This window comes from Coregonus lavaretus (assembly GCF_964263955.1).
Source record: "Coregonus lavaretus genome assembly, chromosome: 15".
NCBI lineage: Eukaryota > Metazoa > Chordata > Actinopteri > Salmoniformes > Salmonidae > Coregonus > Coregonus lavaretus.
In genome coordinates, this window is record NC_140002.1 from 14,515,969 (window position 1) to 14,576,916 (window position 60,948).

The window sequence follows — 60,948 nt, forward strand, 5'->3', positions numbered from 1 at the left end:
CTGGACTAGACACCGGTGGAGCGGACTGCTCTGGCTCCGGAGTGGAGCCGCTGACCGGAGCTGGACTGGACACCGGTGGAGCGGACTGCTCTGGCTCCGGAGTGGAGCAGCTGACCGGAGCTGGATCAGACACCGGTGGAGCGGATTGCTCTGGCTCCGGAGTGGAGCCGCTGACCGGAGCTGGACTAGACCCCGGTGGAACGGACTGCTCTGGCTCCGGAGTAGAGCAGCTGATCGGAGCTGGATCAGGCACCGGTGGAGCGGATTACTCTGGCTCCGGAGTGGAGCCGCTGACCAGAGCTGGACTGGACCCCGGTGGAGCGGAATGCTCTGACTCCGGAATGGAGCCGCTGACCGGAGCTGGACTAGGCACCGGTGGAGCGGACTGCTCTGACTCCGGAGTGGAGCAGCTGACCGGAGCTGAACTGGACCCCGGTGGAGCGGTCTGCTCTGGCTCTGGAGTGGAGCAAACTTCCGGACCCGTATCCATCCCCATCTCTGGAGCAGGACTACTAAATTCAGGCTGTAACACAACAAAATGTGGAAAAAGTCAAGGAGTGTGAATACTTTCTGAAGGGACCGTATGTCTGTGTGATACTGATTTGGTAGTGGTGATACATTTACAGCACTGACTGACCCAGTTCACAGATTCACGTTACACTCTCAAAAAGGGTACGGTTAGGTTACAGTATTGTTCCCTGGGGTACAAAAAAAAATAAATACACAATGTACCTTCAGAGGTAGACATATGTTCTAACATGGTACTCTTCGGTACCTTTTAGGGTACATGTGCGGATAATCTAGTATAACAGTACATTTTTGTACCCAATATTTTGTAGGTACAATCATCACACACTCTCAAAAAAAGGGGTACAGTGAAGGTACATTTCTGTTTCCAAGGGGGAGGCATGGATTAGTGGGGACCTGGCTTTCAGTTTGTTATTTTTGGCCACCCGTGAGTGGAAGCGTTGTACCAGTTTAAGTGGTCTATGGTTATGTTCATTAAAGTTTGAGCATGTCTGCTGCCAGTTCTAAAGTCTTTATGAAGGCTTACATACAGTGAGGGAAAAAAGTATTTGATCCCCTGCTGATTTTGTACATTTGCCCACTGACAAAGAAATTATCAGTCTATAATTTTAATGGTAGGTTTATTTGAACAGTGAGAGACAGAATAACAACAAAAGATCCAGAAAAAGGCATGTCAAAAATGTTATAATTTTATTTGCATTTTAATGAGGGAAATAAGCATTTGACCCCTCTGCAAAACATGACTTAGTACTTGGTGGCAAAACCCTTGTTGGTAAGCCTTGCGGGCGCTGCAGGATTTCAGTCCTTCACGGCGTAGTGTGTTACCAATTGTTTTCTTGGTGACTATGGTCCCAGCTGCCCATTATTTTGCCTACCATGGCTAGAAGAAGAGATGTCAGTGACTTTGAAAGATGGGTCTCAAAGGAGCACATGGGGTTTAAACGGTGTGTTTGTGTGTTTGTCTCAGTCACCAGATCTCAACCCAATTGAACACTTATGGGAGATTCTGGAGCAGCACCTGACACAGCGTTTTCCACCATCATCATCAAAACACCAAATTATGACATTTTGCGTGGAATAATTGTGTTGCATCCCTCCAATAGAGTTCCAGACACTTGTAGAATCTATGCCAAGGTGCATTGAAGCTGTTCTGGCGGCTCGTGGTGGCCCAACGCACTATTAAGACACTATGTTGCTGTTTCCTTTATTTTGCAACTTACCTGTATGTCTAGTATGTACACTCTTAGAATAAAAGGTGCTATCTAGAACCTAAAAGGGTTCTTCGGCTGTCCTCATAGGATAACCCTTTGAAGAACCCTTTTTGGTTCCAGATATAACCTTTTTGGAATTCCATGTAGAACCCTTTACACAGAGGGTTCTAAATGGATACCCAAAAGAGTTCTACCTGGAACCAAAAAGAGTTCTACCTGGAACCAAAAAGGGTTCTCCTATGGGTACAGCCGAAAAACCCTTTTGGAACCCTTTTTTCTAAGAGTGTAATAAGACATTTGTAATTTGGCTCAATTCTAGTACTTCAACATTTTAACATCCTGCATTAACATTTCCACAGAGATACGTTTTAACTGGTTTCATAGTTACATACCTAGTTATATAGGTCAACATAGGTACATTTCAACACAGTAATAACTACCTGGTTCCAAATGGTACATAGCCACACTTGTTTCAATGAATCTCACTCGCACAGAGACCAATATGTATTTTTCATGTAATAACAGTAACATGCTATTACCATTTTACCTTTTAATAGTGTAGGATAAAGTTTAACTGGAATTAAATTGTTGTTAAAGGGACATTACACAACCCCCCCCCAAAGTAGACTCCAAAGTAGTCTAATGTCAATACAAGTCCACATTTTTATATTATCGGTTGTGTAGATACAGATACATGCCTCAACCCCAAATGAATGGAAAAGATAAGCTCCGCAAACATGGAAATTACATGGTGCTTATTTTTTCCATTCATTTTAGATGAATTTGTGTAGTTGTGATTATGTCGTACTTTCTTGTATGTTGTTTTTATGTATTTGCACTCCTACCTACATAATTGCCCCTTGTTGGATAAATAAAGTATTTTGAATTGAAAATTAAAATATAAAATATTGCCAAATCACCTTTAAAGACATGCTCCAGAACTTTGGTGACTACGAAGTGTTTTAACCCTCCCACTTTGAGCTGGATGTGTCAATGTGTAGTCTGTACATGCATAATCTATGAGCAGAATTAGCCACGAAATCCTTAGTTTGAAAGCAACTGTTTTTCTGGAATATATGCTGAGCCATTTTTCTTACATTTTCTACCACATGGGCCAGTCCCCTAGCAATTTAAGTTCAACCAATGAGCTTCAGCCCCTCGCCATATGAGTGACAGCTAGCAAGAGGCACATCATGCACACACAGCAGAGCGAGAGAGCAATGCATGGTGCACATATCTAACATTAAGTTGTGAAGTACTGAACTTCCCTTTAAGTCAGACATTTGCATCCCTATTATCATCCCTTTTTTAATGGAAAGTTTCAAAACTGAAAAGGTTCACATATTTCTGGACAGTCATTATGTGTGGAAAAAATGAATAAGGAAAACAACCTAACCGGGAGATTGTTTAACAAATCCTAGGTTAGGCCTAACTTTGAACCAAAGGTCCAGGATCCAATTCATTTTCAAGTGGTAATTATTACCTCTGTCTCAACAGATGCAATGTGTTGGCCAGAAATTACTCTTCAAAAATAAGTTTTTCAGTGAAGTCACAAGTGTAACATTATGGAAGTTGCTTTGGATAAAGCGTCTGTAAAATACCTGTAACCATACATGACTGTGTGTCTACCAATCCTATTCTTAATAATCTCGAACATCTACATGCACATATCCCTCACTTATATCAAAATTGTAACAGTTTTATGATAGTAGGCCTAATGATAGTAGGTCTAATTGTAACAGTGCTATGATAGTCTGTCTGTGTGGCCCGGGGCCAGAGGTAGATTAGTTTACACTCTGATCTGGTCCCCTGTAGCTCAGTTGGTAGAGCATGGCGCTTGCAACGCCAGGGTTGTGGGTTCGTTTCCCACGGGGGGCCAGTATGAAAATGTATGCACTCACTAACTGTAAGTCGCTCTGGATAAGAGCATCTGCTAAATGACTAAAATGTAAAATGTAATGTAAAAATGACTCATCTGGTTCTTACAGGTTCCATGGACAGCCCTCGCTTTACTTATTAAAGGGATGGATCACTTTCCTTTCTTTCGTTTAACGGCAAACAGGGTGACTGTCTAACTGCCATGATTTGTGGGTAACTCGAACTAGCATTACCATTACGGCATAATGGATCGTTTGCTTTATTGCAAGTAGCTACATTTTGCCATCACATTTGTGGTTTTGCTGTGGCAAATGTTCAAGGGCATTGAAATAATTAAGTGTGTTCCGTGAAAAGACCAAAAGGGATATTTCTAAGCCGTCCTTGTGAGGATTAATGCTGTCTACAGGCCTCTGAGTGCTCACAGAACCCAGGCAGACTTTGGCATGCTAACCCTCCTGAAACACGGTCACTTTAGGAACAAAAACACAGTGAAAGACTTGAAACTGGGTTGTCTTTGAGCCAGAACAGAGCCACTGTAGAGAGTCCAGTGTTTTGTGTTTGAGCCAGAATGGAGCCTGCATGCTCTCATTGACAGAATCAATGCAAATGGAGTATACAGCCACCTGCACCATGATGGTTACAGTTCACTTGAGTGAAGGTTTGTGGTCTTCTTTACTCCTGTTAAATGCTATAAAATGGCAACACAGGCATTTTATTAAAGGAATAGTTCAGAGAAATTACATTTATTACAAGGAACAGTTCAGATAAATGGCATATTTAGACATTTATTTCCTTACCTTGAAAGAGCTTTATGTACAAGAAGTGACTGCAATCCACACTTTGGTATTTTTAAACTAGCCATTGCCAACATAAGCATTGGTAATATAAACATTTTTTGACCAAATATCAATGTAGCATGTTTAGGTTAATACTGTACTGTTTTATATACTGTATATTGTTTTATTATGAAATGAAACAACAAAAACATTTTGATAGGAACTTTTTTTCTCTATATAATTTTAAAAACCATTCTTGGTCCATTTGAGTGTATTCTCTTGTATTATTCCTTCAGCAGCGGGGTCCATTTACATAGAAAGACCTCACTTTGCTTACAGTGGGGGAAAAAAGTATTTAGTCAGCCACCAATTGTGCAAGTTCTCCCACTTAAAAAGATGAGAGAGGCCTGTAATTTTCATCATATGTACACGTCAACTATGACAGACAAAATGAGGAAAAAAAATCCAGAAAATCACATTGTAGGATTTTTAATGAATTTATTGGCATATGATGGTGGAAAATAAGTATTTGGCCAATAACAAAAGTTTCTCAATACTTTGTTATATACCCTTTGTTGGCAATGACACAGGTCAAACGTTTTCTGTAAGTCTTCACAAGGTTTTCACACACTGTTGCTGGTATTTTGGCCCATTCCTCCATGCAGATCTCCTCTAGAGCAGTGATGTTTTGGGGCTGTCGCTGGGCAACACAGACTTTCAACTCCCTCCAAAGATTTTCTATGGGGTTGAGATCTGGAGACTGGCTAGGCCACTCCAGGACCTTGAAATGCTTCTTATGAAGCCACTCCTTCGTTGCCCGGGCGGTGTGTTTGGGATCATTGTCATGCTGAAAGACCCAGCCACGTTTCATCTTCAATGCCCTTGCTGATGGAAGGAGGGTTTCACTCAAAATCTCACGATACATGGCCCCATTCATTCTTTCCTTTACACGGATCAGTCGTCCTGGTCCCTTTGCAGAAAAACAGCCCCAAAGCATGATGTTTCCAACCCCATGCTTCACAGTAGGTATGGTGTTCTTTGGATGCAACTCAGCATTCTTTGTCCTCCAAACATGACGAGTTGAGTTTTTACCAAAAAGTTATATTTTGGTTTCATCTGACCATATGACATTCTCCCAATCCTCTTCTGGATCATCCAAATGCACTTCAGACGGGCCTGGACATGTACTGGCTTAAGCAGGGGGACACGTCTTGCACTGCAGGATTTGAGTCCCTGGCGGCGTAGTGTGTTACTGATGGTTGGCTTTGTTACTTTGGTCCCAGCTCTCTGCAGGTCATTCACTAGGTCCCCCCGTGTGGTTCTGGGATTTTTGCTCACCGTTCTTGTGATCATTTTGACCCCACGGGGTGAGATCTTGCGTGGAGCCCCAGATCGAGGGAGATTATCAGTGGTCTTGTATGTCTTCCATTTCCTAATAATTGCTCCCACAGTTGATTTCTTCAAACCAAGCTGCTTACCTATTGCAGATTCAGTCTTCCCAGCCTGGTGCAGGTCTACAATTTTGTTTTTGGTGTCCTTTGACAGCTCTTTGGTCTTGGCCATTGTGAAGTTTGGAGTGTGACTGTTTGAGGTTGTGGACAGGTGTCTTTTATACTGATAACAAGTTCAAACAGGTGCCATTAATACAGGTAACGAGTGGAGGACAGAGGAGCCTCTTAAAGAAGAAGTTACAGGTCTGTGAGAGCCAGAAATCTTGCTTGTTTGTAGGTGACCAAATACTTATTTTCCACCATAATTTGCAAATAAATAAATTAAAAATCCTACAATGGGATTTTCTGGAATTTTTTTTCTCAATTTGTCTGTCATAGTTGACGTGTACCTATGATGAAAATTACAGGCCTCTCTCATCTTTTTAAGTGGGAGAACCTGCACAATTGGTGGCTGACTAAATACTTTTTTCCCCCACTGTAAGTGTAAAACACTCAACTCTGTGTCTCTGTCTCTTCCTCTCTCACTTTCTCTCTCTTTCACTCTCTCCCTCACCTGAACCTAGAGAGACAGTATCCCTTACCTTACCTGACGCTTCCCCTCCGTCACCATGTGGGGAGAGAAAATATGAAACGGTAAAAGGTGCTAACTCCCATTTTGCTGACGCTGCTATCTGTGTAAATTAATCCCAGGCAATCACTTATCGGTGTCGCTGACAGACAGCGGACGTGTCGCTGGGGTTAACGGGAGAAAAGCTGTCACACAGCTCAGTGTCCTGTACAGGAACAGAACAGGCGATGGAGGAGACGGTTTACGGTACTGACACCTCGGAGAGGAGAGGGGAAACGGGCTTACTTGGAAGGCACGTGGAATGCTTAAATCTCATTATTCATCATTGTTAGAGAGTTAAATCATTTCAAAGATTAAATTATTTAAGTCCATTATCATTTTAGTCATTTAGCAGACACTCTTATCCAGAGCGACTTACAGTTAGTGAGTGCATACATTTTCATACTGGCCCCCTGTGGGAATCGAACCCACAACCCTGGCGTTGCAAACGTCATGCTCTACCAACTGAGCTACAGAGGGCAATATTAATTTCTACATACTTTCTGGTTTTAGTCAACAAGCACACAAAAACACTGTGACAAATGCAAGAACTGGCCAGCAGGTATGGAGTGATTTCATTGCAAATAGAAATTGTATTTGAATTTTATAATGTTTAATTTGTATTAGGATACTGAATTCGAATGTAATATTTGTTTATGTTTAATGCACAAATTGAATCATTGAATTAATACATTGAACTTCTATTTCATAATTTGAAACTGAATTGAATTAATATTGCATTCCGTTTAGACATTTTATTTTAATTAAATGTTCTATTCAAATTCAATATTTACAGTGGGGAAAAAAAGTATTCAGTCAGCCACCAATTGTGCAAGTTCTCCCACTTAAAAAGATGAGAGAGGCCTGTAATTTTCATCATAGGTACACGTCAACTATGACAGACAAAATGAGGGAAAAAAATCCAGAAAATCACATTGTAGGATTTTTAATGAATTTATTTGCAAATTATGGTGGAAAATAAGTATTTGGTCAATAACAAAAGTTTCTCAATACTTTGTTATATACCCTTTGTTGGCAATGACACAGGTCAAACGTTTTCTGTAAGTCTTCACAAGGTTTTCACACATTGTTGCTGGTATTTTGGCCCATTCCTCCATGCAGATCTCCTCTAGAGCAGTGATGTTTTGGGGCTGTCTCTGGGCAACACGGACTTTCAACTCCCTCCAAAGATTTTCTATGGGGTTGAGATCTGGAGACTGGCTAGGCCACTCCAGGACCTTGAAATGCTTCTTACGAAGCCACTCCTTCGTTGCCCGGGCGGTGTGTTTGGGATCATTGTCATGCTGAAAGACCCAGCCACGTTTCATCATCAATGCCCTTGCTGATGGAAGGAGGTTTTCACTCAAAATCTCACGATACATGGCCCCATTCATTCTTTCCTTTACACGGATCAGTCGTCCTGGTCCCTTTGCAGAAAAACAGCCCCAAAGCATGATGTTTCCACCCCCATGCTTCACAGTAGGTATGGTGTTCTTTGGATGCAACTCAGCATTCTTTGTCCTCCAAACACGACGAGTTGAGTTTTTACCAAAAAGTTATATTTTGGTTTCATCTGACCATATGACATTCTCCCAATCCTCTTCTGGATCATCCAAATGCACTCTAGCAAACTTCAGACGGGCCTGGACATGTACTGGCTTAAGCAGGGGGACACGTCTGGCACTGCAGGATTTGAGTCCCTGGCGGCGTAGTGTGTTACTGATGGTAGGCTTTGTTACTTTGGTCCCAGCTCTCTGCAGGTCATTCACTAGGTACCCCTGTGTGGTTCTGGGATTTTTGCTCACCGTTCTTGTGATCATTTTGACCCCACAGGGTGAGATCTTGCGTGGAGCCCCAGAATGAGGGAGATTATCAGTGGTCTTGTATGTCTTCCATTTCCTAATAATTGCTCCCACAGTTGATTTCTTCAAACCAAGCTGCTTACCTATTGCAGATTCAGTCTTCCCAGCCTGGTGCAGGTCTACAATTTTGTTTCTGGTGTCCTTTGACAGCTCTTTGGTCTTGGCCATAGTGGAGTTTGGAGTGTGACTGTTTGAGGTTGTGGACAGGTGTCTTTTATACTGATAACAAGTTCAAACAGGTGCCATTAATACAGGTAACGAGTGGAGGACAGAGGAGCCTCTTAAAGAAGAAGTTACAGGTCTGTGAGAGCCAGAAATCTTGCTTGTTTGTAGGTGACCAAATACTTATTTTCCACCATAATTTGCAAATAAATTCATTAAAAATCCTACAATGTGATTTTCTGGATTTTGTTTTCTCAATTTGTCTGTCATAGTTGACGTGTACCTATGATGAAAATTACAGGCCTCTCTCATCTTTTTAAGTGGGAGAACTTGCACAATTGGTGGCTGACTAAATACTTTTTTCCCCCACTGTATATATTCAGTTTCAATATTGTAGATATTGCATTCATTGTCTGTGTATCAAGTTTATAAACCATCATTTCAAGTTAATCAAAGTTTCATATATTCAACTTATCAGATGCATTCAGATTCAGTTTTCAAATTCAGTTCTAAATTCAGATGGAAAACCACAGGCAACATCCTGGTACTTTGACAGTCAGGAAAGGTAGAGGACAAAAATTGGAATCAAACGCTCAAGTTCAATTTATGAATTCAATGATTCAATTTGTGCATTACAAATGCAATAATATTAAATTAAAATACAATATCCTAATACAAATTCAAAATTATGGAATTCAAATACAATTTCTGTTAGCACTGAAATCACTCCATAAGTGGGCTGCATTTGGCCACATAAGACTACTAAAACACAGTCAGGGTCTCACAGATCTAAACAAGGAGGCGCAAACAGCTAAGCAGCAGCAGCCACAATCCCAACAGTTTGCCCCCTGCAGATCGGAGACCACATCTGCTGAGCAGAGAGACTGAAACACAACGGAAGTCATCAGCCCATAAAAGCTCACACCCATTGTGATCTTAAAACACACTCTAGCCAGGGAACTACAGTGCATTCGGAAAGTATTCAGACTCCTTGACGTTTTCCACATTTTGTTTCAATACAGCCTTATTCTACAATGGATTAAATTGTTTTTTCCCCCTCATCAATCTACACACAATATCCCATAATGACAAAGCAAAAACGGGTTTTTAGGATTTTTAGCAAATTTATACAAAATAAAAACTGATCTCACATTTACGTAAGTATTTAGACCCTTTACTCAGTACTTTGTTGAAGCATCTTTGGCAGCGATTACGGCCTCGAGTCATCTTGGGTATGACGCTACAAGCTTGGCACACCTGTATTTGGAGACAGGTTAAAGAAGGATTTTTAAGCCTTGAGACATGGATTGTGTATGTGTGCCATTCAGAGGGTGAATGGGCAAGACAAAATATTTAAGTGCCTTTGAACAGGGTATGGTAGTAGGTGCCAGGCACACCGGTTTGTGTCAAGAACTGCAACACTGCTGGGTTTTTCACGCTCAACAGTTTCCCTTGTGTATCAAGAATGGTCCACCAACCAAAGGACATCCAGCCAACTTGACACAACTGTGGGAAACATTGGAATCAACATGGACCAGCATCCCTGTGGAACGCTTTCGACACCTTGTAGAGTCCATGCCCCGACGAATTTAGGCTGTCCTGAGGGCAAAAGGGGGGGGCGGGGGTGCAACTCAATATTAGGACGGTGTTCCAAATGTTTGGTGTACTCAGTGTATATTGCTTATATCTATTCAATCCTCTCAGATCTACATGAAGTGTATAGGTTTACGGGCGAGGGGTTGTTTCTGGACCGGGCCTCAGAGTTTGAGTTCACAGGCAGCTAGCTGTCTGTCGATGAGGTTTGTTTTCTGGTAGGGTGTCATAGCGGTGTCCTCTATTTGTGTGTATGGTGTCCATATTAGGACAGCCGAAGAGTCACAAGGAGTATTAAACTCCTTGTGTGTTTATGTATTTTGTGAGTCTGTTGATTAGTATTACTACAACATCTCTCTTTGCTGTGCTCTGTCACCTGTGCAGTATTCCTGTCCAGGTGTGAACAGTCGGTGGGATATTTTTGGTTCGGGCCCCTTGACCCCACAAACACACAAGCTCATTCTCTACACATTCTTTAAAGTCCATAGATGACCCATCCACATTTTCTTCACACATACATGCATATATGATCCATATTACATGCATGCATGCACAACCTCGCATGCACTGACTTACACAAACATACACTCAAGCATGCATGCACATTTTGAATACAGTTAGTGTGTAGAAAGAGGAGGAAGGGAAGCGCTACTAAGGTACACAATAGTAAATGTTGGTAGACAGAAGGTGCTCTTTGGTCAAAGGGGTGAATTGGTCATCAAAAAGAAAGGAGGACCAAGGCACTCTTCATATAATTAATTAAAATGCCTTTATTACTATGGCATGTTCAATAGAAACAAGATTTTTTTTAAATCTGATGCGTTTCGGCTGTATGGCCTTCGTCAGGGAGTACAAAGAAATAATACAATGTCCTCTTTTGAACAGCTTTTCCAATTAGAATCTTTTTTGAAGAGGGAGTGGTTACAAAGTTGATTGGACACACCTAGTAAGCAATACTATACACATTAAAAAGTGAAATACTGTAACTATGTCATCATACAAATACAACTCCAAGTTAGAAGTATCAGAACACTTAGAAAGGTAGTTCTAACCTTAAATATGACTGGGAAAAGTGTAAAAAATAAGAAAGCAATATATTCCATAGTACACTAGAAACCAGCAAAACATGAACAACAACAGTCTAAACATAGCTGAGGGCAATTGAGCACTATGTCCACTAGATGACAGCAAATGGACCTATCACAACCCTACAGGAAGGGTGAGAAATCCATATCTTCATTTAAACCAGGGTATTTAGTGGCCTGTAGTTTGTAAATCCAAAAACGTTCCCTTTGGTTTAACTGTTTCAGACGGTCCCCTTTTCTAATAGAGGCCGGAATATGATCAGTACCCATAGCTTGTAGGGAGGCAGGGTTACCATGGTGTAAGGACTTGTAGTGCCTTGCCATGGGGTAGTCTTCATTGCCTACCCGTATGGCGTACTTGTGTTCCGCTAAGCGGTCTTGAAGGCGTCTCTTTGTCCGTCCAATGTAGAACACCTTGCACTGAGGACATTCCAATCTATAGATGACATGAGTGGTTTTGCAGTTAATGAAATGCTTGACGTCATACTCCATTTTGGAATCTGTGTCAACAAAATACTTTTTCTGTGCAATATTTCTGCAATGGTTGCACTGGTTACATTTAAAAGAGCCCTTGGGTTTGTGGTCAAGCCAAGTTTTCTTTTTCAAGCATGCATGCACATTTTGAATACAGTAAGTGTGTGTGCGTACTGACACACCAATTTAGGTGTCTTGAGTTGCAACCCACCATAAGGGTCGAGTGGTGAAAAAACATACCCAGACCAGACAATAAGTAAAAAGTAATTATACAATCATCCTCTTTAAAATATTTAACTGTATGTAGATTTGACTATGCGCTCTTGTGACCAATTTTAATGAATTGACTTGTAACAGTGCACAAAAAAAAGTCATCCTGCGACTCATCTGTACCCCTGCCGCAACCCACAAGTGGTTCCTGACCCACAGTGTGGGGACCACTGCCTAGGTGACATACATGGGTATTAAAGTTCTTACTTATTAACAGTTAAAATTAGCATTAGCCTAAAGCATAGGTCTTGTTTGTTCTAGCCCTGAAAATGTACCCCGTATTTAGTAGTGTAGATAAATATACATGTATTTGTAGCTAGTTACAGAAAAGTATAATCAAGAACCATTAAGAAGTCTGCCTCCATTTTGTTTTTCAAAGTGATTGTGGCAGCATGCTTGACCTGCCAATAGCCAGATTCTTTCCATTGTAAGGACCCATTTTTCATAATGCATGTTTATTGGGGACCAGTCACAGCCAGGCTTGGGCCTGGCATAACTAATTGAACAAGTAATGACCTTAAGTTCTCAATGAATAACACATGGTGCCACACACACCACCCTAGGGTTAATTGTGCAGAGGTAGGTGGGGGGGTTGGTGACAGGTGACCCTATAGGTGGCCTCACACTGTGACATAGACCCCCATGGCCAGTGGGCAGCTCCACTCTGGGGTAAGGATGGGTTGAAGTCAGATTAGTTTAGTGTTACCCCACCTCCATCTGACCTCCACCTTCAAAAGGTACTCTGGCAAGACTTTACATTAAGATACTGTTTGAGGGGGGTGGTAAAGGGTTTTCCCTTTTAAAATAAGTTTAGATATTTAGTTATTAGTTCATGATTTATAAACATATTAAAGCTATAATTAACAGTCTATAACCTAGATGTAAAACCTTCCTTTAAATGGTACGTAAATGAAGTGTTACCACTGCACCACCTTTAGCACTATACAGGCCTCATATCTTTCTGTGTTTGAATGTTCTTTCATGTTTTAGTTTATGTCATTGTTACTGTTTGCGTCCTGCAGTGGTATTATATCAGTGTCTTTATACCTTCTCTCTCAGTTTGTGTTTGTTTGTGCCCCTACTCTCTCTCCCCCTCCTCACTCTCTCTCCCCCTCTCTCTTGTTTATGTCTCCTCTCCTCTCTATTAGATCGCTGCTGACTGATAACACTCTGCATTTGTCTAGACTGGCATTTGATACAGCCAGAGTGAGGTAACATGCATATTCACTGACACACTCATTAGTCCTTGTTCTTTTCATTTTGACGTCTATATTTCCTTACCTTGAGAGTGGTCTGTGGGCCAGAAGAGACTGCAATCCACGCTTTGGGTTTTGTTTACTAAGCTCCAGTGCCCAACCACTAGCATTGGCATTGATGACTGTAAAACAATGGTACATTTCTGGAGAACTCGGGTTTGAAGTTACTGTAAGGTAATGTTGGACAATGTAGAGCATGCTAATTCGGGTCCCTTTACTTCCATTGTGTATTAGTCCTAGCTGCTAATATTAACCGTTGGTGACTGTAGCTAAGTAAACAAATATGAAACAAACTACTTGTTTAAACTTTATTTGTAGATTTTCAAGTTGAACATAGAGACATCGACAACAGTACAACATCCCCAGTCCTTAATCCCCCCCACCCACCCCACCAAGGCATCATACAAAAAATAGCACAAGAAACAGAAACAGTTCAAAAAAAACAAAAAATTGCAATAAATATTATACTAATAGTAATACAATTGTAATTACAGCAGCATTGCTGACATTCAGAATGTTAAAATAAACGACTTTAAAGAAGGTTGGTCAGGAAACATTATTTTTTTTGGGGGGGGTGAACTATCCCTTTAATTAATCTCAAAAGTACCGCTATGGCATTCATGTATGTGGAGAGTGGCACAGTTGAATGTATTGTAGACCTTATTAACATACCCTATTGAACATTTTAGAGAGCCACATCCTCAACCCCTTTTGTTCTTTTGGACTCTCTCGCTCTCTCTTTCTCTTTCTTTCTCTCTCTCTCTCTCGCTCTCTTTCTCTCTCAATGTTCTCTCAGGAGAGTGTTTCTACCCAGCTGTTCCTCCGGTGACCACAGGCACCACCTAACTCAGGGATAGCATGGGAGCCCACCCTGTGTATCCCCCACTCCCATCCTTCCTCCTCCTCCTCTCCATCCTCCTCCTCCTGCCCCACCCGGCCACCTCTTCCTCCCACTCCAAGCCTCAGGTGGTGGAGCGGGCATCTGTATCAGGCACCCCATCTCCCCCCTCTGGTAACAGCACAGGGGGCAAGCGGGCGTGCACGGACAAGGTGATGTGTAGACCTGGCATCGTGCTACCTGTGTGGCTGCCACTCAGCCCTCCACTGGCGGAGCAGACGGGGAGGGCGATAGTCTACTTCGCCTGCCTCATGTACATGTTCCTGGGCGTGTCCATCATCGCCGATCGCTTCATGGCCTCCATCGAGGTCATCACCTCCCAGGTGACCAGTGACCACTTCTCTCTTTGTTTTGTCCTTCTTCAGTCATTCCCATCCTGTGGTGATTCTGAAAACTTTCCCCAAAGTTCCCAGGTTTTTCAGAAGTTTTTCAGAAATGGTTCTGGGAATTCTCCGACCGGGATTTCTGAAAAACCTGGGAACTTTGGTGAAGTATATGGAACTTTTGGAATACTGTCCTTTAGCATCAGAGCATAGGCAATATCACTGAATTGCTGGTAAAACACTAGCTACATGTTTCCCTAACTTTGATGTGTGTCTTTCAATCGTTGTCTTTGTAGGAGAAAGAGGTGACTATCACCAAACCCAACGGGGAGACGTCAGTGACCACTGTGCGGATCTGGAACGAGACTGTGTCCAACCTCACGCTCATGGCCTTGGGCTCCTCTGCACCAGAGATCCTTCTCTCTGTCATCGAGGTACGCCGGTGACCCCACAAACCCTTCATCACTACACACCATCCCAGAGTTTCCCCACTCCCCACAAACCCTATATACAACACACTACCCCAGTGTCCCCACTCCCCACAAACCCTATACATTATACATCGGGTTAGGGCCAGGTAGGGCCTGTTTTTCATCAATAACTAGGGTACGGGCAGGGCTCAGGTATCACAAAATTGATCACTAACATTTTGAAGCTTAGCCATTTGTGCGTGCTCTGCTGCTCAGTACAGTCATATCTGACTATGATCATAACATGGTGTAGGAAGTGCTTCAACCTCTTCAAATATAAGACAGGAGAGATTATTTCACAGAAAATATTAATGTTCCTTGAGTTTTGTTGGAGTTTAGAATGACGCAAAGTAGCTAACAGCTAACTGTTCTCTCATGTCTTTTATTGAGCAGAGCAGCCCAAGAGGAGCCGTTGCTATGGATACTCACAGACTCAGAGCACCATGAGCAGAGCGCAGAGCGAGCTGCACGCAGGAAGCGAGTGACAGACAGAGAGGAGCAGCTAATGCATTTACTAATAGAGGAAGTTATTTCAGATTTTGGGTTTCGGGCAGGGCAAGGCCTTCAATTTGGCAGAAGCAATCGGCCTGGTAGGGGCTGAATGGCATGGGTAGGGCTCAGGCTTAAAATTAATGCCAGTGCAGGGCTCTACACACTACCCCTGAGTGTCCCCACAAAACCTTTGTACTACATGCTACACCTGAGGGACCTTTGATTTGCTTAAATTCGACTGGGTTCCCCATTGACAGATACCGTAATGGAAGTAGCATAACCCGAGCTTATTTTGTTATTCAACTTGATTTATTTTCTGTCTTGTTGACGGCAGGTGTGTGGGCACAACTTTGACGCAGGGGAGCTTGGACCAGGCACCATCATGGGTAGCGCTGCCTTCAACATGTTTGTGATCATCGGAGTGTGTGTGTGGGTCATCCCCGACGGGGAGTCGCGAAAGATCAAACATCTGCGAGTGTTCTTCATCACAGCCTTCTGGAGCATCTTCGCCTACATCTGGCTCTACCTTATCCTAGCCGTTATCTCCCCTGGAGTAGTGGAGGTCTGTGTGTGTTTGTGTGCATTGTTTGTTTGTGTGGGAGGGGGGGTGAGTTGTGGGTGTTTGTATTATTTGCATGTGTGTGTATTTGTGTGTCAGCGGGGGTTTCTAGACAGATTTTGTATGCATTTGTGTGTGTTGTTTTTAATACAAATGTTGTGTGTTGATTCTGCAGGTATGGGAGGCTCTGGTCACTCTGCTTTATTTCCCTGTGTGTGTCATCTTGGCTTGGATCGCCGACCGCCGCCTGCTCTTCTACAAGTACATGCACAAGCGTTACCGTGCCGACAAGCAGCATGGCATCGTTGTGGAAACGGAAGGTGACCTGGCGCCCAAGGGGATCGATGTAATCATGGACGCTAAGTTCTCGGATGGCAATTCCACAACTGGAAACTCCTCCAGTGTCTGCACAGTCTCTGTTCAGACTGGTAAGGAGCTGGACCAGAACAGAGATGAGGTAGGCTGAACCAGGGGATCAGGGAGAGAGAATGGTCAGGACGAGTCAGAAGAGTTTAGCAATATGGGAGAGTGGAGTGGGCAGGGAGATGATTGTGGTCCTTTACGTGTCTTTGCCCTGGTGCTGTTCCTTTCCGTGTCTTTAAAAAATATATATTCCTGTCTGTGTTTCAACCATTGTGTTAACGTTGTATTTCAAACATTGTGTTAACATTGTGTTTACATTGCGGTATCATTTTGCTAGCCTTGTATAAGCCTGGTATGAACATTTAGTTAATATTGTGTTAACGTTGTGACCTAACCTAGGTGGTACGCATCCTGAAGGACCTGAAACAGAAGCACCCGGACAAAGACCTGGAGCAGCTGATCGAGATGGCCAACTACTCAGCCCTGGTGCAGCAGAGGAAGAGCCGCGCCTTCTACCGCATCCAAGCCACACGCATGATGATCGGTGCCGGCAACGTGCTCAAGAAGCATGCCGCCGAGCACACGCGACGCAAAGCCGCCGCTACGGAGGGCGGAGCCCCGGAGAAAGACGACAGGGCCACGTGCGCCCACCTGTCCTTTGAGCGTGCCCAGTACCAGTGCACGGAGAACTGTGGCACCCTGAGCCTAGCGGTGATCTGTGAGGGTGGCATGGGGCAGCACACCTTCTATGTGGACTACCACACAGAGAATGGCTCGGCAAACGCCGGGGCGGACTATGAGTTTAGCGAGGGGATGCTGGTGTTCAAACCAGGGGAGAGTCGGAAGGAGATTAAGGTTAGATGGCGAGGAGAGAGAAGGAAGGAGAGGGGAAAAGAGAGAGGGAAACGATGAGAGGAGGAGGGAGATGCATAGGAGCTGTTTACTGTAGTTTTGAGTAATACTTCAGTCAACCAAATAATCAATCAATTAACTAATTGACTTGTATTTGTTTACAGTACTGTAATGACCTGACTAGATCATAAAAGAACAACTGTCCAGACAGAGGATTGAGTTTACGAATGGACGGTTTATTAAACCAACTTTACACAGGCTACTGTTTGGCCGTAGCCCACGCCAAATAAATGAAAGATAACCCACAAGCCAATCGTGACCTTCTCTTGTGAAGCCCAGACGTAAAAAAAGAGAGAACAAAGGCTAAACCTGGTCTTAACTTCCAATGCTCCATCCCCCTGCCCAACCCCCCTCCACGCCACTCCGCCAACCGCCAGGATGCCCAGCATCAGAACATTCCAGGCATTCCCGTGATTGGCAGATAGCAGGTTGATTGACATGTCGGACCCCGCGAACACTGGGTACTGGTAGGTACAACACAACCATCTACTAGCCTAACACATAACACACAGCTGTCTGTGCGGGTCGCTACACAGCCCCCCCACCACAAAGTCCCTCGTCCCCGAGGGAACAAACAAAGTCTCTGAAGCGACCCGGAGGTCTCCTTTGCCTGCGTGGCTGTGATGGCCGCAGAGTGCCCCTCTGGGAACCAGGGGATGAAGGCAAGGACATGGGGGACAAGGAAGCGGGAACGGGTAATACAGTCCGTGGCTCTGGGGAACCACGCGGTGACACAGGGGGAGTGGGCTGTCTGGAGCCTTGTCTGCGGCACCTGGGGGTGGGTGCCTGGAGAATGTCATTGCCAGAGAGGGGAATTGTGGGGGTTCCTGGGGTTTGGGGAGAAGAGGCCCCTCTATATGGGGATAACCTGTCCCGGTGCAGTGTCACCTTTCTCCCCCTGGGAGGAAGCTGCACCCGGTAAACAACCTCCCCTACCCTCTCCAGGACACTGCAGGGTCCCACCCAGTGACTGTCCAACTTGGGGCATCTGCCTTTTTTCCTTAGCGGGCTGTAGACCCAGACCAGCTCCCCAGCCACAAAGTGCCTTCCCCGGGTGTGCACGTCATAGTTCCTCTTCTGCCTCACACCTGCATTCAGCAGCTGCTCTCTGGCGAAGGTGTGGGCTGTCTCCAGGCGGTCCTGGAGTCTCCGGGCATACTCCGGCCCCGGGGAAACATGAGGGCTATCCAGGGGCCGACCAAACGCCATCTCCGCAGGGGTACGGATCTCTCTCCCCAGCATGAGGAGGGCAGGCGTGCAGGAGGTGGAGTCTTGGACAGCGGAGCGGCATGCCATGAGGACCATAGGCAGGTGCTTGCCCCAGTCACGCTGGTGTTTGGAAGAGACGATGGCCAGCTGCTGTCCAAGCGTTTTGTTGAAGCGCTCCACAAGGCCATCACTTTGAGGATGGAGAGGAGTAGTGCGGGTCTTGTGCATACCCAGCCTCTCACACATGGTGGCGAACACACGGGACTCAAAGTTTCTGCCTTGGTCGCTGTGGATGGACTCTGCAGCTCCAAACCTGCTGAACATCCCCGCTGTCAGGGCGTCGACGATGGTCTCTGCCTCCTGGTCAGGCAGAGCATAGGCCTCGGGCCACTTTGTGAAATAGTCCATGGCCGTGAGCACCCAGCGGTTTCCACTGTCTGTGGTGGGGAACGGCCCAACTACATCCACTCCCACCCTCTCCATGGGAGCCCCCACTGGGAACTGTTGGAGCTGAGCATGAGAGTGGCCTGGGGGGCCCTTTCTCGCTGTGCAGTGTTTTTGTGACCCCAAAGTGTCCAGTCCCCACCCCCCCATGAGTACTCTGGAGCACAGCCTCCCGCAATGCTTTTGGGACCACCACCTGCCACCTCTCCTCCCCCGTAGCTGACTCCTTCCATGCCCGCTGTAACACGCCATCAGCCAGCCGCAGTCGCTCAAACTTTGACCACAACCCTTTGGTCGCGAGTGAGAGCGCTGTCACCTCTTCCCATGGTGGCCTCACCTGCGCCTCTACCCACTGTAGCACTGGCTGTAGGTCTGTGTCCCGTCCCTGCTGCTGCCCCCATTCAGCCACGTCGACAGTCTGCAGCTCACAGCAGACAGGCCCGCTCGCCCGACACACTGTGGCACAGACCCCCTCCTCTGCACACAGCTCTCTCTCCCGTCCCTCTCTCTGTTCACAGTGGCGGCAGCCGTCTGCAGTACAGGGCCGACGGGACATGGCGTCGGCGTTGGAGTGGCGTGCCCCTGCCCTGTGCACCACCGTGAAGTCATACGGCTGAAGCTCCTCCAACCAGCGTGCCACCTGTCCCTCTGGCTCTCTGAAAGACATGAGCCACTGGAGAGCAGAGTGGTCAGTCCTTACAGTAAAGGGCAGACCACCCAGGTAGTACTTGAAGTGTTTGACGGAAGCCACAACAGCCAAGAGCTCCCGCCGGGTGACACAGTAGCGGCGCTCATGTTTGTCAAATGTTTTGCTGAAGTACGCCACCGCTCTCTCCCCCTCTGGCCCCACCTGGGCCAGCACCCCACCCATGCCCACATTGCTCGTGTCTGTGTCCAGGATAAAGGGCAATGTGAGGTCAGGGGGGGCGAGCACGGGGGCCTCGATCAGTGCACGTTTGAGGGTGTTGAACGCCTCCTCACACTCCACTGTCCAAGTGAAAGCCTTGTCCTTCGGCAGCAGGCGGTTCAGTGGAGCAGCAACGCTTGAGAAGCCCCGTACAAACCTCATGTAGTACGAGGCCAGGCCCAGGAAGCTCTTCAGCTGACGCTGGTCGGTGGGGGTGGGCCAGTCTCTGACAGCCGCTACCTTGTCCTCCATGGTGCTGATCCCCTCCTTCCCCACTCGATGGCCCAAGAAGGACACCTCTCTCCTCATGAAGTGGCACTTCTCCGGGTGGAGCTTCAGACCTGCGGCAGCCACCCTCTCCAGCACACACCGTAGCGCCCCCAGGGCTGACTGGAAGGAGCTGCCATGGGCCAGGATGTCATCGAGGTATACCAGACACTGCTGTCGGGGGATGCCATCCAGCACCCTGTCCATCAAACGCTCAAAAGTAGCTGGAGCGTTGCACAGGCCAAAGCACAGGACCTTGAACTGCCAGTGTCCTCTGTTAGTGGAGAACGCAGTTTTGGCTCTGGCCTCTGGGGAGAGGGGCACCTGCCAGTAGCCACTGCGGAGGTCTAGTGAGGAGAACCAGGAGGACCCCCTAACCAGGTCCAGCGACTCATCGATACGTGGTATGGGGTATGAGTCCTTCCTGGTTACCTCATTCAGCCGCCTGTAGTCCGCACAGAACCTCAGCTTGCCCCCCTTCTTCGGAACCATGACGACTGGCGCCGCCCAGGGGCTGTCTGAGGGCTCAATGAAGTCTGCCCGCTGCATCTCCAACACAGCCTTGTCTGCCGCCTCCTGGCGTGCCAGCGGGATACGGCGGGGACGCATCTTGATAGGTCGAGCATCACCTGTGTCGATCTCATGCTGCACCAGATGAGTCTGACCCACCTCTTCCTCACTCAGCGCAAAGCTGTCTCTGAATTCAAACAGCAACTGCCTCAACCGTTCCTGCTGCTCGGGGTCAAGACCAACACAGTTCCTCCCCCATATCTCCCTCACTGCAGACAGTGTCCTCTCCCCTCCCATCTGGGGTAGCTGGGCTGGGGGGGCGCGGCCCGGGCTCACAGAGGACTGTGTCGTGGAGGTAGCTGGGGGAATGTAACGCAACGCCGTAGGTGACAGGGGGGCTGGGGAAAAGTCACACCCATATGTGGGGGAGGGGGGGCAGCCATGAGTCTCTGCTGCTTTAACTGTTGGAGTAAAGGGTTTGTTGGGTTGAGTGAATGTGACATTAGGGGCCATGGTGACCTCCGGCCCTCCCTGGAAGCTCAGTGTGCCCCTATTTAGGTCTAACTGGCAGCCTGTGCTCCTAAGAAAGTCCAACCCCAGGATACAAGGGTCCTGCACAGCCGCCACCCACACAGGATGACGCACAGTCCTGCCCCCTACTGTCAGAGTCATTATTCCCTTCCCTTTCATGGGTGCCAGCTCACCTGTGATTGTGCGGAGCTGCACAGTTGTAGGCTCACACTGAGTCCAACCTGGCACAATATCTGGCCTCACCAGGGTTACTGTGGACCCAGTGTCCACCAGGGCGGAGCAGGGCACCCCCTCCACAGTGACAGGGACATGACAAAAGTCCCCAACACAGGTCCGGCCCACCACAACAACATGCTCCATCCGCTTGCCCTCGTCTGCTTCTGGGGGAAGTGGAGCCTTGCTTCCCCGTCTGTGCCGGTGGGCTCCTCCTGAAGAAGATGGTGGTTGGGATAGAAAGCCAGGGGTCCGCACTACCCGGTCTATGCGGACCCCGAGCCGTTTCCCTGAGCTCTGGGGGACATGGGGCAATCTCGGCGCAGATGGCCTGGCTGGCCACAACCCCAGCAGACCCTGGGACCAGGGCGTGTGTTTCGTGCACAGCACGAATGAGTTCTGTCATTTCAGCCACCCATGCAGGCTTTTCCGGCTCCGGGCTGCTCTGCCCCCCAGCTCGCACAGAGGGTCTGTCTGCCTGCACCCCCACCAAAGCCCCAGCTGAAGCCCCAGCCCACACCAGCTCCCTCTCCAAAGCCATCTCCAAGGCTACCTGCAATGACTCAGGATGAGCCAGCTGGGTCTGTATGCGCAGCTCCGTAGGAGAGAGCGCCTGTATGAACTGGTCCCGTGCTAGCTCGCTCTGCACGGAGGGGGGCATGTGAGCATATGCCCGCCGAGAGAGGCTCTCAATGTCATTAGCTAGCACCCGTAGAGGCTCTCCAGGCTGCCTGCGTCTATTAGTCAGTTCGGAGCGCAGTAGCCCGGGCTGTACACACTGTCCATAGCGCCTCCTCAGTGCTCCCACTAAAGCACCATAATCACGTCTGTCCTCGGGGCTAATCAATATCAAACAGGCCAGAGCTTCATCCGTGAGGCATAAAGCCAACTGCAGTGCCCTATCTTCATCCGACCACCCCCTAAAATGAGCTAACAGTTCAAACTGAGCATGAAAAGCTTCCCAATCCGCCTTACCGGAATACTTCGGGGTCTTAACGGATACGGACGCAGCCGGGAACTGGGCGCCGCCATGTTTGTTTACATCCTGAGCCCCAGATTCCTCGTCCTGCCGCGTCGACGTCACCCCTTCGGTCCGCCCACCAGAATCCGCGCGAAACACAGTCGACGAAGCACTCATGCCCGCTTCAGCCGCCATCACTCTAACGTCCTCCCTCAAGCGGCCTCTGGGCTCCGATGCCCTGGCGATCTCCTCAGCCAGAACCCCCGACGTCCATGCACACGCACCTCCTTGGCCATAATCGTCCCCTACCTCCACCTTCACTTTCGGATTCCCTCGAAGCATCTTCAACCCCCGTTCTCACCTACGGTAGCTAGCCACAGAAGTCAGCTAGCTAGCTGGCTAACTTTTATCAACGTATTTACTTCTGACACCAATGTAATGACCTGACTAGATCATAAAAGAACAACTGTCCAGACAGAGGATTGAGTTTACGAATGGACGGTTTATTAAACCAACTTTACACAGGCTACTGTTTGGCCGTAGCCCACGCCAAATAAATGAAAGATAACCCACAAGCCAATCGTGACCTTCTCTTGTGAAGCCCAGACGTAAAAAAAGAGAGAACAAAGGCTAAACCTGGTCTTAACTTCCAATGCTCCATCCCCCTGCCCAACCCCCCTCCACGCCACTCCGCCAACCGCCAGGATGCCCGGCATCAGAACATTCCAGGCATTCCCGTGATTGGCAGATAGCAGGTTGATTGACATGTCGGACCCCGCGAACACTGGGTACTGGTAGGTACAACACAACCATCTACTAACATAACACATAACACACAGCTGTCTGTGCGGGTCGCTACAGTACTTTTTACAAATAAAAGTACAGTACTTGTTAGCAACTTGTCAGGGCCTGCACCTCCAAAGAGCGAAAAGAGGCGACAGTGGCAAGGGACAATTTGCTCTTGGATGGATTAGAGATTAGTTTAAATAATTTCAGATGAGATTAGATTAAAGGCCTAATGCAGCTGTTTTTACTTCAATATCAAATCATTTCTGGGTAACAATGAAGTACCTTACTGTGATTGTTTTCCATCAAAATGCTCAAAAAGAAACAAAAATACCTTCTTAGCAAGAGCAATTTCTCAAGCAAGAATTTTGCTAGGACTGTCTGGGAGTGGTCTGAGTGGGGAGGGGAAAACTGAAAACTAGCTGTTATTGGCAGAGAGGTTTGGAACTCTCTTTCTTATTGGAGTATGTCAACAGTCAGGCTAAAACTCCATCCCACCAAAACAGGGTGACATTTCAAACAGCTCTTACACTAAAAGGGCATTATCATCATTTTCACAATTTCACCCTGGAAATATATATAGAACACAGGAAAATCACATTTTTGACTGCACTGGGCCTTTAAATAAGATTGTCTCAATACATACAGTAATCCCCATCACAACTTTTGTGTGTCCCCTGTCCTTTTCAGGTGGGCATCTTGGACGACGACGTCTTTGAGGAAGACGAGCATTTCTTTGTGCGGCTGCAGAACCTCCGTCTTGATGAGGGCGGCAACAAAGTCTCACCGGGAACGCCGCCCAAGGGCCGGCTGGTGGAGCCGTTAGTCGCCATGGTTATCATTCTGGACGACGACCACGCTGGCATCTTCACGTTCGGCGAGCGCGTGCTGCGAGTGAGCGAGAGCTCGGGTACAATGGTACTGACGGTGGTGCGGAACTCGGGCTCGCGGGGCACCGTGATGCTGCCCTACCGCACTGAGGACGGCAGCGCCCGTGCCGGCGTGGACTACGAGGAGACCAAGGGCGAGCTTGAGTTCTCCAACGAACAGACCAGGTGAGGCTATGCCAACTCTCTAAAGTAGGGGGACGGTACCCAGCGGGAAAAACTGTTTGAAACGGCGTCATTACAACCAAATTACAACCTGTTGGTTGTAAACTAGTTATAATCTGGTTGTAATTACATATTTTCAACCAGATGTCTATGCTAGGTAGTCTCTTTTAACAGTCAAGAACCTATAGCCTGGTACATGAGGTTTGACCAGGGAAGGGTTACTCTGGATTTTGCTAGCCACAGTATCTACTGATTGCTGCTCTTTCCTTTTAAATGGTGTCTTATTACACCTGGAAAACCAGTTGTGTGCACTTAGTTACACAAACAAATCAATGATGTGCAGACAGGGAGCTGAGAAATCCAGTAGACACTGTGGCTCCAAAACAAGGTTGCCTAATGCCTACTCTCTCCGCTAAAGCACCAGATGGAAGGTTTGTTAGCACATGTTAGCCCATGTTCTCATGCCAATATGAGTGTTTAAGGTACTGTTTATCTGTTGTTTAGTTCATGTGTGTATTTGTGTGTGTGTGTGTGTTGTGTATGTGATGCACTGTGAATTATTTAGCCTCCACTATGTGTACAATTATTTATTCCACCTCAGCTACTGATGTGATTTAAATGGCAGGGTGTTTGTTAATGTTTCAGAGGGTAGGAAATTATTGTTTGCTTGCTTCACGGGACTGTCGCGAGGCCTCTCCATCACGGTTGACAACTCCAGGTGTTCACCTCCCAGAGTGCAAAGAACCTTGGCGTGATCCTGGACAACACCCTGTCGTTCTCCGAAAACATCAAAGCAGTGACTCGCTCCTGCAGGTTCATGCTCTACAACATCCATAGAGTACAACCCTACCTCACACAGGAAGTGGCACAGGTTCTAATCCATGTCATCTCCCGTCTGGACTACTGCAACTCTCTGTTGGCTGGGTTCCCCGCTTGTGCAATCAAACCCCTGCAACTTATCCAGAACGCGGCAGTCCGCCTGGTGTTCAACATGCCCATGTTCTCCCATGTCACCCCGCTCCTCTGCACATTCCACTGGTTCCAGTCGAAGCCTGTGTCCACTACATGGTGCTTGCCTATGGAGCAGCAGAAATTAAACCCTTGCATTTTGTGAACTAACACTCGCACTTATTAATAATAATAATAATAATAATATTGAGGAACAATTGAAGAGTTTCATTCCAAAACGCTATATATCCATTTTCAGAAATGTTTGTAAATTAGCTTTTATTGTTTAAAGAAATTATGAAAGAGATTGGTGTGTTTTTTCACTGTCTAGTCATGGCATAGGGTTGTTCAATGTCAGACATGTATTTGTTTAAAATCTGTTACTTGATCGTTTCATTTCAGAGAGACAAATAATCTTTTTTTTTTTTTTTTATGCTATATATCCACGTCACTCTCAGAGAAATAAGTAGTACTGCTAGGTTTTACACAGTCAACTGTAACAAATAACTACATTTTTAATAAAGAACTGTACAAATTACACATTTGTGACAGAAATAAATAAATAATAATTCAATACAGTTATGAGATCTGGATATAAAACATTTTCATTTGACATTTTTGTCATTTAGCAGATGCTCTTATCCAGAGTAACTTACAGTAAGTGCATTCATCTTAAGATAGAGAGGCGAGACAACCACATGTCACAGTCAAATATACAGGATACGAACATTCCATTCCAGCTAAACAATGGATATACTGTATAGTGTTTAGCAAAAGAACACATCTAAAATCTATGAATAAGAAAATCTGAGAACATTAATATTTTACACACATATGAAGGTACCCATAAGCAATCATTTCTGATGAAAAAACACGTGAAAAATGTGTGGATATAGCGTTTTGGAAATACTCTTAATTTGTACTTACTATTACTGAGATATGTGGTTGTCTCGCCTAGCTATCTTAAGATGAATGCACTAACTAAGTCGCTCTGGATAAGTGTCTGCTAAATGTGTGTGTGTGTGTGTGTGCGTGCATGCGCCCGTGTGTGTGTTTGTAGTTGTATTATTCAACAAAATATTTATCGTTGGTGTCCTGTGATTGTTGTGATCATAACATGTTTTCCTTATATCCTCATCAAAAGTGTTTAAAAAGTCTGCAAATATAACAATGTGTATTGATGACAACCCTCTTCTCTATCTCTGTGTGTGTGTGGGTGCATGCATGTGTGTGTGTGTGTGTACACATGTGTGGGTGCATGCTTGCATGTCTCTCCACAGTCAGACTCTACAGGTACGCATTGTAAATGTGGAGGAATATGAGAAGCAGGAAAACTTCTTCATTGTGCTGGAAGAGCCCAAATGGCTAAAGCGAGGAATCTCAGGTCAGTTGGGTATGTTGTGTGTGAGGGTTAGTGTTAGTGAATAAAATGGCCATCTCAAAAGGTTTGTTCAACCTACTATCCACTGTTACACACAGCGAAAATAGACGTTTGGCACATATTGTTAGAACCCTTTTACCACTACACTTGCAATCTCTCTGGAAGAGTTTTATAAAATAAGATAAGATTAAAGGGATACTTCGGGATTTACAGTATCTACTTTCCCAGAATCAGATGAATTCATGGATACCATTTTTATGTCTCTGCAGCCAATATTAAGGAAGTTAGAGGTCGTTTCGCCAGCCAATGCTAACTAGCATGCAAACACTTACCCTAGACTTCCAGTCATTGCGCTAATACTAGGTGCGTTAGCAACTTCCATCAAACTGCACGCAGAGACATACAAATGGTATCCACGAGTTCATCGGACTCTGGGGATGTAGATAAAGGGCTTCATTGCCAAAATCATGAAGTATCCCTTTAATTTTATTGTCCCTAGGGGAAAATCATCCTGGACACACAGCGTATACACTGCTGTATAAAAAAAACGAAACTGGGCATTTTCTTGCAATGCGTAAAGATCTACGTTGGCTCTGCCAAACATTTCCCATATTAGGGAGACCACCCAGGGGTGTAGCCTCCACTCCACCTGGATAAAAGATCTACACCGGAGTTGAGTCAACTGGGGACATGATTCACCCGAAGCGAGAGCATGTGCTCACTGCTCCCCAGCAATAGGGAGTGAGCCAAGATTAGAGTCTCTCCCTGTCTGTTAATTTTTTATTATTATAATTGTTTTTTTTAATCTTTATTTTAACAGGGAAAAACAGACTGAGACCTGGATCTCTTTTACGGCTGTGCCCTGTGTAAACATGTTGACATGTACAGTTTTAGACATACAGACAAGAACATTTCAAACATACAAAACAAAAACACAATTCAACAGAAACAATCACAGACAACATCATATTGATCCTCCATAAAAAAATGTAAATGGGCAAGGGACACCAGAGTGTCTAACTTAAGTTGGATCTGCAGTTTGTTCCATAAATAAGGTGCAAAGGAACTGAAGGCAGTCCTACCCAACTCTGTGGAGACCACAGAAGTCTCTAATGTAATCCACATCTGTGATCTGGTTTTAAAATTAGTATATCTAGTGGAAATTAATGATGATTTATATGGAGGTAGTTTTAAAAGAAGTGCTTTATAAATAAACAAGAGAGCATGTTGCTCTCACCTCACAGATAGAGAGGCCCAACCCACATGTTGATATAGGAAACAGTGATGAGTTTTGTAACTATCACCCGTGATAAACCTGAGTGCACAATGGTAAATAGCATCCAGTGGTTTTAATGTGTTTGCCGATGCATGCATATAGATAATATCACCGTAATCTAAAACGGACATAAAAGTAGCCTGCACAATTTGTTTTCTATTTACGGAGGACAGACAAGCCCTGTTTCTGTAAAGGAACCCTGTCTTGAATTAGAGCTTTTTTCCCAATTCAGTAACATGTTTTTAAAAGAAAGCCTATCATCTAACCATACCCATAAGTATTTATATGCAGAGACCTGTTTAATTTGAATACCATCCAAGCTAGTGATTACAAAAGTGTTTCTAATTGAGAGTTTAGACCTAGAAAAAAACATGACATTTGTTTTCTTAACGTTTAAAACAAGTTTAAGCTGTAAAAGAGACCCTTGTAGTATCCTAAAATCAGACTCCAACTGCATTAAAGCTTGGTCCGTTGTTGGAGCAATAGAGTACATCACTGTGTCATCTGCATATAAATGGAATTTACAATATCTGACATCATCACCAATGTTGTTTATATAAAGTGAGAACAATAGTGGGCCAATTATTGAACCCTGAGGGACCCCTTTAAGTAACTGTAAGGGGTCAGACTTGACCCCGTTGACCATGACGGCCTGAGTTCTATCTTTAAGATAGTCATAAAACCATCGACAGGCATCAGTGCCCAGTCCTATAGATGACAGCTTACTCAAAAGGATAGCATGGTCTACAGTGTCAAAAGCTTTTGACAAATCTACAAACAACGCAGCACAGTGCTTTCTATCATCTAAGGCATTTGCAATATCATTTACAACAAGCATAGTGGCCGATGTGGTACTGTGTTTAGATCTAAAACCAGATTGATTGGGGCAAAAAATACTGTTAACAGAAAGAAAAGATTGTAACTGTTTGTTGACTATAGATTCTAGGATCTTTGCCAGACAAGGGAGCCTAGAGATGGGTCGATAGTTATCCAAATCACTACCGTCACCTCCCTTATGTAATGGCACAACAAAAGCTGCTTTCCACACCTTAGGGATATTTCCTGTGCTTAATGTTAGATTCAAAATGTGTGTCACTGAACCAGCAATGATAGGTGCAGCACACTTAAGTAAGTACGGGTCTAAATTGTCAGCGCCTAAGGATTTCTTAGTATCAATGGCACACAGGGCAGCTAGAACCTCTGCTTCAGTTATTTTCTGGAAACTAAAAACAGGGTTACCATTTTTCAGAGTAACGGTTGAAAAGCAAGACGAAAAATCAACTAACTGGCCAGTACCACAATGGCCACTTTTCTTTTCAAATAAAAAACCAGCAGAGATGAAATGCTTATTAAAAGCATCACAAATATCATTTTTTTCACTTAGAATACAGGAGTCTGAGATAATTTGCTTAGGAAGAGAAACAGCAGAATTCCCCCGTTTCAGTGAATTAACGGTTTTCCAGAATTTTGCAGGATCTCCTGCAGAATCTGTCATAGCATTAAGGAAGTAATTTGATTTTGCCTTTTTGACAGCTGCAGTACATTTATTTCTCAATTGCCTAAAAAACAGCCAATCAGCTGGAGTACCTGTTTTCCTCACCAAGGCCCAGGCCCGATTATTTTGCAGAAAAAGACCTGACAATTCAGGAGAGAACCAAGAACTGGTTCGGTTTCTTACTCTGTGATTCTTAAGCGGGGCATGTTTATCAGACATAGAGGTAACAATAGAAGAGAAAAAAGCAAGGGCTAAAACCGGGTCCAGAAAGCAGCAAGTGGATAAAAGCTCAGAGTGATATAAATCAAGGATAAAAGCTTGCTGTGAGAAATGTTTATAATTTATCTTAGAGATTATACAGGGATCAGAGTGTTTCAGCCTGGTATCTATAATACAAGCAATAGAGCAGTGGTCACTGATATCATTTGAAAAAACCCCACTGGCTGTGTATTTATGGGGGGTATTTGTTAGAATAATGTCTAGTAGAGTAGATTTTACTGGATTCTTAAAGTTGGGACGGGTTGGTTTAGTTATCAGCTGAGTTAGATTTAGCTCAGTACAAATATATTTTAATTTATCGGATACTGGTGAAAGCCAATCCAGGTTAAAATATCCCAAAATCAGTAATTCAGAGTTTGCATAATTAGACAGTATATCAGATAATTTGCATAGAGTACAAGGAGGAGCTGAGGGGGGGCGATATACCCCTGCTAGAGTTAAATGAGCATTATTACCAAGTACCACATTTAAAACTAGACATTCATATTGCTTTAATACACGCCACCACTGACATATTGTCGGTTCTGACCAGCACAAGCCGGCTAGAGAAAAGCAGGGGGAAGCGCCTGAGTGCCAGGTACACCGTTAAGAGCTCTGGGTAATTGATATGCAGTGCGTTTCGTACCAGTGTCCATAACCCCCAACCTTCGTACAGGCTCAACCTACAGTACAGCTGCATGCTATCCAATCGTAGCAGTAGAAACAAACCTATAGCCCGCCCTTTTTTTCATTGGCACCAATTGAGGCATTCGCACACAGCGTCTCTGGACTAGTTTGATTGACATAACATGAGACAAAGAACGAGAGATACATTGTCGCCAATGTTATGTTGAAAGAACAAGACTTGTTCGTCATAAACAGCTTGGGTTTTTTCCAACTCAAACATCCTCACATTATTTAGCTAACGTTAGCATTACAAACACACCTGTCATCAAAGATACTACTCTTCTTCTTCTATGGTATAATGACGTTTGCAACAATTGGATGTGCATTCCGCCACCTACTGTGCGGATGGATATTAAGGATCCCAAAAAGGAAAATTTAATTGGGTAAAAATAACTAAAATAATATACAAACTACCAACAACAAACAAATAATTACTAAACAAAATCAACCTGCTTTTCTGTAAAAACAACAATTATAATCAGGTCCCTACACAGGCTCAGAAGACTCCTGTGAGGGCGAGACATTTCCCAGCGACAATAGTCCTTAGCAATGCTTCTGCCGTAAAGTCTTTGAGCCCCAAAAACATCTCGGCTGCAGATATAATGATATCCAGCTTCTTGGTCTTCTTAGACACTTGTGCTGTACAATGAATCACTGTGGCTATAAATGCCACAAAATCCACCTTCTTCAGATCACTCGATTGACTTAAAACACTAGCAACTGACACCTCAACCTCCTTCACCCTAACAGGGCACTCAATCTGTGAATTTTCCATTCACAGATTCTTCAAGACCATACTTCTCCCGTCTACAAATGTGACACGTGACCATATAATACCTACCTGTAATACCTACATGTTTCAAGCAGACCACCATAGTCCCTGTGCCCAAGAATGCGAAGGTAACCTGCCTAAATGACTACCTGCCTGAAGTGCTTTGAAAGGCTGGTCATGGCTCACATCAACACCACCATCCCGGAAACCCTAGACCCACTCCAATTTGCATACCACCCAAACAGATCCACAGATTACACAATCTCAACGCACTCCACACTGCCCTTTCCCACCTGGACAAAAGGAACACCTATGTGAAAATGCTGTTCATTGACTACAGCTCAGCGTTCAACACCATAGTTACCACAAAGCTCATCACTAAGCTAAGGACCCTGGGACTAAACACCTCCCTCTGCAACTGGATCCTGGACTTCCTGACGGCCGCCCCCAGGTGGTAAGGGTAGGCAACAACACATCTGCCACACTGATCCTGTCACGCCCTGGCTCTGGGGACTCTGAAATGTTGAGCCAGGGTGTGGATTTCTATGTTTAGTTTCTCGGGGTAGCTTCTATGTTGTGTTTTCTATGTTTTGGGTTTTGTTCTAGATCATATAGATCTATGTTGGTCAGGGTGGTTCCCAATCAGAGGCAGCTGTTGCTCGTTGTCTCTGATTGGGAGCCATACTTAGGTAGGCTGTTTTCAGCTATTCTTTGTGGGATCTTGTTCTGATTTGGTTTGTGTTATACCGTAGACGTCACGTTATCGTTGTTGTTTTGATCGTGTGATCATTCTAAATAAATAATATGTTCACCTTCAACGCTGCGCCTTGGTCCGCTTCATCATGTGTCAACGATCGTGACAGAAGATCCCACCTTGACTGGATCAAGCAGCGTGACGAGGAGAGAGGATGGACGTGGGAGGAGATGAGTGCGAGTCTGGCAAGAGGGATGGAGGCCTTGGCCACGGGTAGGAGTGAAGCCCATACATTTTTTAGGGGGGGGCTAACGCCGTGGACGACGGGGCAGCAGGAGGACGCCAGGTTACGGGAGTCACTGGTCACCAGGGGGAAGGAGGTTGTAGAGGCACGGCGAGAGGTACTGGCGTGTGTTGCCAGTCCGGTCCGGCCTGTTCCTGATCCCCACGTAGGGCCAGTGGTGTGTGTTCCCAGTACGGTCCGGCCTGTTCCTGCCACTCGCACCAAGTCAGTGGTGCGTTTCGTCAGCCCGGCGCGGCCCGTTCCTGCTCCCCGCACCAAGTCAGTGGTGCGCTTCGACAGCCCGGCTCGGCCCGCTCCTGCTCCCCACACCAAGCCAGTGGTGTGCGTCGTCAGTCCGGCTCGGCCCGTTCCTGCTCCCCGCACCAAGTCAGGGGTGCGCTTCGACAGCCCGGCTCGGCCCGCTCCTGCTCCCCACACCAAGCCAGTGGTGTGCGTCGTCAGTCCGGCACGGCCCGTGCCTGTTCCACCGGTGGCTGGTCCGGCACCGGTCAGATGCTTCACGTCGGAGCTAGAGCAATCCGCTCCACCAGTGGTCAGTCCAGCTCCGGCCAGCAGGGCCAGACCGGACCAGGGGTACTGTGGGGGGTTAGAGAGGGAGTGGGGATCATGCCCAGAGCCGGATCCGCCGCCAAGGCGGAGTGCCCACCCGGTCCCTCCCCTGTGGTGTTCTGTTGGCGCGGTCGGAGTCCGCGCCTTTGGGGGGGGTACTGTCACGCCCTGGCTCTGGGGACTCTGAAATGTTGAGCCAGGGTGTGGATTTCTATGTTTAGTTTCTCGGGGTAGCTTCTATGTTGTGTTTTCTATGTTTTGGGTTTTGTTCTAGATCATATAGATCTATGTTGGTCAGGGTGGTTCCCAATCAGAGGCAGCTGTTGCTCGTTGTCTCTGATTGGGAGCCATACTTAGGTAGGCTGTTTTCAGCTATTCTTTGTGGGATCTTGTTCTGATTTGGTTTGTGTTATACCGTAGACGTCACGTTATCGTTGTTGTTTTGATCGTGTGATCATTCTAAATAAATAATATGTTCACCTTCAACGCTGCGCCTTGGTCCGCTTCATCATGTGTCAACGATCGTGACAGATCCTCAACACTTGGGCCCCTCAGGGGTGTGTGCTTAGTCCCCTCCTGTACTCCCTGTTCACCCACGACTGCGTGGCCAAGCACGACTCCAACACCATCATTAAGTTTGCTGACAACATAACAGTGGTAGGCCTGATCACCGACAATGATGAGACAGCCTATAGGGAGGAGGTCAGAGACCTGGCAGTGTGGTGCCAGGACAACAACCTCTCCCTCAACGTGAGCAAGACAAAAGAGATGATCGTGGACTACAGAGCTGTAGTGGAGCGGGTCGAGAGTTTCAAGTTCCTTGGTGTCCATATGACCAACAAACTATCATGGTCCAAACACACCAAGAAAGTTGTGAAGAGGGCACGACAATGCATTTTCCCCCTCAGGAGACTGAAAAGATTTGGCATAGGTCCTCAGATCCTCAAAACGTTATACAGCTGCACCATCGAGAGCATCCTGACCGGTTGCATCACCGCCTGGTATGGCAACGGTTCGGCATCCGACCATAAGGCGCTACAGAGGGTAGTGCGTACGGCCCAGTACATCACTGGGGCCAAGCTTCCTGCCATCCAGGACGCCCCCTTTGTTTTTACACTGCTGCTACTCGCTGTTTATTATCTATGCATAGTCACTTTACCCCTACCTACACTTTACCCCTACCTACATGTACAAATATACTCAACTAACCTGTACCCCCGCACATTGACTTGGTACTGGTACCCCCTGTATATAGCCTCATTATTGTTATTTTATTGTGTTACTTTTTTTCAATATACATTTTTTTTACTGTAGTTTATTTAGTAAATATTTTCTGAAAACTGCATTGTTGGTTAAGGGCTTGTAAGTAAGCATTTCACGGTAAGGTCTACACCTGTTGTATTCGGTGCATGTGACAAATAACATTTGATTTGATATCCTTTACAATTCCCACACTATAATGGTTTGGACACAGATGCTCTCACCGCATACCTCACATATCCTAGCTTCATATATTCAGGTAGAGTCTCCTCAAACAACAATAATATCGATAGGCTTTTCTCCTTCCTTCCATTTACCATACGGGTCAGGCGATGTGCACTCCTAGGATCTTCTGACCAAGGTACTCATCTATATCCAACGAGACTCCAGCTATAACTCCTTTGGCAGGTGCCCTGCTCCAAAGATCAATAGATGTTACTTCTGACGTGGACAATTTTGCTAGATCCAGTGCACACTTCTTCTGTTCTTCATCGACACAATAAACCAAAACAAGGCCGCTTCTAGTCACATTGATTGAATCCACCTTTCCCATTGCTTTCTTCATTCTTCGATATTACAAATGGATTTCCCAAATGAATCTCCTTGTCCAAAAAACGAAGTCCAATAAGAAATGCATTATTGGACCGGTCCTTGTCTTCTATTAAAGCTTTTCCTCGGTTTGTTCCATTCTTTGATTTCACTATTTTCGATTTATTGTCAAAGTTCACTTGCCGCACTTTCAGATTCAAGCACAGTCAAAGATACTACTCTAGAGAAGAGGAAATTCATAACACTCGGAGCTTGGGATTCTTGACCAATCACGTTCACGGTGTCATGCTGCGTCACGCAGTTGGTACAGTGGCTGTTTGGGATATCACACCCACATCAAACCACACCCCCAAAACAGCTCTCGCTCATGGCTTCTTGCATTTTTAATCAGCAGGCTAAAATACTAGGCCAAATCAATGAGTTCAGCCCATAAGAACAGTGGTTAACAATAAGTGACAAGAGTTGTGGAACAGGGAGAGTAAGGGAAGATACCTGTATAAGATCCAGGAAAAGGTGGGAGCAGGTAGGAAATAGTAGTCACAAGGCTGAGACTGGGACATACAAGGCTAAATAGTACATTGAAAGTGGTGGGGAAACATCCGACTGGGAGGTGTGATCATTGTCAGGAGGAGATGGGAACATGTTCTATTTGTGCCAGAAATATGTGAGAGAAAGGGAGCGATTGTTAATAGATTTGAGGAGTAATGGGGTTGAAGAGCCAGGATTAAGTGAACTGCTGGGGAAATGTTCAGGGGATGTAGTATTTAATTATGTATTTCCTTTCCTTAGGGAGACAAGATTATTGGGTAGGATTTAGACCTTCACTGTCGCTGGTCCACACTCCAGTCCAGTTGGTGGCAGTAATGCACCTTAAAGTTGGTTGCCAACCACCATATAAAATCCACAGAAGAAGAAGAAGAATGAGTTCAGCCCATCTTTAAAGGGAGAATGTAGTGAGGCTGGGAGATGTGCCAAAGATTTTAAACTATACTGACAAGATAAGGGACTTGCCATGGGAATCGTTGTCCATGAAGTCAGAGGAAAGGCTGGAACTCTTAGCCAATAAGATGCCAGAGAGGTTTGTCACTAGGCAGAACAAGACTGTGTATGTGCACAGTAGGCACGTCTCTGACATAAAGTTGTTTTTCTCAAATTCGGCATGATTGTTACATCTAGCTTTGCTGTAGAAGAATGCACGTCTGCACGGTTTCACATTGTAAATCACTCTGACGTTTAATGACATGTGCCACTCATTCTGACAACCATTCATATATAAAGCAGCACACTGTCGTAAACCATAACAAATGCACAATACGACGGACAGTACATAACAGTGATGTCAAGCTAGTTCACTCATACCAGTACCAAAGTAACAACGTAAGCATTTTAGTCAATCAATGCACCTCTTAGTCAATCAAACAGGCCTCACATAGTGAATGAGCTTTTTTTTTATGTTGACCGAGCTCCAGCCTCTCCCATGGCCTCCCATTGAAAAAAGCACCACCACATTTGTTTTCACATGGATGGAAGTCAAGCCTATTCCTCTTTGGATGTGCTCACTGGACTATTGCATTTAGTAGCCGAGGGAGAAGCAGGAATATATATGTATTTTTTATTTGTTGTCGGTTAATTTGTACTGATTCTGTCCTCACTGCATGGTTGCTTTCAGAATGCTCATTGTGATCTGATAAATCTGTCATTCATTTATTGTTTGTACATTGTGCAAAGTATATGTCTCTCAGTTGATCAAATCATTGCATGTGTACTGTGTATTAAGGTGGGTCACTTCTGTCTTTTGTCGACTGCTGCTATTTTGACAAGGCCTCTCTTGCAAAATACATTTGATTTCAAGACTAACCTGAATAAATAAAGGTTCAATACAAAAATCACTTTAGCTTGATTAGCATGATAAGTAATCACATCTCAAAATCACAAATTAATTGTTTTCTCTTCCTATTGCAGCTCTGCTGCTCAACCAGGGTAAGATCTCATAAGTTTTGCACGCAATTGAAAGGCCCACTGTGATTTTTACAGACGTTTTTGAACATTAAAATTATATATACCCATTGATTCTTTAACAATATCGCTTATAAAAGCATAATGAGCTTAGTTGAACTGTCTAACCCCATCATAACTACAAAATATGTATTTGTTTAACTCCATTTATAATAGTCCCATCATGTATTGTAGTAAGATAACTTTCCCCTTTCCTCTCCCCTTTTAGGGAACCCTACTCCAGAAGTGGAGGACGCCAGGCGTATCTCAGAGATGGGGAAGCCCATTCTAGGGGAGCACAGCAGGCTAGAGGTCATCATAGAGGAGTCCTACAAGTTTAAGGTGTGTGTGTGTACGCATGCGTGCGTGCATGCATGTGTCTGTGTCATATATACAGTGTGTGCGTGCGTGTCTGTATGTGTGTTGTGTTATGTTTGATTAACCCCTCCCACTGTGGCATCCTCTCACCCAACAGATCCGACAGGGAATGACTCCAAATGGGATACTAGACCCGGTATTGTAGCCACTAGCACGTAGTGTGCTCTGGGATTGATTAGACAGGATTGAGGTGTCTCTTTACTGAGAGCCTCTCGAACTGGATGATCTCTACTTCCTACTACATTTTCTCATCTTTCAGAATAGAGCAGTGCTGGGCCTCCCGAGTGGCGCAGCGGTCTAAGGCACTGCAGTGCTTGAGGCGTCACTACAGATCCGGGTTCGATCCCGGGCTGTGTTGCAGCCAGCCGCGACCGGGAGAGCCATGAGGCGACAAACAATTGGCCCAGCGTCGTCCGGGTTAGGGGAGGGTTTGGCCTGCCGGGATTTCCTTGTCCCATCGCGCTCTAGCGACTCCTGTGGCGGGGCGGGCGCATGCACGCTGACACGGTCGCCAGTTGTACGGTGTTTCCTCTGACAGATTGGTGCAGCTGGCTTCCGGGTTAAGCGAGAAGTATGTCAAGAAGTGGTAAAAAACTAACAAAATTAAACATAAAATTAAATAAAGCAGTGCTGTTGCTCAACCTAGTTTTGCCCCCTCCCAGCCATTACATATTTGGTCTATTCCACCACCAGAACACCTGATTCAACTTATCAAGGGCTTGGTGATTAGATGACTAGTTTAATCAAGTGAGCTAGTTCTAAAAACGTGTGGAATCGCTGGGGTAATCTCTCGGTGGGGCTGTCCGAGGACCAGGTCGACAAACACTGGAATAGAAACAGTGTATTGTGATGTAGATAGAATGTACAGTATATCAAAGCCAAGAAACCTTTTCACACAAACTGTCCTGTACGTGACGAGATAGGACATTTATGTAATGTAATGATGCTACTCTTCTACCCTCATGTCTATCCTGACTTCAGTTTTGATAAGAACAGAAGTCATGAAACGGAATGTGTGTGACATTTTATGAGTTTGTGCTTCAGAGCATGCCGTGTCAGCTTTTATCGGCTGCTTTTGTAGTTGAATATTTGCCCACTCTCATTGCTAATCTTTTTTGTGTTTTGATAGAGCACCGTGGACAAACTCTTGAAGGACACCAATCTGGCCGTGGTGATTGGAACTCATTCCTGGAGAGAACAGTTCATTGAGGCGGTCACTGTCAGTTCAGGAGGTCAGACATACAGTGAGGGAAAAAGGTATTTGATCCCCTGCTGATTTTGTACGTTTGCCCACTGACAAAGAAATGATCAGTGTATAATTTTAATGGTAGGTTTATTTGAACAGTGAGAGACAGAATAACAACAAAAAAATCCAGAAAAACGCAAGTCAAAAATGTTATAAATTGATTTGCATTTTAATGAGGGAAATAAGTATTTGACCCCCTCTCAATCAGAAAGATTTCTGGCTCCCAGGTGTCTTTTATACAGGTAACGAGCTGAGATTAGGAGCACACTCTTAAAGGGAGTGCTCCTAATCTCAGCTTGTTACCTGTATAAAAGACACCTGTCCACAGAAGCAATCAATCAATCAGATTCCAAACTCTCCAACATGGCCAAGACCAAAGAGCTCTCCAAGGATGTCAGGGACAAGATTGTAGACCTACACAAGGCTGGAATGGGCTACAAGACCATCGCTAAGCAGCTTGGTGAGAAGGTGACAACCGTTGGTGCGATTATTCGCAAATGGAAGAAACACAAAATAACTGTCAATCTCCCTCGGCCTGGGGCTCCATGCAAGATCTCACCTCGTGGAGTTGCAATGATCATGAGAACGGTGAGGAATCAGCCCAGGATCTTGGGAGGATCTTGTCAATGATCTCAAGGCAGTTGGGTCCATAGTCACCAAGAAAACAATTGGTAACACACTACGCCGTGAAGGACTGAAATCCTGCAGCGCCCGCAAGGTCCACCTGCTCAAGAAAGCACATATACAGGGCCGTCTGAAGTTTGCCAATAATAATAATAATATGCCATTTAGCAAATGCTTTTATCCAAAGCGACTTACAGTCATGTGTGCATACATTTTTACATATGGGTGGTCCCGGGGATCGAACCCACTACCCTGGCGTTACAAGCGCCATGCTCTTCCAATTGAGCTACAGAGGACCACTGAACATCTGAATGATTCAGGGGAGAACTGGGTGAAAGTGTTGTGGTCAGATGAGACCAAAATCGAGCTCTTTGGCATCAACTCAACTCGCCGTGTTTGGAGGAGGAGGAATGCTGCCTATGACCCCAAGAACACCATCCCCACCGTCAAACATGGAGGTGGAAACATTATGCTTTGGGGGTGTTTTTCTGCTAAGGGGACAGGACAACTTCACTGCATCAAAGGGACGATGGACAGGGCCATGTACCGTCAAATCTTGGGTGAGAACCTCCTTCCCTCAGCCAGGGCATTGAAAATGGGTCGTGAATGGGTATTCCAGCATGACAATGACCCAAAACACACGGCCAAGGCAACAAAGGAGTGGCTCAAGAAGAAGCACATTAAGGTCCTGGAGTGGCCTAGCCAGTCTCCAGAGCTTAATCCCATAGAAAATATGTGGAGGGAGCTGAAGGTTCGAGTTGCCAAACGTCAGCCTCGAAACCTTAATGACTTGGAGAAGATCAGCAAAGAGGAGTGGAACAAAATCCCTCCTGAGATGTGTGCAAACCTGGTGGCCAAGTACAAGAAACGTCTGACCTCTGTGATTGCCAACAAGGGTTTTGCCACCAAGTACTAAGTCATGTTTTGCAGAGGGGTCAAATACTTATTTCCCTCATTTAAAATGCAAATCAATTTATAACATTTTTGACATGCGTTTTTCTGGATTTCTTTGTTGTTATTCTGTCTCTCACTGTTCAAATAAACCTACCAATTATAGACTGATCATGTCTTTGTCAGTGGGCAAACGTACAAAATCAGCAGGGGATCAAATACTTTTTTCCCTCACTGTAACCTGTGTTTAGACTGGTACTGTACATTACATAAGTTTGGACACCTACTCATTCCAGGGTTTTTCTTTCTTTTTACTATTTTCTACATTGTAGAATAATTGTGAAGACATCAACACTATGAAATAACACATATGGAATCATGTAGTTACCAAAAAAGTGTTAAACAAATCAATATATAGTTTATATTTGAGATTCTTCAAAGTAGACACCCTTTGCCTTGATGACAGCTTTGCACACTCTTGGCATTCTTTCAACCAGCTTCATAAGGAATGCTTTTCCAACAGTCTTGAAGGAGTTCCCACATATGCTGAGCACTTGTTGGCTGCTTTTCCTTCACTCTGCGGTCCAACTCATCCCAAACCATCTCAATTGGGTTAAGGTCGGGTGATTGTGGAGGCCAGGTCATCTGATGCAGCACTCCATTACTCTCCTTGGTCAAATAGCCCTTACACAGCCTGGAGGTGTGTTTTGGGTCATTGTCCTGTTGAAAAACAAATGGTAGTCCCACTAAGCACAAACCAGATGGGATGGCGTATCGCTGCAGAATGCTGTGGTAGCCATGCTGGTTAAGTGTGCCTTGAATTGTAAATAAATCACAGACAGTGTCACCAGCAAAGCACCCCCACACCATCACACCTCCTCCTCCATGCTTCACGGTGAGAACCACACATGCAGATATCATCCGTTCACCTACTCTGCGTCTCACAAAGACACGGCGGTTGGAACCAAAAATCTCATATTTGGACTCATCAGACCAAAGGACAGATTTCCACCGGTCTAATGTCCATTGAGCGTGTTTCTTGGCCCAAGCAATTCTCTTCTTCTTATTGGTGTCCTTTAGTAGTGGTTTCTTTGCAGCAATTTGACCATGAAGGCCTGATTTCACGCACTCTCCTCTGAACAGTTGATGTTGAGATGTTTCTGTTACTTGAACTCTGTGAAGCATTTATTTGGGCTGCAATCTGTGGTGCAGTTAACTCTAATGAATGTATCCTCTGCAGCAGAGGTAACTCTGGGTCTTCCTTTCCTGTGGCGGTCCTCATGCGAGCGAGTTTCATCATAGCATTTGATGGTTTTTGCGACTGCACTTAAAGAAACTTTCAAAGTTCTTGAAATCTTCCGGATTGACTGACCTTCATGTCTTAAAGTAATGATGGACTGTCGTTTCTCTTTGCTTATTTGAGCTGTTCTTGCCATAATATGGACTTGGTCTTTTACCAAATAGGGCTATCTTCTGTATACCACGCCTACCTTGTCACAACACAACTGATTGGCTTAAACGCATTAAGAAGGAAATAAATTCCACATATTAACTTTTAACAAGGCACACCTGTTAATTGAAATACATTCCAGGTTACTACCTCATGAAGCTGGTTGAGAGAATGCCAAGAGTGTGCAAAGCTGTCATCAAGGCAAAGGTTGGCTACTTTGAAGAATCTCAAATCTCAAATATATTTTGATTTGTTTAACACTTTTTTGGTTACTACATGATTCCATATATGTTATTTCATAGTTTTGATGTCTTCACTATTATTCTACAATGTAGAAAATAGTAAAAATAAAGAAAAACCCTTGAATGAGTACGTGTGTCCAAACTTTTGACTGGTACTGTGTATAATTCAAATATGTACTGATACATATATATAATGTGTATATGATACAGTATATCGTGTGTGTGTGCTTGCGTGTTTGTTTGTCTGTACGGTTTGTTTGTATCATGGTTTGGTATTTTCTCCGGCAAATGTATGCTAATCGATAAATACTAAATGCTCATCGATAAACGCTGTTTGTCACTGTCTACCTGCCTTGTTTTGCCAGGTGACGAGGAAGATGGAGTAGAGCGGCGACTGCCCAACTGCTTTGACTACTTCATGCACATTGTGACGGTATTCTGGAAGATTCTATTTGCCTGTGTGCCGCCTACCGAGTACTGGAACGGCTGGGCCTGCTTTGTGGTGTCCATCATTGTCATCGGTTTACTAACCATCGTCATCGGGGACCTGGCCTCCCACTTCGGCTGCACCGTGGGCCTCAAAGACAGTGTCACTGCTGTGGTGTTTGTGGCTCTGGGCACCTCCATCCCTGGTGAGTGTGTGTGTGTTGGGGGGGGGGGGGGGGGGGTTGGAGGTGTGTGTGTGTGTGTGTGTGTGTGTGTGATTGAGTGTCTGCTTTAAGTTACTTTATCTTCAATCCAAGCTAGCTATTTACCCTAAACCTAACTCTTGAACTAACTCTCACGTATTTGATTTGATTTTAACTATAACCCAAAACCATACCTCCCTACCTCTATTTAAACCTCTCCCAGCCTTAGTCATCCTAGTCCTAACCTTATTTTCAACCCATCCCCATATTCAACCTCTTTCCATAGACACCTTTGCCAGTAAAGTCGCTGCCACCCAGGACCAGTATGCCGACGCGTCGGTGGGCAACGTGACAGGTAGCAATGCGGTCAACGTTTTCCTGGGCATCGGGGTGGCGTGGTCCATCGCTGCCATCTACTGGGAGACCAAAGGTCAAGCTTTCCGCGTGGACCCCGGCTCCCTGGCCTTCTCGGTCACGCTCTTCACCATCTTCGCCTTCATCAACATGGGGGTGCTGATGCTCCGCCGCCGGCCGTCTGTAGGGGGTGAGCTGGGGGGCCCCAAGGTCACCAAGGTGCTCACCACCCTGTTCTTCTTTGGCCTCTGGTTCATCTACATCCTCTTTTCCAGCCTGGAGGCCTACTGCCATGTAAAGGGCTTCTGAGGGAGCACAGGGCTAGATGGGTAGATTGAGAAACTCACACATGCACACACACACACACATGTGCATACATGCTTTCACGCACACATGCACACACACGTGTGAGCACACCACACACACACATACATCATCATCATCATCATTGCCACTGCAGCGACACATCTTCGACATCTAGCAGAAGTTCCGCTACCAGGAGTAATGATGCAAATGTCTATCTTCTATACTCACTGCCACTGCTCACAGAGAGAATGTCACACACTCTCTCTCTCACACACACACAATTTAGTGTGTCGAAGGAAATGTAGAAGGAAAAGCTGGTTATTAGTAGAGGAATGTGGTGGTGATGGACTATGTGATGATCACAATCACAGGATGTTATATGCCTGGTATAAATAGTGGAGGGGACACAGTGCAAAGACACTCTTTAAAATAGGCAGATCAGGTTAAAAGAAAAGACATGGATAGAGTCTGGACGGAGTGTGAAGTCTGGATCTTGACACCACTGGAGACCACATCGACATGATTCTGGTCTGGGACTGTCTAGGCCTCAGCTCCTGAGGTCTGGGTATATTTTTACAGTTTTGGACCAGGCCATGATCTTTGGTAGTCTCTCAACTCATGTGGTCAAGATCTTTCACTGAATACCATCTCTTGTCAGAGTTAATTTGGCCAAGTAGCTCTGGTCCATCGTGCAATGACAACGAGTTACCTCTGCAGAGGCAACTCGTTGTTGTCATCACGCGATGGACCAGAGCTAGTGGCCAAGTAGGACTAACACAACACTGAGGGGGCACCTTGTTCTGCTTGCCTTGCCGGCGGCAAAGTATCAGCACCCCAATGTTAATTCCCTAATGTGGGAGCCGGGTAGGAATGCAATGGCTAACACTTAGGAGGACCCTTTGGGCAAACTGTTTGAAATTATGTCATTTCAACCAGTGTTGCCCACTGGGGAAGATGCCTTATTTGACTGTAAGGTCAAATAAGAGTCTTGGTCTGAGTCTAGGTCTTCATCTTGCTGCTTATGGCCTACCTACCTTAGTTGAACGAGGGCATCTACGGAGGCTGACCCAGATAAACTTGATGAACAGAACAATGTAAACTACACTTGGCAGAAAAGCATCTCCCTTTCTCCCGTATTGTCCTGTATGGCTCAATGGATACAGCTGCCTCCAACACCCACAACAACCTCTTCCCCAGCTTTTGTATTATACATTTCTCTTGGAAACAGTTGTATATATATTATTTTATTATGTCATCATGTGGCAAGAGACAAAATGCTAATATAATGCACCTATCCTCTTTATTTTGGGCTCACCCCAGTCTTCATAGCAACAACAACCAAAGACTATTGGCTCAATGCTGTTTAGTAGCATGCTGTTGCATGCTGTTGAAAATGCTGAGAAGCTGCTGTGACATTAAATACTGTAAATTATAGAGAAATAACTGAGTATCTGCCATTTAGTGACAATGTGACAGAGATAATTTATCCAACTCAAAACGAGTAGTCTTATCAACCATTTATTCATGAATTCTGTCAATAAATGTATGTATATGACATTGTCATTTATTTCAAGTTGTAACAATTACATTGAAAATGTATCACAGTTCTCAGTCTCTGTTTGATCAATCTCAAATTTTATTGTAGTATTGTAATGAAGGCCTAAGGAAGTATCTGCTGGAGCTAGCTCAATATTGGACTAAAGGAGCGTAACATTACTCCTTAGTCCAAGGACCTTTCATATTCTGTAAAGGGTGAATTGGCTCTGGAAGCCAAAACAGCCAAATACTCCATCTAAACGTGAATTGATTCTCAATTACGGTACAGTCCTAGAAACATAAATCCCTCTACTTTCATATCACATCAAAATAATTTCACAAATACAAAATACACACTGTTTTAATCCGTTTTTAAACAATTTTTAACACAGTTGCAGCTGACAGTATTTTTCAGTGACAACATGTTTGTGGTGTCTGTCTTCCGTTTACATACAGGTGTTCGGAGAATCAGATACAGTGCCTTCGGAAATTATTCAGACCCCTTTACTTTTTCCACATTTTGTTATGTTACAGCCTTATTCTAAAATGGATTAAATATGTATTTTTTCTCAACATTCTACACATAATAAATACCCCATAATGACGAAGCGAAAACAGGTTTTTAGAAATTCAGAAAATTCAGGTGCATCCTGTTTCCATTGATCATCCTTGAGATGTTTCTACAACTTTATTGGAGTCCACCTGTGGTAAAATCAATTGATTGGACATGATTTGGAAAGGCACACACCTGTCTATATAAGGTCCCACAGTTGACAGATCTGGGGAAGGGTACCAAAACATTTCTGCAGCATTGAAGGTCCCCAATAACACAGTGGCCTCCATCATTCAAGTTTGGAACAACCAAGACTCTTCCTAGAGCTGGCCGCCCGGCCAAACTGAACAATCGGGGACTAAGGGCCTGGGTCAGGGAGGTGACCAAGAACCCGATGGTCACTCTGACAGAGCTCCAGAGTTCCTCTGTGGAGATGGGAGAACCTTCCAGAAGGACAACAATCTCTGCAGCACTCCACCAATCAGGCCTTTATGGTAGAGTGGCCAGACGGAAGCCATTCCTCAGTAAAAGGCACATGACAGCCCGCTTGGAGTTTGCCAAAAGGCACCTAAAGACTCTCAGACCATGAGAAACAAGATTCTCTGGTCTGATGAAACCAAGATTGAACTCTATGGCATGAATGCCAAGCATCACGTCTGGAGGAAACCTGGCACCATCCCTACGGTGAAGCATGGTTGTGGCAGCATCATGCTTTAGGGATGTTTTTCAGCGGCAGGGACTAGGAGACTAGTCAGGATCGAGTCAAAGATGAACGGAGCAAAGTACAGAGAGATCCTTGATGAAAACCTGCTCCAGAGCACTCAGGACTTCAGACTGGGGTGAAGGTTCACCTTCCAACAGGACAACGACCCTAAGCACACAGCCAAGACAACGCAGGAGTGGCTTCGGGACAAGTCTCTGAATGTCCTTTAGTGGCCCAGCCAGAGCCCGGACTTGAACCCAATCTAACATCTCTGGAGAGACCTGAAAATAGCTGTGGAGCAACGCTCTGCATCCAACCTGACAGAGCTTGAGAGGATCTGCAGAGAAGAATGGGAGAAAGGCTGTAACGTAACAAAATGTGGAAAAAGTCAAGGGGTCTGAATACTTTCCGAAGGCACTGTAGCTATTTAGCACAGGTAGTCCACACCAATGTTCCCTCTAAACTGCGTGCGTGCGCGGGACTGCCACGTATAAGAAATATCAGCCCGCACAGAGAAGCACGAGATTGAACTTCACTCAACTTTCTAGAGTTTTCCCCCTTAATCAATGTTTCCCTTTACTGTGGGAATCGTGATCGAATAAACGCAATATTAACCATCAATGCAACATACCGAAACAAAACCAACTATGCAAGAATTAATATGTAAAACAAATTATGCAAGAGATTTTGTTGGAGGCAGAATGCATCGGAGTAGGATTCTATTTCATTGACATGCACGGTATGGGAATAATAATGCATTGTATTTTGTAAAGTGGTTTCTTGCATCAAATAACACAACATTTTCAGTCACCTCCTTGTCTGAAGGACAAGAGGATAAACAGGTTAATGTCAAGCCCTGCATGTTTTTTTTTCAAAAGTCTCATGGAATGTAGGCCTACATTAAATATTATTATATTTTTATTATTATTATATTATTATTATTATTATTATAAATATTATAAACACCACACATTGGCTGCTTCTGTAAGCTGAATGATAGAACAGCTATTTTCATGTTAAAATGTTATGGGATGCATTTTCTCCATTGTTTTTGATGGTAGGCCACTCTGGTAGGCCTACATTATGATCAAATAACCACAGTAGCCTATTTGACCACTGTCTGAAACTGTAACTTAAAGTGTGTACAGCCTCAGTGTTCACAGTAACGTTAAACGCACGTGGAAGTTGCACCGAATGTTCACAAAGTTCAAGTTTGCACTCGGCAGACCTGAAATTTGCTAAGTGGCCAAGTGCTGTAACATGGAAATATGGCTGTGGGAACCCTAACCCTATAAAGGTTCGTGTCAATTTAACCTTTAGTTAAAAAAAACAAAAATGTCACCGATATGCAAGATAAGGTCCTTATGCTTCCAAAACTACCGCAAGCGATTGGTGTTCATGTTCAGACCAAGTGTCTTGGATCTTAACAAAACACCCCCACACCTACAGAAGACGCATTCGTCCAATGACTTATGTGTAATGTAATAGAACTGAGAGTCATGATCAAAGGCTGGAGCCAGACAATATTGTGTGAACCTGTTTATTTGAATAGTCCATTCAATGTCGATGTATGATTGGCGTGTGCACGCGCCCGTGGTATTTACCATGACTAGTGGTCGTCACTGGTTCCAAATATCAAATGTTTGTTTTCATGAATTTTTATGTCAATGTTGAGTTTGTGTCTGTGCGCTCTAGTGAAAACCGTATATCGTATTTGTAGGAACCAATTGGATGTTACTATTCAGGTAATCCCTCCTCCCTGAAACCGAAAGAAGAAGCGCTCTCCGGTTGGCCGGGAAGGCTGGCGGTATTTCCTACCCTGGGTTATCTGTAAAACGTGCTGCTACTCTGTGTGAAGAGCTAACGTTAGCTAGGTCAATACGGGAAAGGGTGGACCGTGGAAAAGGTGAGTGCCCGGCATGGATTGTAACTATGCTAAGGAAATGAAGACAACATAAATTAAATGTATAAACTCGTAAAAAGAATCACGCTTTCTTACTCGTGTTTGCAGCTGACGTCTGACTGAGGCCAACCGGGAAACGGTGTTCATTCACTCGCTGAATTGAGGCGGCTAGCGTTAGCATAGCTATCTGCATCAAGTGAGTATGGCAGCCGTTGTATATTGTGGTCCAAGTTGCGTTTTCGGTGAATTGTGTGAGATGAAATTTAGGCAAGAATCAAACATACTTGGGGTAAGTTTAACGCAGTCTGTGTTGACATCGTGATATTTCTCCTACTTGTATAGCCTTATTTGGTGAACAAAGCCGTATGAAACCAATGTGCGGCCTAGCCTTTCTAGCAAGCGCAATACGCGCACTTTTTTTTTGTACTTCTCACACTGTTGCTAACTAGTTAGCTAGTTGGTCTCGGCTTAATTACACATTTACCGGCAACAACTATATATTTAACTACTGCTACTTGTAATACATTAGTTACAGTTGTTAGCTAACGGTAGTTTACAAAAATTACATGACTGGCTAGTTAGTTACTCAAAAATCCGACCACAGGGCCTGAAAACTAGGCCAACATTTTTCACCGCTAGAGTTGCGACATTTATCCAAGTGTCTCGATAATGACAATCCAAATACAACTGGTAATATTGTTTTACCTTGTTCTCAGCATTTATCCCTTTGTTATTGGTTCATCACATAAATTATTTCATCTGAACTATAGAAGTGAATGGTTAAGACGTATATTTTTTCCAGAAAACATTGTGAAATGGTGTTAAGTCACATAGCTTTAAAATCGATTTGAAAAATGGAGTATAAAAATCGAAAAGCCCCAACAGTTTGCTTTTTGGCTTTTATTAAATAAAACATTTTAAATTAATGTGTGGCTTCAGGCAGCTTGATCAAATCAAGTCACATGCGCCGAATACAACAGGTGTAGACCGTACAGTGAAATGCTTACTTAAAGCCCATAACCAACAATGCAGTTTTAAGAAAAATAAGTGTTAAGAACGTATATACTAAAATATTTATTTATATATGAACAAAAATAGAAAAATTGCAAATAATTAAAGAGCAACAATAAAATAACAGTAACGAGGCTATATACAGTGGGTACCAGTACAGAGTCAATGTGCAGGGGCACAGGTTAGTCGAGGTAATTGAGGTAATATGTACATGTAGCTTGACGTCCCAGTCATCCATCCCTCTGGAGCTAGATGGAAAGATTTCATGAGTCCACTACATCAAGTTTTATATTACTATTAATCAGTCACTACTACTATAATTTGATAGCCAGTAATGAAGTTAATCTGTTCCTCTCTCTCTCCTGGCTTCAACTTTCTAGCCAATGTTGGCTAGCTAGGGTGCTACATACAGGGCTCGAGGCGAACTTTTTTAATCACTGTCCCAAAGTGCAATTTAAATCGTCCCAAAATAATAATACGAGTTGCCTACTACTGAAATTGATAAATGGGGCTGTCAACTGAGTCAGAAATTAACATTTAAAAGATTGCCGCTAAAAAGGCCAACATTGGAATAGTATTTCAATCTTTTTTGCATAAATGTACATAATTAATTAGCCTACATGTAAAAGTGTAGCCTAGGTTTTATGCGCCAGAAAATTTAACCAAACTTTAGACTTTTAATTACATACATATACGCTAAACGGCAGTCATGTTTTACAATTATAATGTAGGATCATTAACGTCTAAAGTATTGATTCTGTTGACATACTCGAGGCACAGGTTCTTCAGATCAAATGGTCACAAGCGGAGAGAAAGTCCGGTGCCTGTTGCGCACCGGCACACATCACCGACTTTGCAATCTGAGTGAAGGCAGTCGGCATTCACAATCCTAGTCATATTAGCAACCCTTGTTGCATCTGTAGATCTCCCCTCTTTCTAAAGTTCTAGCAGATATTTTCATCTCAATCACATTGAAACTGCTCGCGTTTGCGGTGCCTTTTTTAGAACGGTGTGTTCCCACTAATTGCATTTAGGAACATTTGTGCATAGCCTACACCTGTGTGCACATTGCTGCGCTTGTAATGTGAAAAAATAATAGTTTATCAACATTTTAAGCTAAATGTTCTGATCTGTTGTATCAGCCTCATTGCTTTTAAATATTATTATTTTTTATGGACAGTAGGCCTAGTTGTATGAATTTAGGCTCTATCGTCCTTGAGTCTGTTTGAACTGTCCCCGACTATATAGTATACCCAGAGAGAGAGCACATAATTCGATCCTCTCTCTGGAACTGTTGAATGATATTTCTGTTTATCTCCCTTGCTGTGTTGGCTCTAGTAATGATTGGTAGGACTGGGGGTGGTCAGGATACAACTCGTGCTGCTCTTCTCACGCACTTGACTGCTGCAGCGCTCTCTCAACACCAATGACTGTGCTCAACACTCACAGCCCTCCCCATCACTCACTCAGCAACAGCCTGCCTCACTTCTGATAGTCAACAGCAGCAGGTCACAGTGAAAATAATAGATCAAATAAATAATAATAATTAGACATGCCATGATGGTCGCAGTGCAATTTAGAAATAGCTCAAACTTGCGACCAATACATTTTCACCTGCAGCATAGTTTTCAAAGTAGCCCAATGTGGCGTGAAAACCGCGGACATAGCAACCCTGGTTGCGTTTGTTTCAATCCTGCCCACAGCTGGCACCACACAGATAGTCATCAATTTGGAGTGCAGTTGCACGCGACCCCGATCGTAATTCCTGTGGTAAATTTGGGTTGACTTTGCATATCCTTTTGGGGCTAGTTAGGGGCCATCGGTAAATTAGTGTACATGGGACTATATAACATTCCAATAGCTCAAAATTTCAATGACTTAACCTAAAACATAGATTGTAGAAATGTGTATACAAATATTAAAAGCATTTAACGAGAACTAAAAGGTGTGCAACATGAAAATATTATCATTTACACTGTTTTTTTTTGCCGGTCCCTAACTAGCCCTTGCGATTCAAAGTCAAACCAACTTTGCCACGTGCGAATACACAGGAAACTCATCAAACCACACCCCAAAACCAACACACAGCATTTCTTAATTAACCAAATCTAAAGCGACGGACATCAGGCTGCCTGCAGCCACACGTGAATTTACATGTTTTATTTAATAAAAGAAGCCTAAAGTGCAGTCGCCCTTTTAATGTTAGCTAATGTTGTGGCTAGCTAACTCACCTTGATTCCGCCTCTTATTTGTAGCTTGTGCTGAAACTATTTGATTGTTGACAGGGTGTTCCCATAAGATAATGAGCTTTTGGATAAATTGGTGGTTATTTCCTACCCACTGCAAAAGGCCATGCTAGTTCTGAAGGTCTGTATGGTGTTTCACAAGGTCTCAATGTTTGCCACTCCTTTATCTGGTTTCAGATTTTAAGATGTCCTACTCGTCGTCACGAAGCTCCTCGCGTAACACTGACTGCAAGGTGTATGTGGGTGACCTAGGCAACGGTGCTGCCAAGGGGGAGTTGGAGCGGGCATTCAGCTACTATGGACCTCTGCGCAGCGTCTGGGTGGCCAGGAACCCACCTGGCTTTGCCTTTGTTGAGTACGAAGATCCCAGAGATGCTGAGGATGCAACGAAGGGCATGGATGGCAAGTGAGTACACGTGCGGTTGCATTGCTTACTGCAGCAGCACGGTATTCTGAGTGGATTCATAGGGCTCAATCTTTGACACTTGGACTTCAATGTAAAATATTTTTCAGATTTTTCCTCAATTGCATGCGTTACACCTTTACAAGAACTGACAGAAGGCTATATATCCCAATATGCCATCTATTCTTAAACCATTGTCATGTTTCAGAGTGCTCTGTGGTGCCCGCATAAGAGTGGAGCTGTCAACAGGCATGTCTCGCAAGTCACGCCACGACCGCCCCAGCCGCCGGCACTTCGACCCCAACGACCGCTGCTACCAATGTGGCGAGAACGGCCATTATGCATATGATTGCTATCGCTTTAGCAAGAGGGGGGGCGGCCGCCGCAGCAGGTACAGTGTTGAGGCTGTCTTCTCCAGAATGTCTCTTTCACTGTTATTGGAATGTCACTTTCGTTGAATGATATTCAACGACATGGTGGCTCCTAGAGAATGTAATTTTTGTGGAGGCATCATACATATTTGTTGACTTTAAATGCTATACCTTTATACTGCACACATTTGATAAATGATCCACTCCCAGGTCCCGCTCACGGTCAAGGTCCAGGGGAAGGCGTTACCGCTCACGCAGCCGAAGCAACGGCCGCGACCGGTGAGTGGTTCTGTGTCACAAAAGGACCCCTGCAAGTTGACTCGAAGGGTCAAACTATCTTTTGAAGAACTTGGAGTGTCTTTATTTTTATTTGATCATTTTATTGTTCTAGCCGAATTTGAACCTGTCTGAAATTCGAAGAGACCGACCTGACTGATTCAGATCAGTGTTCTCTTAATTGCTATTAATAGCTTTATGAGTTCCCTTATCTCCCTCCAACAGGCGTTATAGATCCCCATCATACTCAAAGCGCAGAAGCAGGTAAGACTTAATCTACTGCAGAAATCGGTGAACATATTTTTCTCTTTATTGTATTTTTTCTGACTTAGTTTGTAGCTACTGTCCCAACTACAGTGCCTTCAGGAAGTGTTCACACCCCTTGAATTTTTCCACATTGTTGTTACAAGGTGGGATTAAAATGGATTTAATTGTCTTTTTTTTGTGAACGATCTACACAAAATACTCTTGTCAAAGTGGAAGAAGAATTCTGCCACTGTACCCATGAGTTTAACAGCCAAATTGCCAGGGTTAGAGGTTCCAAGCCTGTTTTATTAATTATATTTCTGTGTGGGGTGTTGCCTGGGCAACCGAAGACTCGTTCGCTTTTTTTAACAAGGAGCACAGTTTTATCACGTTGTAAAAAAATAAATACTAATCTTCATTACATAAGTGTTCAACCCCTTGAGTCAAATGTTAGAATCACCTTTGGCAGTGATTACAGCTGTAAGTCTTTCTGGGTAAGTCTCTAAGAGCTTATTTTAAAAATGGTTCAAACTGTCAAGTGGGTTGTTCATCATTGCTAGACAGCCATTTTCAAGTCTTGCCTTAGATTTCCAAGCTGATTTAAGTCAAAACTGTAACTAGGCCACTCAGGAACATTGCATTTCATCTTGGTAAGCAACTGTTTTAGGTTATTGTCCTGCTGAAAGGTGAATTTGTCTCCCAGTGTCTGTTGGAAAGCAGACTGAACCAGGTTTTTTTTTTTTTGCCTGTGCTTAGCTCTATTCCATTAATTTTTATCCCCCCCAAAAACTCCCTAGTCCTTGCCGATGAAAATCATACCCGTAAAGTGGTGCAGCCACCACCATGTTTGAAAATATGAAGTGGTACTCTGTGATGTTGGATTTGTCCCAAACATAACGCTTTGTATTCAGGACATAAAGTTAATTTCTCTGCCACATCTTTTGCAGTTTTACTTTAGTGCCTTATTGCTAACAGGATGCATGTTTTGGAATATTTTTATTCTATGTAGGCTTCCTTTTCACGGTCAATTCGGTTAGTATTGTGGCGTAACTACAATGTTGATCCATCCTCAGTTTTCGCCTATCACAGCCATTAAACTGTCAACTGTTTTAGTCACTATTGGCCTCATGGTGAAATCCCTGAGCGTTTTCCTTCCTCTCCGGCAATTGGGTTAGGAAGGTCGCCTGTATCTTTGTACTGGCTGGGTGTATTGATGCACCATCCAAAGTGTAATGACTTCTCCATGCTCAAAGGAATGTTCAATGGCAGCTTTTTTTTCTCTCCCCCATCTACCAATAGGTGCCCTTCTTTGCGAGGCATTGGAAAAACTTCCTGGTCTTTGTGGTTGAATCTGTGTTTGAAATTCACTGCTCGACTGAGGGACCTTACAGATAATTGTATGTGTGGGGTACAGAGATGAGGTAGTCATTCAAAAATAATGGTAAACATTATAATTGCACACAGAGTCCATGCAATATATTATGTGACTTGTTAACCACATTTCCCTCCAGAACTTTAGGCTTGCCATAACAAAGGGGTGGAATACTTATTGACTCAATACATTTCATATTTTTTATTAATAATAAATACATAATTCCACTTTGACATGGGGTATTGTGCGTGTAGGCCAGAGATACAATCACAATTTAATCCATATTAAATTCAGGCTGTAACACCACAACATTTGGATAAAGTCAACGGGTGTGAATACTTTCTGAAGGCACTGTTTAGTCATCCCAACCCTTAGTTTGCTTATAGTGGCTAGAGCAGCTTTGAATAGATGACATGGTGACGCCGAGGGTATTGTCTTTGCACAGTAGATCTGGATCCCCAGCACGATCCAAGTCCAGAAGTCCAGTGCGCAGGTCATCCAGAAGTCCTGTGCGCAGATCCAGGACCCCAGTTCGTCGGTCCAGGACTCCAGTGCGCAGAGCAGCCAGGTACGGCTCCTATACACGATAAAGTCAGTAATGAAGTGGTCTTTCAACATGGTAGCCCATCATCCAGCTCTTACTGAGATAGATGATGCAACTGAAAGTAATGACTGATAAAAAAAAAAATGATGATTGTAAGTGCTACTTTCATTTTATTGACCGGACACTGTGGCCCTAGAAATTAAACATGGTGTAGTGTCGCCACTGCACCGCTCTAAGGTGGTTTTCATCAATCTTAAAATCAACCTATATTGCACCCGAGACTGTACTGTCATGGCAGAGGCACCTTCCTCGTAAAATCTATTCCTTGGGAGAATAATACAGGATTTTGACATAATCTGACTAGAAGACCTGAGATGTTATTTGCTATATGTTGAATGTATACCAATAACCAATGTATGCCAATACCTGTTGGATAAACTCAAGACCGCCCTGATGGAAATTGTAAAATAGTTAAATGTCGACAAAACAAAATATGCTAGACGAGGGTGGATAATATTTTGTTGGTGATTAGATTATGCGACGAATTGAGGCGTGTGCAATTGTTTCAGATTGTCTAATAGTCACATTTGCAGGGTATAGTGAAAATCTTAGGCTTCGAGCTCCAACATGCAGGACTAGTGAAATAAAATAATGAAAATGGTAATAAGGGGAGTAGCAGGGGGGAGGGGGGAACAGGTAGCTGACTAGTGGTGGCTATTCAGCAGCCTGATGGTCTGAGGGTAGAAACTATTGGCCAGTCTTACAGTTTTTGCCATGATGCTCCTGTACAGCCTGCATGAGTAATTGAAGCGGGGAGAACAGGACGTGGCTGGGGTCCCTGATGATCTTCTTGGCCTTCCTGCAACACCTGGTGTTGTAGGTGTCCTGAAGGGCACCCAATGGAGCGTTCGGCTGCACATATCACCCTCTGAAGAGCCTTGCGGTCCGCGACGGTGGAGTTGCCGTACCAGGCTGTGATGCAGCCCGACAGTATGCTCTTGATGGTGCTCCTGTAGAAAACGGAGGGCCCTCAAGGACAGGCTGAATTTCTTCAGCATCCTGAAGTTGAAGAGTCGCTGTTGTGCCGTCTTTAAAAAAAAAAACATTTTTAGTCATTTAGCAGACGCTCTTATCCAGAGCGACTTACAGTTAGTGAGTGCATACATTTTTCATCTTCACTGCAGTGTCCATGTGGTTAGACCATTTCAGCTTCTCTGAGATGTGTACGCCAAGGAATTTGAAGTTATTGACCGTCGATGAAGATTGGGGCATGTCCAGCCTGATTCCTGTTGAAGTCCACAATCTGATCCTTTGTTTTGCTAACACTGGGGGAGAGATTGTTTACCTGGCACCACGCCATCAGAGTGCCTACCTCCTCCCTGTAGGCTGTCTCGTTTTTGTTGATCAGGCCTACTACTGTCGTGTTGTCAGCGAAGTTGATGACGGAGTTGGAACTGTGAGGCAACGCAGTCGTGGGTATACAGAGAATACAGGAGGGGACAGAGGACACACCCTTGTGGGGCCCCCGTGTTGTGGATCAGTGTTGGAGGTCATGTTGTCTACCTTAACCACTTGGGGGCGGCCCGTCAGGAAGTCCAGGATCCAGTTGCATAGGGAGGAGTTCAGACCCAGGGTTCTGAGCTTTGTAATGAGCTTATAAGGCACTAAGTCAATGAACAGCATTCTAACATATGCATTCCCTTTGTCCAGCTGGGTAAGGGCCGTGTGCTGGGCAATGGCCATTGCGTCGTCCGTGGATCTGTCAGGGCGGTAGGCGACTTGGAAAGGCTCAAGTGTCTGGGAGGGAGGAAGTGATGTGGTCTTTGACTAGCCTCTCAAAGCACTGATGACGGACGTGAGTGCTACTGGTCGGTAGTCATTCAGTTGGTTTACTTTCCTTTTCTTGGGCACAGTGATGATAGTGGACATCTTTAAGCAGGTGGGTATAGAGGCCTACGCTAGGGAGAGATTGAAAATGTCAGAGAACACAACAGCCAGCTGGTCTACACATGCTCTGAGGGCACGGCTATAGATGCCATCTGGGCCAGCAGCCTTGCAACACGTTTGAATGACTTACATATGTCCCCAGTAGAGACTGAGTGTGTAGCCCACATTGTCACCGGGGGCTCTCCTCGGCAGCTCAGGGATATTGTGCTCGAATCTTGAGAAAAATATGTTTAGCGTGTCTGGTAGGGTGGCATTGGTGACCGTGATGTAGCTGGCTTTCTTTTTGTAATCCGTGATTGTTAGGAGCCCCTGCCACATACGCCTTGTCCAACCCGCTGAATTGCTCCTCCACTTTCTCTATACTTGTTTCGCCATCTTGATTGATCTGCGTAAGTCAAAGTATTGTCCCCGGTCACCTTGCCCAGTTTATAAGCAGCATCTCTCTTTCAGTTTCCCTGCAAGGCTGCTATCAATCCACAGTTTTTGATTTGGGTACATTGTGAAAGATCCTATCGGTATAACATAATCTATGCATTTTTTTTATGAATCCGGTGACTGAGTCGGCGTATTCATTGATATTATCTCCAGAGGCAACCCGGAACATATTCCAGTCCACGTGATCAAAAGTCTTGGATCGTGAATTCTGATTGGTCAGAACAACGCTGTACCGACCTGATCACCGGAACTTGAGTCTTTGTTTGTAGGCGGGGAGACGCATGATGGAGTCATGGTTGGATTTTCCGAAAGGAGGACGGGAGAGGGCCTTATACCCGTGTTGAAAAGGTGTGTAGCAATGGTCATGAGTAGAATTTCCGCGAGTTAGACAGTCTGTGTTGGTAATAATTTGGGAGCACGGTTCTCAAATAACTTTTGTTAAAGTCCCCCGCCACAATGAACGCTGCCTCCGGGAATGCAGTCTCCAGTTTGTTCAGGGTCCAATGAAGACCTTTTGAGAGCCTTTTTGGTGTCTGCTTGGGGCGGGATGTACACAGCCATGGCGGTTAATCCCGCTGAACTCTCTCGGAAGGTAAAAATGACTACATTTTATGACCAAGTATTCCATGTAAGTTTCCCCTGTCGCACCATGTGTTTGTCATAAAGCAGAGCCCACCACCCTTGCTCTTGCCAGAGAGTCCGCTTCCTATCAGCTCGAAAAACTGTAAAACCCGCTGATTGTATATAATCCGTCTGGATGTCGGAGGAAAGCAAAGTCTCAGAAAAAAAGTGTGTTGCAGGATCTGATGTCCCTTTGGAAGGAGGTCCTTGTTCTGAGTTCTTAAAGTTTGGTCATTAATGATTGAACATTGGCGAGTAGTATAATTGGTAATAGAGGATGGGTCGCCCGTCGTCTTAATCTCACTAAGACCCCGCCACGTCTGCTTCTCCTTTGGCATCTTCACTTCCTACTCTCGGGTAGGACTCCCAAGCTCCTCGCCGAAGAAGCTAATCCATTGTTCTGTTGAGTCAGGGATTTCTGGGAGGTCGGGTGGACGGTGAGTATCCAGTGATTCGTATTCCAATAGTTCTACCCGTGTGTGTGTTTGTAGTAATGCACGAAACAAACTGATTAAGAAAATTAGAGAAAAACACAAAATAGAAACCTGCAATGTTTTATCGGAGCTCGAGGCGCCCTCTGTTCGCGCCATCTTAGCCATGGTCTTTGCCATTGTTGATAGTGTCGTATCGAGTGAGTGGTGGCAATTATTGCTGATGAACAAAAGGAGTCTGCTCATACTGAACGTTGATCATAAGGTTTATTCAGATCACAAGCTTCAGCATGGGTGACAGACTCGCGAGGTCTGGAGAGCAGTGTCCTCCAATTCTAATGGCTGCTCTGCCCTATCTTCTTCGTGTACCCCTATTTATAAACAATGCAACAAGATGGGCTCCCTCTTCTGGCCAATCACCAGTTTACAACACACTTCCTGTATTATATGTGACATTATACTAAACATTGCCTTTTGATACTAACATAACCAACATTCCATTTCTTCATGAAAAACATTTAACAAAGACATAATCTTAATACACTACAATAGAATAACACTGTTGCGGTAAATTTGCAGTGTGGTCCTCTCACTTCGACTTAAAAGCATGCACAGTATATTAGGCTACAGATTCAATAAATTGTGATTAACTTCACAGGGTGGTGAAAGTGCACTGTGATGAGCTTGATGCTCCTTTCCAATAGATGGATGTTTATCTGTGTTTGGCTGCCAATTGACAAATACAAATGATCTTATCCATTCTTAGCCTACCCTCTACACATATCTGCTAGTTGTTGGCTAGAGCGCATGCCAAGACCAGTGTGCACATTTGCTGTTTATCAAATACTTTTTGTGGCAGAACATTGAACAAAGTATGAAAAAATATATGTATGCACTCACTAACTGAAAGTCGCTCTGGATAAGAGCGTCTGCTAAATGACTAAAATGTAAAGTAAAAAAGGGGATGGAAACTCATTGCCTTTGTTTTTTATTCAGTAAATGAAAGTTATATTAAAGTGCTTTTTTTGTTCACTACGTCATTACGCACAGCCTTTTATTCACAAGAAGCCAGTTTGATGTAAACAACGCTATCGGTAAAATGCTAATATTATAATATTTGCTTTAAAAATTGATGGAAACCTAGCTAGTGCTTGAAATGGAATAAAAACTGTTGCCAGTACAAAAAATAACCAGTATTGCATTGAGGATTTAGAGGCCCCTCCTTGCCTACTGACAACCATACTGTTTCCTCTTCAGTCGCTCCCGATCTCGCTCCCGTTCCCGGTCGGTGTCCCGCCCCAGGGCGCGCAGCGTCTCCAGATCTCGCTCCCGGTCCAAGTCCCGCTCCGCCACCGCCAAGAGGGACAGGTATTAAACTTCAGTCTACACTGCTTTTCCATCTTCTGCACCACAGATGTGGTCCTCTTTCGTATCCCAGATTACTTGCTATTGTGTAGTAATGGGGATTTCCAGATGCTTGTGCAATTTTCGGTTTCTACCTTTTTTGTCCCCAGTATCGAAACATGATGATCATTTCAATTAGGAGTAGTGGTTTGAGAGCTCTCCACACTGCCTGGTGCACTGTGCTGAAGGAATAGCTATGCTAATGTTCTTCCTTTGTTTCAAAGGTCATGCTCTGCTGAAAATGCTAACTGTCTTCCTGCCTTATTTCAGCCGATCCAGGTCTCCGAGCCAGAGGAAAAGCCCTACACCTGATGCCGACTGACCATGGGGGTGAGACCGCTCCCAGCCCTCTTCTGTTCCGCTGTCCCTATTTGCCTCGGGGCTTGAAGCCATTTTACACCTTTGTCAATGTATTTGATATCTTTCTCCTCCTGTCATTTTTCAAAAATGTATCCCTTGGTTTTCATCCTCTGGCTTTGGCATTATTATTTAATCTGTATGTACAACGGATTCCCAAACTGTCATTTTCCCATCATGTACATTTCAATGGCTCTTTTTACAGCATTGAGGATAATTTTTTTTTGCATTCTGTGCGTTTTAATCCAGTTTGTCAGTGGCCATTTTTTTGTTTTTTTCTGAATGATTTGGGGTTTTATTTCAATGTAAATGGCGGTATCTTTTTAATAAAATGTAATCTTTACACTAACTTTAGTGATCTAATTTGTGTCTCAAGTGGTTTTAACTGCTCACCAGTGACGCAGATGTATTTTAAAACTAGGATGTAACTTTTCAATGAAGTTGTCGGATTGGGATCAGAATCATTTATGAATCACATTTAAATGGCTGATGTCAGTGTATTTAGTAGTTTGATTCAATATTCAGACAAACCATGCAGACTGTTTGAAAAGAGCATGTTCAAATTGAAGGTTAATTGTTGAATTGAGATTTACGTTGTTTAGGCTTGATTTCAATGTATAGTATTTTTGTAGCATCTTGTTTTTAAATGTATATTTGTAAATCAAATATTTGTATAATTAGTCTGCAGAGACATGGCACACCTAATTCTGAATGAACTCCCATGATCTCAAGACAGACTGGACTTGATGTTATATCAAGGATACAAAATGTACTCTGACCAAATTACTGCATATCATTTTGTGACTTAGCTGATGTATAGAGGTTTTAACCTCTGCAGGATCGGTTTCCCAGTATACGGGACGGTTGAGCTAATGTGATTAGCATGACTGTTGTAAGTAACAGCAAACTTTCCAGGATATAGACATGTCTTATATGGGCAGAAAGCTTAAATTATTCTTAATCTACCTGCACTGTCCAATTTACAGTAGCTATTAGTGACAAAATACCATGCTGGTGTTTGAGGAGAGTGCAGAACAACAACTTATCACGGAAACTGGTTTGATGCATTCATATCTGAAGGTAAATTAATGTACTTGCATTCAGTAATCTTGCTCTGATTTGTCATACTAAGGGTTCCCAGAGATAAAATGTAGCATAGTTTTGTTTGATGAATCCATTTTTATACTCAAATGTAGGAACTGGGTTCTACAGTTTGCACCACTGCTGTCTCTGGCTCCACACCCATCTAGATGTGTGAAAGGTAGTGTATAAGCTAATGATCCATCATGTATGACATTCCTGGGAGTGTGGAAACTTACATTTTGTATTACCATATTATTTTTGTATGTTCTCTATAGTTACAGTGGGGGGGGGGGGGAGTATTTAGTCAGCCACCAATTGTGCAGGTTCTCCCACTTAAAAAGATGAGAGGCCTGTAATTTTCATCATAGGTACACGTCCAGTAGGTACAATCCAGAAAATCACATTGTAGGATTTTTAATGAATTTATTTGCAAATTATGGTGGAAAATAAGTATTTGGTCACCTACAAACAAGCAAGATTTCTTGCTCTCACAGACCTGTAACTTCTTCTTTAAGAGGCTCCTCTGTCCTCCACTTGTTACCTGTATTAATGGCACCTGTTTGAACTTGTTATTAGTATAAAAGACACCTGTCCACAACCTCAAACAGTCACACTCCAAACTCCACTATGGCCAAGACCAAAGAGCTGTCAAAGGACACCAGAAACAAAATTGTAGACCTGCACCAGGCTGGGAAGACTGAATCTGCAATAGGTAAGCAGCTTGGTTTGAAGAAATCAACTGTGGGAGCAATTATTAGGAAATGGAAGACATACAAGACCACTGATAATCTCCCTCGATCTGGGGCTCCACGCAAGATCTCACCCAGTGGGGTCAAAATGATCACAAGAACGGTGAGCAAAAATCTACACACTAAGTAACACACTACGCCACCAGGGACTCAAATCCTGCAGTGCCAGACGTGTCCCCCTGCTTAAGCCAGTACATGTCCAGGCCCGTCTGAAGTTTGCTAGAGTGCATTTGGATGATCCAGAAGAGGATTGGGAGAATGTCATATGGTCAGATGAAACCAAAATAGAACTTTTTGGTAAAAACTCAACTCGTCGTGTTTGGAGGACAAAGAATGCTGAGTTGCATCCAAAGAACACCATACCTACTATGAAGCATGGGGGTGGATCCAAGTCCAACCACCTCTGCCAGTTTGCTCCT

The 60,948-nt window shown here is 44.5% G+C and overlaps 2 protein-coding genes across 8 annotated transcripts; both read left to right on the forward strand.

The window, feature by feature from the left end:
* Positions 1-14,116: 14,116 nt before the first annotated feature.
* On the forward strand, positions 14,117-42,341 carry LOC311143208 (sodium/calcium exchanger 2-like; the record flags this gene model as incomplete). 4 transcript variants are annotated; one of them, XM_084179002.1, is made up of 11 exons in its annotated part: positions 14,117-14,374; positions 14,671-14,808; positions 15,671-15,898; positions 16,071-16,352; positions 16,658-17,113; positions 23,689-24,053; positions 26,279-26,400; positions 36,448-36,560; positions 37,726-37,840; positions 41,415-41,681; positions 41,965-42,341. In XM_084179002.1, the coding sequence occupies exons 1-11, from the start codon at positions 14,207-14,209 to the stop codon at positions 42,339-42,341; spliced, it is 2,631 nt and encodes an 876-aa protein (XP_084035128.1). In that variant the 5' UTR covers positions 14,117-14,206. The 4 variants fall into 4 exon arrangements, with proteins under 4 accessions (XP_084035128.1, XP_084035131.1, XP_084035129.1 ...); XM_084179005.1 differs by having other exon boundaries at positions 14,168-14,374; positions 26,279-26,382; XM_084179003.1 differs by having other exon boundaries at positions 14,171-14,374; positions 26,279-26,412.
* A 4,273-nt stretch (positions 42,342-46,614) lies between these two features.
* Positions 46,615-59,046, forward strand: LOC311142055 (uncharacterized protein). Of its 4 annotated transcripts, none has more exons than XM_084177605.1 (9): positions 46,925-47,036; positions 47,142-47,229; positions 50,468-50,696; positions 50,902-51,084; positions 51,275-51,343; positions 51,566-51,604; positions 53,404-53,526; positions 58,194-58,304; positions 58,611-59,046. In XM_084177605.1, the coding sequence occupies exons 3-9, from the start codon at positions 50,476-50,478 to the stop codon at positions 58,660-58,662; spliced, it is 798 nt and encodes a 265-aa protein (XP_084033731.1). In that variant the 5' UTR covers positions 46,925-47,036; positions 47,142-47,229; positions 50,468-50,475; the 3' UTR covers positions 58,663-59,046. The 4 variants fall into 4 exon arrangements, with proteins under 4 accessions (XP_084033734.1, XP_084033733.1, XP_084033731.1 ...); XM_084177606.1 differs by having other exon boundaries at positions 53,407-53,526; XM_084177608.1 differs by lacking the exon at positions 51,566-51,604 and having other exon boundaries at positions 46,615-47,036; positions 53,407-53,526.
* The last annotated feature ends 1,902 nt before the right edge of the window (positions 59,047-60,948 follow it).

Bases quoted from the DNA above. Each gene is read 5' to 3' on its own strand.
- LOC311142055 (XM_084177605.1), top strand. From the start codon at position 50,476: ATGTCCTACTCGTCGTCACGAAGCTCCTCGCGTAACACTGACTGCAAG. The intron at 51,085-51,274 runs GTACAGTGTTGA...ATCCACTCCCAG, and splicing joins GGGGGCGGCCGCCGCAGCAG to GTCCCGCTCACGGTCAAGGT. The intron at 53,527-58,193 runs GTACGGCTCCTA...TTTCCTCTTCAG, and splicing joins CCAGTGCGCAGAGCAGCCAG to TCGCTCCCGATCTCGCTCCC.